The sequence below is a fragment of the Ipomoea nil genome, unplaced genomic scaffold (genome assembly GCF_001879475.1).
Source record: "Ipomoea nil cultivar Tokyo-kokei standard unplaced genomic scaffold, Asagao_1.1 scaffold3030, whole genome shotgun sequence".
NCBI lineage: Eukaryota > Viridiplantae > Streptophyta > Magnoliopsida > Solanales > Convolvulaceae > Ipomoea > Ipomoea nil.
In genome coordinates, this window is record NW_017619458.1 from 5,843,946 (window position 1) to 5,916,034 (window position 72,089).

The 72,089-nt window shown below is 37.9% G+C and overlaps 2 protein-coding genes across 3 annotated transcripts; both read left to right on the top strand.

Moving 5' to 3' along the window:
- The first annotated feature begins 17,316 nt into the window (after positions 1 to 17,316).
- LOC109163465 lies at positions 17,317 to 19,357 on the top strand. Its single transcript, XM_019312211.1, has 2 exons — positions 17,317 to 17,701; positions 18,849 to 19,357. Exons 1-2 carry the CDS (start codon positions 17,399 to 17,401, stop codon positions 19,113 to 19,115), a joined length of 570 nt encoding a protein of 189 aa, XP_019167756.1. The 5' UTR covers positions 17,317 to 17,398; the 3' UTR covers positions 19,116 to 19,357.
- A 25,062-nt stretch (positions 19,358 to 44,419) lies between these two features.
- LOC109163467 (protein SIEVE ELEMENT OCCLUSION B-like) lies at positions 44,420 to 49,871 on the top strand. 2 transcript variants are annotated; one of them, XM_019312213.1, is made up of 8 exons: positions 44,420 to 44,594; positions 44,692 to 44,784; positions 45,206 to 45,612; positions 45,704 to 45,774; positions 46,657 to 46,808; positions 46,923 to 47,042; positions 47,937 to 48,326; positions 48,993 to 49,871. In XM_019312213.1, the coding sequence occupies exons 1-8, from the start codon at positions 44,466 to 44,468 to the stop codon at positions 49,698 to 49,700; spliced, it is 2,070 nt and encodes a 689-aa protein (XP_019167758.1). In that variant the 5' UTR covers positions 44,420 to 44,465; the 3' UTR covers positions 49,701 to 49,871. The 2 variants fall into 2 exon arrangements, with proteins under 2 accessions (XP_019167758.1, XP_019167760.1); XM_019312215.1 differs by having other exon boundaries at positions 44,692 to 44,781.
- The last annotated feature ends 22,218 nt before the right edge of the window (positions 49,872 to 72,089 follow it).

Here is a 72,089-nt window from a genome sequence, read left to right on the forward strand (position 1 = left end):
ATAATTATTAAGAACATCAAGAACACCATATAATTATCAAGAACGTCATATAATCATCAAGAACACCATAATTATCAAGAACCTCTCCTCATCAAGATCACCCATGGAATCATCCCACCAATCATCAACAATAATATCACAAATAATCAATACCCAATAGTATGGGGAAATCCTAAGAGGGGAATCATAGCTATGAAAATAGGTTTTGTTGAGACATGGGTTACCTCTTAGCCTTAATTAATTCCTTGGCTATGAAGGGTCTTTCTTTAAGCTTTCTTCTTTCTTGATTTCTCCTAAGGGGATTCTTGGAACTTCTTGTGTGGTGAGAGATTATGGTGGTGAAAGATCTAGGTGCCTCCTATATCCCTATTTATATATTTAAGACTCCTAATTAGGGTCTGAATGATATGGGTTTACTAATTCTATTCCTTATAGGACTAAGGGCTTATTTTAGGGATAAGGGTCCATGGTCCATAGTGGACCATATTAATTAATTAAAGGGAATCCTAATCGTGGTCTGAATAGTAAAAGGCCTACTTCCTTTATTCCTAATAGATAACTAGGTCTAGGATTCCTAATTAGAATCTGAATAGTAAAGGGTTTACTTTCTTTATTCCTAATAGGCTTACGACTCTAATTTAGGCAAGGGTCCACGGTTCATGGTGGATCTTATTAATTAATTAAAGGAAACCTAACCGAATTAAATCATATTTAATTATTATTAACGGGATTAATTAAATAATTAATCTGGGTTTGAATGCCGTAACACGGGGTGTTACACTCCCCCCCCCCCCCCCCCTTACGAGAAGCTTCGTCCCCGAAGCTTGGAAATCATTGCGGGGGTAACGAGTCCAAAGTAGTACGGTGGTCCTATAGCGAAAGCATTCTACGGGGAAACTGTATAATTGTCTGTTTATGTGTGCTGTGTTTTTGGGAACGATTAGGTTTAAAGGGCTAAGAGAGTGGGTTTCAAACCTGAGGACAAAGTGAATTTAGGAATTAGGATCAAAGTTTTCAAGGTTGCAACTTAGGGTGTGAGGTTGCCACCTTGTATGGAATCGTTAAAACAGGGGATCAAGAGTGTGGTTGAAGGGTAGAAAGGGTTTTGAAATAAGGAGGGGGGGCCGATTTTCTGAGGGAGGGAAGGGAATTCGGCTAGGATGGTTTAAGGGTTCTCGATCTTGAAGTGACTATTTTGGTTTGATGCTTTGATCATGACGTATTGACGAACTGATGATCCTTCTTCCTTGGTGTTGGCACTTGCTTGACTTTAAGATCCTTGTTAGACCTTGCTTCCCAGGCTAAGGTTTCATCCTTCTCCCCTATCTTGAGGGAATCTCCCGTGATGATTTAACACTTACTTCTTTAATGCGTCCAAGGTCTTGACCAAGTTTGGTCAACCAAACCAATCTCTTAGGGCGCACTTCCCAAATTCTTCCCAAGTTTGGTCAACCCCTCCGTGTTGCGATACGGGGCAGGGTGCTGCGGGACCGTGTCAGAGCTATATGCGCTGACCCTCATGTATGGGCATGCGATTGGTCCTGTGGCGCCAACAAAGTGTGCTATGTGATGAAATATGGATGAATTGTTGTTATGAGTGTCTTGGGGAGGTGACTATGGGATCTATACTGGGAATCGTATATGTTGGGTTATGATTATTAATTGTGCTTATGTTTACCTGTCTTGCCTGTTGTAAACTGTATATACTTGGTATAACTGTTGTCTGTGCTTAGCTCTATCTGTCGAGTCTATCCCTGTTTTAAAAGCTAGGGTCTCGTAGGATATATCTTCATGCTTCGAAACGGTTTTCGTATAACTATGTATATATCTATATGTATTGTATTTCTACACGTTGGAGTTGGTTACCAGCATCTCTCGCTGAACAGATATATTTGGCTTTCAGGCACAGAGGAATAGACACTGGAGCGCGCTAGAGTCTTGAAGCGTAGAAGTAGATAGTTTCCCTTTCGGCCTGCGTGCCATGCTTATATGTTTACATTATTGAGGATATTAGTTAGTTAGCCTGTGCACCTGAGTTCTCTAGTTCAGGTTTGGCATAGCACCCTGTACTCTTTATATTATGTTTTGGGATTTAATGAGAACTTACCCTTGTTATATAAGCTTCAAAAGTTTAAAAATTTCGGGGTGTTACATTGTTACTGAGAGTAGACAACAAATCACAAAGGATTTATCCAGTGTATTGCCAGTACACAATACCAAGTCTACCATGCCTATCATGGACCCTGTTCTAGAAAATGAAGATTTATTTACAGACAACTACACAAAAACAGAAGTTTTAGAAGAAGAGATTGCTGATCTCAATCAAGAAGCCGAATCACCTGAAGAAGAAAGGATGCCATTTGTTGATACACTTGTTCTCACAGATCCGAGAAGGAGTCCATTCAGATCTCCCCAAAATTTTGTACAGACAAGTGATCAAGAAAATGACATTTCTACATCCTTATTTGCCAAAGTTGCCGAATCCGGTGATATTATTTTGTCAAACCATTGGAGAGAAGTTGATTGAACAAAATCAAAAGATGGATCAACAACACACGGATACACGAGTCAATCTGAAGGAATTAATGGAGCATCAAAATATTTTGAAGACCCAGATTGACAAAGCAGAAAGAATCTTGAAAGGAGAATTAACAAAAAGCCTACTTGAAGTGATTCAACTCATGAAGAAGGAATGAGAAGCAGCTGAAAAGATTCACAATGAACGTCATTTGCGACAAATCAAGGCGATTCAAGATCAAGAAAGACGAATCAACAAACTTGAAGTTGAGCTAACAGTTGCAACAAACAAGCTGGAAAATGTTCAAGCTGTGAAGGCAAACCAAGACCGAGATTGTAAAACCCTTGCATTTTTGGTTGATAACGCCAAAAGGGGGGAAGAAATTCTCAGTCACTTGGCTTTGCAACAACAAGAATTTATTCTTGGAAGCCAACAACAGCCAGTAATATCGACTCAAGGTAGAGGCCGAAGCCGCGGACAATCCTCACAAGGACCATCTCAGATTGGTTTTGCTCATTTCGCGAATCCTAGTCTTGGTACGAGTACATCGAAAGTTGCTGAAACTCGTGGCTGGTTTGAATGCTCTAAAGGTACCGCCACTCAGACAACAATATGGACTAAGGAAAATCTACCAAAAATGATCAAAAAATTGCCTGCAGCCGATCAAGCCCAATGGATCTCGGGCAAGAATAAAGAAGAAGAAGACAAACGGAAAAGAACCGAGATGTGGTATGAACTAAGAGATTTCACTGGAAATATGGGCATGAATCTTGGAGAAGAAAGAAGCTTCGAAGAATGTGTTTTATGGTGGAAAGCTGGAGTTCTTCAAGGCAACAATATCAAAGAAGCTTTTGGATATTACATGGCCGGGCAAGTTACAAAGAGATTTCAGAATGCGAAAGTCAAAGATGATTTCTTCAAGCTCAGAGAACATGTCAAGGAAATTTTGAAGAAAGACTTTGGTGAGAAGAAACCCAGAAGGTAATCTGAAAAATCTCTTAAGCTGATGTTTTCGCTATTTTCGAACCTCTGTTGCGTTTTTCTCTATTCGAAGTATCTCAATAATAATTTCCCATGGTCTATTTTGAGTTTAGTATTTTATTTGTTTGATGTAATTAGACCTTCGTGAATTAAAAAGACAAGAAATGTCAAAACGCACATAAAAATTAAAAAAATGATGATCAAAAATAAAATAATTAAAGATGCATTTAGGAGCTTGTCTAAAAATTAATTCACAAGTTTTCTTCTGATTGTGTCTAGAAAACCATTTGTTAAACTCATCTTGGCTTTATCAAATAAAATTGAGCAAAAAGATTATTTTTCAAAGACTCAAAGCCAATGACTGAGTATAGGTTTTGGCATTATCAAAAGGGGGGAAATTGTTAGGCGCTAGTTTGGCTTTGGGATTACAAGTGGAAATTGGGAAGCAATTTCACTTGGGTGGCAATTGAGAAGCAATTGTACTTGGGAGCCTTTGGCCTTTGGCTTTGGGCATTGATTACAAGTGGAAATTGGGAAGCAATCACTTGGGTGGCAATTGAGAAGCAATTGCACTTGGGAGCCAATTCCTTGGGTGGCAATTGAGAAGCAATTGCACTTGGGAGCCAATTCAAAGGAATTGAGAGCCGATTTCATAGGAATTGAAATTGGGAGCTAGTTCAAAGAAATTGGAAATGGGAGCAAGTTTCAGAGAAATTGAAATTGATTGAAATTGGGAGCAAGTTTCACATGGAATCAATTCAAGTTGGGAGCCAATGTAAAATTGAAATTGGGATCCAATTCAAGTTGTAGTATGGGATTCAATTTCAAATTGGGGACCAATTAAAAGATGACAGTGAAATTGGGGACCAATTAAAAGAAGACATTGAAATTGGGGACCAATTAAAAGAAGACATTGAGGAGCAATTGAATTGAGATGAAATTCAATACCAGGAGAAGTCTGGGAGCCAATTTCGAAGTCAAGGTCAACATAATTCAAAATTAGAAGTAATTGAAGCACCAAGAGAAGTTTGGGAGCCAATTGCAAGTCCAAGTCAATTGGGAGCCAATTATAATGGAGAAATTCAAATTGGGTGCAAATTACAAGTATATTGAAATTGGGTGTCAATTACAAAGGAGAAATTCAAATTGGAAAGAAGTTCAAAGCCAGTTTGAAGTCTAAGAACACCCAGACGTGAGAATGAAGAAGATGAAGAAAAACTTACAGTGAAGAATTTCTCACAAGGAAAAATACTAGTCTAACTAGTATGGGATTAAATTGAAGAATATTTATAAATCCCAAAGATACAAGGACCACTTCAGAGCTGATCAGAGAAGTCATTCTACACCAAAACAGAGACCCAGATATTCCCACTCAACGTAAAATCAGAGGAATATCAGATGAAGTTTGGGAACTGATTTACATGGAGATGAAGCTCTACCAATGGCTACCTTATCTCTTCTGACACTTTGCATAAGATAAGATAAGATCTCTGACAAAAGATACAATATTTCAAAAATGAGATTGTCTCTTTCCAACAGACAGATTCTCATTACTAGCTATAAAATGATGAAGATATGAAGACTTGAAGACAAGAGCAGAGAGCAAGATATACGAACTCATCAAGGGGAACGAATAGAGCAGTAGAGCAAAATCCTCATTTGGTACAGAACATACCAAAAATCTTCAAGTGAGAAGTGAGAAAAGAAAAAGAACTCAGAGAGCACCAAAGAAAATATTCTGAGAGTTCTTAAACAGAGCAAAACAGAGCATAAAAATCATGTGCTTTACTTGATACACTCAAGGAGAGAAAACACTCAAGAGCGTTCAAGAGAAATCTTTCAAAGAGTGTTACATCTTCATCAAAGAGACCTGCGCATCATAGAAAATCATCTACAGAGTCTCAGAAGTTGGAAGCAAGAAAACACTTGTTTTGGAGCAAAACAAGAGAAGGGATGAAAGTAGCACGGAGCTGTGAAATCCTGGATTGTCACACGGAGCTATGAGATCCGAAGCAGCAGTGTCGGAGGCACTGGGCGTGATTAGTGCGGGCTTTGTGATCAAAGCACTAGATCACGGGATACGTTTCTACCGGAGTGTGGAAGACGGTGGGAAAGTAATGCGGAGTCGTGAAATCTTGGGATAGTAGCGCGACGACGTGAAACCCGAAGCAGCAGTGTGGTGTCACTGGGCGTGATTAGTGCGGGCTTTGTGATCAAAGCACTAGATCACTGAAATTCATTGTATCATGGAACCAAGAAGTGGTAGATATAGTGAATTGCTCTTGGAGATAAGAGCAAGTGGAGTAGGAGGATTACACCACCTCGCGTACCACTATAATTGTCTTGTGTTCTCTACTGCTTTCTTTACTTACTGCTCTTTACTTAATTGACTCTACACGAGATATACTGCTCACACAATCTCACACACACTTTATCTTTATTTAATTCCGCTGTGCACCATTCTCTAACAATCTAGTTAAGAGTTTTGGTTTATCTCTAGCTTAGCAATTGTTGTGTTATGTGAAAAAGTTTGAAAGTCTATTCACCCCCCCCCCCCCCCATCCCCCCGCTCTAGACTTTCACCTTACCTCTTTTGGGACCAACATCCATAATATGCACTCTTGATGTTCTTGATGGATTTGAGCATAATCTTGTGTTTATGCTTGCTTTAGAGCTTGTATGTTAGGTGTATACTTGAGTTGATGTGTCATTTCCCCATTTCCAAGCTATATTTGTTGTTGGTTTGATTTTGGTTGAGTTTTGTTAAGTTTGGAGTTGATTCTTGCATTCTGGAAATTTTCCCGAAACCCTACTGGTTTCTACAAGTTTTTTGCCTTATGGGGGTACCCGACGGGTCTAGGCACACCCGCCGGATCCATCGGCAAGGTGGTTGCAAGTGTGAGTGGGAAACGAATGGGAAAAACCTCGGGTAGATGGTACTGATTAGGCAAACGAATGGGAAAAAACTCTGGCTCGGATTCGACGTCTCGACTCCTTTCTGCTTCTTCATCCACTCGTCCTATCTCATCTGAAATCCTGCTGGACTCAGGCTGATCAACTCGAGCGCTCAACTTGTTCACTTCATCGGACAACTTATCAACATTCCATCCTACATTGCCTTCATCAAAGATGACATGGATGGATTCTTCTACTACCATTATTCTTTTGTTGAGAACTCGGTAGGCTTTGCTAACGGCTGAATATCCCATGAACAATCCTTCATCATCTCATTCATCAAAAGCCTTAAGATATATATGTCTTTCCATTGTTGTGAATGAAACATTTGCTGCCAAATGTATGAAAATAGCTCACAACTGATTTCTTGCTTTTCCACAACTCGTAGGGTGTAGACCCATGAGCTTTGTTGATTAAAGAACGATTCTGGGTGTAGCATGTTGTGTTAACAACTTCAGCCCAAAAACGTTTAGGCAAGCTGGAAAAGGCAATCATAGTCCTTACAGCTTCCTTGAGTGTACGATTCATTCTTCCGGCCACTCCATTCTGTTGCGGTGTTCTTGCTGCAAAGAGTTGATGAAAGATACCGAACTAACCACAAAAATCTTTAATGACTTTGTTCATGAACTCGGTACCCTAGTTTGACCGTATCTTGATGATGTTCATGCCCTTCTTTGTTTGCAACATGAAATAAATCCAACTTGAGCAATTATCTTGATGATGTAGCAACAACTGTCTACATACCATATGGCCCTAGTAACCTGAAATCAAAGATTAAGTTGCTTTAGGTACCTATACCTTCTTGGGTCCTTGCGAGTTAGTGGTAAGCTTTAACATCCATGCGAACCTAGAGCTTGTAAGGCACATCCTTGGTCCTCTATTGTAACACCCCACTTCTCTTAAACCTAATTACAGTCCTAATACAAAAATCAAGATAAACTAAGTAGCGGATAAATAACTTAAATAATAAACTAGTGGAAAATGTCACCGCCACAACCACCTCTTCACGGCGATTGCACAGGCTAAGGATGGAACTAACTCATTAAATCCAAACAACATTCAAATTACTTAAATTAAAAGTCATTTTGGGGAAAACACCCCTCTAACAACCCAAAATTTTATTTTATAAATCCAATTTTAAGAAATTCCAAAATAGCCATTTTCACTCCATTAAAAATTTTTGCGATCAATTGGTGTTTGAATAAATTATTTTTGTCACATTTTAAATTAATTAGACACCAAAACTTATTTTATTCGAAATTCCTAAATTGTCGGGTACTTCGCGTACCAAGTTTTAAATCGAGAAATCAATCTGAGTGAAACCGGGAGAATTCAAAAAGACTTTAAACAAGGGTTCATCTAGATAACCTTTTGAGAAAGTTCTTTTTTTTTAACCCCAAAGTATTTAAAATAGCATTTCTAGCCCTTGGTCCATGGAGCATGGTGGACCACTAGACATCCAAAGCCTTTCCTGCCTCATCTTTTGCCCATAGAAATTACTCTTTTGCCCTCACCCAATCATTTGCTTTCTACCTAGGGTTTTGCACCCTATATAAACAACACTATTCATTTTTTAAACTTTGATCTCCAACCTTGCCTCTCCTAAGCCTTTGTCTGATAGAAACAAGAGAATTTGCAATAAGCTTTCCTTCACTCATTTTCCATCTTAGCTTAAGGTTTCCACTCTTTTTTAGCTTTCAACCTCTGAGGTTTCTTAGTCTTGGCTTGTGTTTGAGATGTTTAGGTGGTGAAGGAGGTGGTGTTTGAGTAGAGAGGAGGTAGAGATCCATAAAAGAAGAAGAAGTTACAAGAGGTATAACCCCACGGACTCCCTCTTTGAGTTTTGGCTCTGTGAATCCTTTGTTATTGAGTATAAATGAGTAGAAATTATGAGATGTTATTGTGTTTATGCTTGGAAGTGATCTAGTATTTGTCTTTGAGTGGTTGAGAATGTTTTGGACTTGTTTGGATTGATTTTGCATATGAAAGTGGCATCTGGTGCACACACAGTGTGCACCAGATCAGACTAGCGGCCCTAGCCGTGACCCATCAGGAGGGCCGCCAGCTAGAGCCGAAGTTACACGGGACTAGGGAACGGCCCTAGAGAAGGGCCGCCTCCTAGTCCCGGTATTGTAACGGGGCACATGGGGCGGCTCTTGAGGAGTCCCGCCCTAGGTCCCTAAGTATTGATCTGGGAAGAATTTGTGCAGTGGCCGGGCCCTTGTGGCTCAGCTACGTGTCATTTCGGGCCAGGTGTCACGGGCCCTTGTGGCTCGGTACCTCAGGATCGTCTCGACGCACGTTTTGGCTTTGATTTCGTTGATTTTGGATATAAAAATGAGTATGTTATGAAGGATTTGTTGAATGATTTGCTACACAGTACATATTTTGTTAAGTTCACTGTGTATGAGAAATGCTTGACTATGTGATCTGATGATATTTTTGTATTGTGTAGAGAAGCATGATCCTTTGAGAATATGATTTATTCGTTGATTTTGGATAAAAAAATGAGTATGTTATGAAGGATTTGTTGAATGATTTGCTACACAGTACATATTTTGCTAAGTTCACTGTGTATGAGAAATGTTTGACTATGTGATCTGATGATATTTTTGTATTTAGTAGAGAAGCATGATCCTTTGAGAATATGATTTATTATGAAAGCATGACTAAAATGTGATATTTGATCAATGAGAATTGAAGCATATTTTGTTGGTAGAAATGTATAGAATTTGCTATGTTGCAAACCAAGCATGATATTATATTCTTGAGTATTTTATGGTTTATATACATGGTTTAGAATCATGTTATAGAGTATTTTGCATCTCACATATGTCATATTTCAAAAATGCATAAGGGGTCAACGTGAGCCCAAGTATTACTTTCAAAAAGTCATGAGCATGTGGTATATCATTCTTTGTTACATTGAGGAGTAGTAGAGTTGTTGCATACATGAGATTGATGCATGAGAGATATATCTATGTATTACCTATATCGGTGAGGTTTTGGAGGATCCCGTTTGGACTATGTCCTCTCGGATGATTTTATGGACATTGCGGTCCCAGTATATGTAACGCGGCGTATTCCCATGAGAGACTCAATGAGACCTCCACAGAAAGTACTCTATTTTTACAACGAGTGTACATGTGTATTTATTTATAGTATTGCACGAGATTGCATATGAGTATGAGTATAGTATTGCACGAGATTGCATATGAGTATGAGTATAGTATTGCACGAGATTGTATGTGACTATAGTATTGCACAAGATTGCATTTGAGTAGACTATCGTATGTGTTTGTATAATGAAAATGTTGATTTAAGTTTGAACATCGAGCATGAACGTATAGTCATATTTGAAGCCTTGTATATCCAGTTTATGTGATGAGAATTTGAGAGCATGAGAATACCTAATATGTAGTTTATTAGCATGATATTACTTGTAAGCATGAGTTGCTTGTTAAGTTTATTGTGAAGTTTACATGTTGAAGTATCTAGGTTGTTAAGTCTTATGTTCGAAGCATGTTTGTTGATATTATAGGTTGCAAGCCTCTAGAAAGTTTATGATAGATCTAAAGATGTATATGAGATGAGTTTGTTGTATACAAGTGAAATCAAATGTTTTCAAAGTATATTCTATAATACTTTACAGGGTTGAGTGTGGTTATACTTAGCTTCGTGCTAACGGGTGTTTTCCTATTTGTCACCGAAAAATGAGGCTAAGCCGCCGCTGTCCACCGCTGCTACTGCTCTGTTGAGCTAACGTAGGGGAGGGAGAGACGAGAAACGGTAGGGGTTGCTGAGCTTCTGCTTCCATTTGTCGAGAGAGAGATGAGCCGAGAGAGAGGGAGACGGACAAAAAAGGGTTGTTTGGTTTCTCATCATGGGAAAGGAAAAGATACACTACACACATATACATTATAGATAGCTAGGGTTACTAGATTAAAAGAATGGGTTGGGTCACAATAGATTGTGTAACACCCCGTGTTACGGCCCCTAAAACCAATTAATCATTTAATCAATTATCCAAAAGAAAGGACTAAATTTCAATAATTAATTAGGAAAAGGCCCACCATAGTCCATGGGCCCTTATCCCTAAACCCAATCCCTTAGTCCTAGAAGGAATAGAACTAGCCTTAATTAGGGACTCTTAGGTATATAAATAGGGAGCATAGGAGGCACCTAGAACCCACACCACAATAATCTCTCACCACACAAAAAGTTCCAAGAATCCCCCTAGGAGAAATCAAGAAAGAAGGAATCTTAAAGAAAGACCCTTCATAGCCAAGGAAATTAATTAAGGCTAAGAGGTAACCCATGTCTCAACAAAACCTATTTTCCTTGCTATAATTATCTCCTTTGGCCTCCTCTCTATACTTGTGTCTTGATAAATCGTTTATGATATTGATGATATGATCTTGATGATTGTGAGATAATTTTATGTGTGATCTTGATGATCTTGATGATGATAAGAGGTTCTTGATGATTATGTGGTGTTCTTGATGAATCTTGATGTTTTGATGATTAAAAGATGAACCATGATTCTATTGACTTGAATTTGATTAGAGCCCTTGGTTAAAATTGGGAATTTCGTATTGTGTTATTCTTGATATAATTGGGTGGGATTTTGCATGTTCGGGTGTTGATTATGTTTAGAAGTCATGATAGGATATATGCTATATAATTCTTGTTTTTGATCTGCTAATTGTCTACGTGGTGTCACCAATTGCATTTAAAGGTGTCTAAGCATGGTTTCGTGTTCCACAACGGATCCCGGGACGTTTATTTTGACAAAGAGTCTGTGGGGGGTAGGTGGGGGTAGGGGGACCCACCACCTACCCGCTGCCCGAGAAAGACGTCGCCGGCAGCGGGCAGACGACTACCCGCCGGGCACCCGCTGCCCGGAGACTTGTCGCCGGCGGGTGGTCCGCCACCCACCGGCTACCCGCTGGAATGTGCCCAACTTGGGACTTCGGCTTCCCCGTTTGACGTTTCCCCGACCCTCGTGGTGTCCCAACAGACTCCATTTATCGTGCCTAAAGTCGAGTTTGATGTTTCGGGTACCATTCGTAGGATAAATGAGTCTTATATATATCGCATGCTAGTTGAATTGGTATCCCGTTAGCTTAGGTGAAAGAAGTATGAACCCCTTAGGATTATTCCTAGTATGTGGATGACCACGCATAGGTTTCATTATACGTTTTCTCCCCTTTCCCAATATGTTAATATGGGTTGCATGTGCTTGCTATGTGTTATGTGGGCATGATACCCCAATTTGGTTGCGATCAAATTGGTTATTCCTGAGCTGCGGTTCAGAAGCTGGCTGTGGTCAGAATTACACTCTTGGGCTGCGGTCCACCGTTTGGTTGCGATCAAACGTATTACATGAGCTGCGGTTCATATTCCTTGCTGAGGTCAGATGATCACTTTTGGGCTGCGGTCCACCGTTTGGTTGCGATCAAACATTTTACATGAGCTGCGGTTCATATTCCTGGCTGTGGTTAGATGATTACTCTTGGGCTGCGGTCCACCATTTGGTTGCGATCAAACATTATGATGAGTTGCGGTTCATCGGTCGGTTGCGATCGACCCCTTTGTATTGCGATACGAGGCAGGGTGCTGCGGGGCCGTGTCAGAGCTATATGCGCTGACCCTCATGTATGGGCATGCGATTGGTCCTGTGGCGCCACCAAAGTATGCTTGTGTGATGAGATACGAATCGAATGATGACGTGAATAAGAGGAAGCGAATTTGTGACCATAGGATATATGCTAGTATCTTTTTATGCTTGGTTATAACTGTTGAATGTGCTTATCCCTATCTGTCGAGTCTATTCTGGGTTTTAAAACTAGTGTCTCTCAAGTATACATCTTCCTGCTTCAAAATGGTTTTCGTATATCTATATATATCTATCTATAATGTATTTCAACGCGTTGGAGTGGGTTACCAGCATCTCTCGCTGAACAGATATATTTGGCTTCCAGGCACAGATGAGTAGACACTGGAGCGCGCTAGAAATTCGGAGCGTAGAGTAGATAGTTTCCCTTTCGGCATGCGTGTCATGCTTATGTATTGACATTATCGAGGATATTAGTTAATAGCCTGTGCGCCTGAGTTCTCTAGCTCAGGTGTGGCATAACACCCCGTACTCTTATGTTATGTTTTGGGATTTAAATGAGAATTTACTTTTATTATATTAGTCTCAAAAGTTTTAAAATTTCGGGGTGTTACAGATTGGATTTAGGTCATTTCTTTGGACTAAAGAATAATAATAAAACACCTCTACACTTTGGGCTTAGCTAATCTAAATGATATAGAACACTTTGGGCTAAAATGAATACACTTGGGCTCAAATTAAATCATTTAGGCTTAGGAAAAACTAATAAGAATAAACACGGGTTCGTCTCAAATAGACTGTTGGTTCAAAGTTTTAGGAAATAAATCATCGTAGAAATAAAATAATTTTATTTCGAAACTTTATAAAATAGAAATTTGGGATTAATATTTTGGGTTGTCACATCTATAGCCATTAAATACCTGATAATCATACGGGATGTTTTGAAATGTTCGGGGCTTTTTAAGTGTATATCGTCTTTGAAATTGGGTTTCAGGTAGGTTGCGATACACCCTAGAATAGAACGTCTGCTTATGATGATGAACTCGTTTGAATTGCGATTTTGACATCGGTTCAGGAATCATAAGTCAGTCCTTATCGGAAGGAAAAAGTCTTTTGACGCCTCTCATTGATCTTCTGGATGATCTCCGAGGCTTGGCATACCCGTTATCATATTGACCATAAGGGTAATAATTTTGATTACCACTGGACCGACTAGTGCATCGTCCTTGGGCATGGTTTTGCCTATGGTTGTGACTGGGTTTTCCTAACGATTAGTTGTTTCTTCTAGGTTGACCACTTGTGTGATAAAAACTCGATTTATCAGCACTGGGTTTATCCTGATTTGTGTTCAGAACACGCCTCGGGTTACCTTTTGAAAAACTTCCTCTCGAGGGTTCCACAAATCGTTGTACAGCCTTCCCTTTAGGATGGCTCGTTGTTTGTGGTGCTTTACCCTTATCAACCACGTTCATCAGCTCGGGTAGCTGGGTTTGACCTCTAACAAATACAGAGTTTAAGCCTCCACTTGTAGAATAAGATATGTGATTGAGAGCTAGGGTTGTAGCCAAGTTCAGCTCTATCCACACTATGTCTTTGATCATATACCATTTGTTCTATTATTTTAGATGAATTGGTAAATGTCATTATGATCTTTCGCAAGTTTTGCTCTCTAACTTCTCTTGATTTACATTCTTCTTTAAGTATGAGAACTTGCTTCTCGAACTAGCTGATGGTACTAATCATCTCGTTATTCTTGAGCAAAATTCTCTTAAGATTTTCACGCTCAGCCAAGAGTCGAGCATTCTCCTCCTTGATCTTAGAATGTGTGTTTTTCACTTTCTTAAAATTCTTCATCAGTTTAACAACTGAATCCATAGGATTACCACTAAAACTTGAATCATAGTCACATTGGAAAGCGAAGGAAGAGGTTTGAGAGTTTACCTCGTCATCTTTCGCCATTAGACACAACTCGTTGTCTGACTCTTCCTGGCTATATAAGCAAATGAGACCTCATCTCCAGAGCTATCGTTGTCAGAACTATAGCTGGACGTGCATGGTAAGGGTTCAGCTTTCTCGATCGCTTCGTCAATAGCCAAAGCCTTTATTTGTCTATTGCCCTTAAAGTGGTTGGGGGTTGATCTGCACTTCTTCCGCTTATTTCTGTAGGGGTGACTCTCGAGTTGTTAGGAGTGCTTGTGCTTCTGTCTTGATCCTGATATTTGCGAACCACTAGATATGGATACTCAACTTTGAAATGTCCAGGTTTTATGCAGTTAGCTCAACATCTACAACTCCCATGGTTCCTTCCTTTTAGAGGTATTGGGCCTACTATTTGAACTGGGTGTAACCGGCGAGTCTTGGAAGTTATTCTTCCTCATGAACCTTTTGAACTTCCTAACAAATAAAGCAAACTGCACATCAGTTAAAATATCAGAAGGGTTAGAAGTTGACCTTGTTGATGTGGATGGCTACTAGTCAGCAAATAGAGCTACCTTTCTCGGTTCGGGTTCTTCAGCTAGCTTCGGCTCATGCTCAAATTCATAAGCCTTCAAATAACTAAATATCTTAGAAGTTTGAACCGACTTGAGGTCACGACTCACGATGATCTCACATGGCCGTAACCTTCATATCCCATGCCTTAGGCAGACCACGGAGAATCTTCAAGTTGATCTCCTTCTAGCTCGGCTCCATCCCGAGATCAATAATCTCGCTAAGAAGCTTCATAAACCTAGTCTCCATCTGGCTGATGGACTCGTTGGCGCTCATTTTGAAGTCCTCAAACTTCTTCATATCCATGGTTAGCTTGTTTTCCTTTTCCTGCTCATCACCTTCTCCTATGACCATGAGAGTCTCCTATATATCCTTAGCGGTTCGACATTTCCTTATTCTGGGAAACAACGACTCGTCCGGGGACTTATAAAGAATGTCTCGAGTAATATTGTCCAGGTTGCTTCGAGCACATTTTTCAGTGGTGTAGGAGTGCTTGGACTTGCAAATCATCACATCAGCGTCTGGACCTTCAGCAGCCCTATCAGCATTCACCATCATGATGATAATAGGTCTGTCAGTAATGACATCTCACATTTCATCATGGATGGCGGATGATGAGCCTACATTCGCATCTTCCAATCATCAAATTTTGAATGATTAAACATCAAAGATCTGGAATGATTGTGATGTTCCATTTTGAAAATAGTGTGCAAAGATGAAAAATGGGTTTTGATAGTTTTAGAAATGCAATATACCAGGCAGTAACTCAGAGTGTTTACCGGTCAAGGTTCGAGCTCTGATACCACATGTTGGACCCGAAGGGTTTGGGAACGGATCTAGAAGGTGAGAGGGGGTGAATAGATTCGTTAGATTTTACAAATCTTTCATGAATCATTAAGTTCCAAAACTTAACAATTCGTTCAGAGTTTGGTATGCATAGCGGAAAATGTTAACCCTTTTAACAATTCTTTGCACGATTTGTTGATTGAATAAAACTTAGTTTTGTAGTGTATAATATGAAATATAAGTGAATGCAGTACATAAAATAAAAAGAGAGAGAGATTTTTATAGTGGTTCAGCTATTAACAAAGCCAACTCCACTCTTCTTCACAACTCGTGAAGGTTTGCACTAACTCCTTGGTACAAAACCACTCCAAGATTGTTCCTTGACACAGAGTTAGACACAATCTTGTGATACAGGTTTTTCAACTACTCCAAGTATACTTCGCCTCTATCTACTTATCCAAGTAGAGGAAAAATGATAAAAGATGTGAAATCTTTTCCTCCAACTATGAAGCTTGGCCTTTTGATGAACTTGATGTGACACAGGCTTCTTGAAAATGGATGTATATCTTTGTAAGAAAGTCTCTCTCTCACACTGATCACTTGTAGCTAGATGGTTTTTCAAGCTTATAAAACACTTACAAGTTTTTCAGAACCGGTACTCATCTTTGTAGGAGAGTGAGCTATTTATAGGGGTGAAATTTGTCCCGTTGGAGAAGAAGACAACATTTCAAAACCCTATTGACCAGTGGGTAGAGATTGCTGGACAAAGAGTGCATGTGGGTGTCAGTACTATTTAGTCGTTGGTCCACAAAGTGTACTGACAATTTTGTCATTTGTCACTGCACAAAAGGGCAAGACATTTAATGATAGTTTGACTTAGAGATTTGTTCCTAGGACTCAATTTTTCCAAAACAAATTTCCCACACACGAGAATTTGGACTATCTTGTCTTCACGATTTGTTAATAATAAACATCAACTCGTGTGCACTCTTGATTGGTTGTCTACCAATCGTCCAAAATAATCAACGAATGACCTTGACTTAATCACTCGGCCTTAATTAATTTCAAGAGGTGGACCCTTCCATGATTCGGTGTCTTGCAACATCTTGATCTTCGTCTTCAAATTCTTCAAGTCTTCTGCCTTGGTTGATTGAATCATCTACTTTCGATTTGTTACAAAGGACGCATTGCTAAATCTTTTAAGTACCACGAGTTGTAGGTTTGATAAGTCGGGTTTATGACTTGAATTCTAAATAAGCTTAAAACGAATTGAGGGGTCTAAGTTCCTAAGCTTGGTATCATCAAAATCTAATTACAAAATGTTCTTAACAACCTATAAACAAATTGAAGGCACATCACATAGTAGTTACAGACACATAACATGATAACTATAGACACATAAATTGTTAACTGAAGGTACAAAATATTTTAATTGCAGATACATAACATGTTAACCAACATCTTATGTGTCCACAATTAATATATTTTGTATGTGAAGTAAACAATTTATGTATATACAATTACCATGTTATGTGTTTTCAATTTGTTTACAAGTACAGAAATTATTAACTGCAAATACAGAATATATAATTATATATACATAATTTTTTAATCAAGATTCACAATGTAATATGAACCCTGATTCATAATATAACGATTGTGATTTTGGAGAATTTGGCCATTTTTAGAAAAACCATTGTACGGGGAAGACCTATTTTCGTACCATCATTATTGCATGAATCATAGTCCACACAATTATGTGAATCATAAATAAAAATTACATTTTTAATATACTAAGAGTATATTATTTATATACATACATTTTTTGAAATTACATTTTTAATATACTAAGAATATATTATTTTATATAATGTAACTTCAATACAAAAATAATATATTTTTAATATATTAAAAATGTACCTGATATTTATAGTCCACATAGTAATTTACCAATTTCTTACAGGGTAGCCCAAATGTTCGAATCATCATCTACTGTTGTTGGTTCTTGAATCCGAACACACATCGCCAAATGGTAACGGAAAGCGACTGAAATGGCAGAGGCGACATTGTCAGCAACAGTGAGGCCTTCCTCAATTTTCTTGAAATCCCAGATTCTTCGGAACCATTCATGGCACCGCTGCTTTACCCTCGCGGCCAGAAATGCGATACCTATTAGTGGAAGACGGCATCTTCATCCTTTTCTGCAACCTCCCCGCTTTTGTCTTCTTTTTCTTCATACTCTTCCGCTTCGCCCTCGCCTTCATCTTCCTCTTCTGCACAGATTTCGTGCACCTCCTCTCTCATCTCCTATGTCCTCCTTACCACACTCTTCCTCCTCTCCCAATACTAAAACTGTAAGTTCTTCTTCCTCTTCAAGCTTTGATTTTTATTTTTTCCAAGTATATTGAATTTACTTTCTTCGAAACAAAAAATAGGGACTGTAAATTCGGATAAAATGTTAGAATTTTTGCCAGCCCCCATTTGACACAGTTATATTATTATATCCAATTTCATGCTTTAGCTTAAACTTGATCAAATTGAGCACCAGTAGTAAAGGTAACAGCTTTGGAGATGGATGGATTGTTTTTCTTTTTGCTCTTATGCGATTTTTAGGAATTTTATGCTATATATATATATATATATATATATATATATATATATATATATATATATATATATATATATATATATATATATATATGTTTGTGATTTGAGATAATTATGGAAACCCGCGGCCTGAGTTCAATAGGCTATTTCCGGGTCTCTGCTGCACTGCGTCCGTACCCGAACAACTCCATTCGGAGCTCAAAGCATTCCCCTTCCCCTTCTAAGGTTCTTCGGACGTTTTTCTCATTTCTGGTTATGCGATTCTCATATTTCTCGACTGTTAATCCAGTAATCATTGGCTTAACTGCTCAAATTCATATATAGCTGTTCTGTAACGGTAGGAAGATGGGAAATCCGAAATTGTAAGAAATAAGTTAGCATACCTTCAGAACATGAACAACACTTGTTCTTAATCACTGTAATTTGCATCTATTTGTAGTGTGTGCATTTAACTATCATGCATAATTCTTCTTCAAAGCATTACAAGTAAAAATGCTCAGCCTTTAGTTGCTTTAATTGAACTTTGACTTAGATTGGTATTGATTGTTTATTGATTTTAGCTTCTATCTGTGCACTGTGATTCAGAAAGCATTATATATTTTGATGATCTATTTGCCTGCTTTTCGCTAAGTAAATCTTTACGTAATATTCAAGTTAGTATTTTCTTTTTACATGAAAGTGTGCACGGGATAAATCCTACCCCGGGGGACGACTCTAGCCGACAAAGGACCACAAGGAGGCAAACCAGTTTAGGTTGCCCCATAGCTGGCTACTTTCAATGATAGTCGAACTTGTAATCTTGTGGTTACTTAGTCAACCGTCTGACCAACTTGGTTGAGGTTGCCACCGTTTTATGCTATGTTTGATTGTGGGTATTTATGTGTTTGAGTACAGGTTAGAGCTGTGATTAAGGGGAGGGTGCAGGGAGTTTTCTATAGGGACTGGACAGTGGAGAATGCAAAAGAGTTGGGGTTAAAGGGATGGGTTAGGAACCGAAGGGATGGAACAGTGGAGGCATTGTTTTCGGGGAGCCCTGAGAAGGTTGAGGAAATGGAACAGAGGTGCCGGAGAGGACCACCGTCTGCAATGGTCACTGGTCTTGATGTTTTCCCTTGCAATGATGACCCAGGAGCCGGGTTTGAACGCAGGTCAACTGCTTGATCAAATGGATACGCTATCTCTAAGGCAAGAGTAGAAACATATTAGTAGTTTTATTGCTTTTGTTAAGTTTTCTGTTGCTCCTTGTTGAAATAAGTGGTATTACTATATACTTGTATGTTAGTATGTCTATATAGGCTCTTTGAGGCTTTGCTATGGTTGAGGACCAAAGTTTTTTGAGCATGGTACTGAAATATCCAGTTCTTTTACTTGTTTGAGTGAAAATGCATCTCATTTGGCCATGACTGTAGAAATCTTGAGTCCTTTTACTTTTTTGGAACTGCTCGTTTTAGACTTACCTCATAGCAAGGCTGCTGGGTTGCCCTGGCTTTATGTCCTTGAATTATACTCTCAATGTATAAACTTTGGACATGATTGTATAGTGAGGGTGTGTGACATTATGTTTACTTTAAGCTTGTGTGTGCCATTGTATTTACTTTAGACTTGTCTGCCATTGTTTTTACTTTAGGCTTGTGTGCCATTCTATTTTCCTTTGGTTCTCGTTTGCGGGCCTGTGTGCCTCATTACAGCTTGCTTGGCATTTGTCTCGTTTTTGTCATTTTGGCAAACTCTTAGAGCTGTCGTTATGCTTTTGATAAAATTTGGGCGTTCTTGGTTTACCTCGCCTGCCGGGCCGTGTGGCATTGTGTTTATGTTGTTGGCTATTTTGTGGTTGCGGCTTGGGCAATACCCCTTTTTTGTTAGACTAGGTTTAATTTACTTTAAGCCTCAATTTATGCTTATTTTGTTTAAGTGTTGGCAAAATTGTGCCTTTCTTACGAGTCGTTATATCGTGGACCGCGGTGCACGTGCACCACGGTAAAAAACGGCGCCGTTCCTTTAAGTATAAAGAAACGGCGCGCCGTTACAGTTAACGGAGTGTGTATTTTTTGTGTATTAATTACCAACTGAAATTACAGTGTATCTAAACTGACACTGCCTTACGTATTATTTTTATATTATCAAGTGAAACTGCAATTGAAATGAAATGAAACTGTAATTGTGTTGAAACGAAACTGCAGTGTATACAAAATGAATCTGAATAACAATTTCACATATTTGAGTGTATATTACCCAGCGAAACTGTAGTTATATCAAATGATACTGTAGTTGTGTTAAAATGAAATTGCACTGTGTATAAAATGAAACAGAATAACATTTCACATATTTGAGTGTATATTGTGCAATGAAGCTGTAGTTATATTGAAATGATCATTTAGTTGTGTTTTAATGAAACTATAGTGTATATAAAATAAAATTAAATAACATTTTCACATATTTGAGTGTATAAATATCGAATGAAACTGTAGTTATGTTGAACTGACATTGCAGTGTATACAAAATGAAACTGAATAACAGAGTTACTTTTTGCGGAACGGCACGAAAAGGGTGCCGTTTCTTTCATTAAACAAAACGACGTCGTTTTAAAATTCGGTGCATAATTGATTATGCACCGCAGTGCACGATATAATTTGTTGTTTCTTACTTACACACTTGGTTTTGGGTGGGCTTCTAGGCCTACTCCTCTTGACTTTGTACATATTGGGTTTTGGATTAATATATTGATGGTTTTTTGAAAAAATATGTGTGATTTAGAATAAAGTAACTAATTAATTTTTTTTCTTTTTTGAAACGAGTAACTAATCAAATTTTGTGATTCTTGTCAAATAATGAACCATAATGTTCTAGTTTTGATTTTCATGTTAGTTTATTTCACAAAGAAAATGAAAGGAAAAGTGTCAAATAGGCAACTGAGTTTTTACACATTATGCAATTAAATCATCATTAAAAAAAAAAAAAAAAAAAAAAAAAGTGCTATTGAACCATTAAAAACTCAAAAATTATGCAAATAACATTTTTTACAGGTTACTTTCAAAGGTTTCCTTAATATGATATCATAATTTCAAATTATATATAAAAAATTATTTTAATTATTATTTTTAAAATTAAAAGAAAAAAAAAACAATTTAAAAAAAAAAATCAGAAGGTCGTCTACTGTGGATATGAATACTGGTCCGTTAAGAGTGTGGTATTACATATAATTGAAAACAAAAACAATTGAGGAATATATATATATATATATATATATATATATATATATATATATATATATATATATATATATATATATATATATATATTGGATCTGGTGAGGTTACCTTTGGCAGGTGAGGTTGTGAGGCTCGATCTTGTACGTTTATTTATTTTTTTGGACGGATGAGATGTATTCTTCATTAGGAGCACGTGCGCTGGTTTTATGTGTATGTGTAAGGGTTTTGATGTCTTTTTGGTGATGTCTTTATTAGGTTGTATTAATTTATTAGCAGATTTTATGGGTTTGTACAGTGTTAATTATGGTCGAAATCGGATGTAATGATTTGGAGCCTAACTTTGCCGTCTCTTCCCATTCCAAATGTCTGTTCTTCTTCGTTAAGTTTGCAACTCCCTAACCGGTCATCTGCTGCGATTTGCTTATCCTTTTCCTAGCGTTACACGGCCAATGTTGCAAAAGACGCTAGGGGGCGCCCGATTAATATATATTTTTTATGTTGTTTGTTTTATTGTTTTAGTGATAACTCTGGTAAGCTATGTAGTATGCACGCGTCATGATGGTAGGTCTGTGTTAATTACATTTCACAATTCTCAATGAAAAGCTGAAAAGACCTTCCCAGTTCCCATAATCTCATCTCAATAATGAAAGTAAAACCCATCTGCCATCTACCAATTTCTCAAATCTCAATCTCTCATAATCAACTCTCCATCTTTCTACTGCGGACTGCCAGAGTGCAAGTACACCCTAAGCTGGTGATTGGCGGGGGTGATCGGCGGAGGGGAGTGGGGTTGATGGCCGTGGGCGTGGAGGGCTGGAGGCACTTACAACACTGCTAGATCTTCTGCGGACACTGCTGGATCTTCTTCCCCTCACCTTCGGCGGACTATAGTCTGCAGATTGGCGTGGGGCCGGGGGGAGGGGGGTGGGGGGGGGGGGGGAGTGTTGACGAGAGGAAACAAAAAATTGCAAGACTGCTGGATCTTCTTCCCCTCTCCTTTGAACGCTGCTCTTGTAAAACATAAAAAATACCCAGAATCTGAATCGCGATTCTTGGCCCAAAAAAAAAAAAAAAAAAAAGGTTGAGACTATTCTGCCGGTTAGGCGGTCGTCTAGCCCGCCTAGCCGGCCGGCCGCGGAGGAGGCCGATTCTGGCCTTCCTCGACACGGCCGGGCGCCGCTTAGGCGCGATTTTTGCAACATTGTACACGGCGGTTCGATTTTCTCGTCTGGTATAGCGTTCGTCTTGGCGGGGTCTTCCAGCCGGCGGTCCAAGCGTTTTCCGGCGGCGTTCCAGGTATTGCGTCTGTGCCGTGGTGTTGCTTTTGATGTGTTTCGTGTGTGTGGGATGTGTAATGGTGTTGCATGTCGTCCGGGACGGGGGATAGTCGGCGGGGGTTGCTGTGCAGGTAGTACCGGTGGGTGTGGGTGGTGTGTTTTTTTCCGGGTATTAGGGTTTTTTCCAGTGCCGGCGTTTTTTTTTTTTTTTTTTTTTGGGGCGAAATTGTGTTTTCTGGGGGCTTGTTTTGTTTTGCATTGCAGCGGGTGGTTTGGTGGTTTTGGGTGGGGGGGGGGGGGTTTGGGGGCGCCGTGGTGGTCACTGGCGGTCGTGGGGCTAGGGTTTCTGGGGGGCTGGTTCTGGTTTTTTTTTTTTTTTTTTTTTTTTTTTTTTCTTTTTTTTTTAACCACGGGGGATCTGCGTGTGGTGTCGATGGGGTGGTGGTGGGTTGTGGTGCTTCGGATGGTGTCGGTGTGGGGGAGGGTTGTGGTTTTTTTTATTTTTTTTTATTTTTTTAACCGGCTTCTAGTTAGTCCGGGGTGTGTACGTTATATCATGTCGGCGTGTGCAATCTTCCAATATTGTTTACATTCTTTGTCAAACTTTGTTACGTATATCTTTACCGTTGGTTTGTTTGGTGATCAATTCTGTGTTGTTAAGAAAGTTATTTTTGTTTGGTTTTATATTGTTAGCATTTTTTGAGTGAAGTGTTTACATAAGTTTTTTTTTTTTTTTTCCTCTTGTTACCATTTTCGAATTGGAGCATATGGTGTTGGTGTTGGGTTTGTGCGTACATGTTTTCTTTATTACCGTTGTTATGTTGTTGTAGCTTGAGCAGTATTAGTTAAATTTCTGTGTATATCAAATTTTGTTGCCTATTAGTGGTTTATACATTTTTTTTTAATTTTATTTTTTAAAGGATTTAGTCCAGACGGGGGGTAAGAGGAGGTGTGGGCTTGCCACGATGCTAGGGTGGTGGTGTGTGTTTTATAGGATGTCGGTGGTTGCAAATTACGGCACTGTTGCCACTTCCTCCTATGCAGTCGTCCGGATATGGTTAACATGTCACCTATTTTTGTTGTGTGCAGTTTGTTGTTATGGTCTGTGCGTATGGCTTATTTCTTTTTTTTATACGCTTTTAGTGGCGGGGGTGTATACGTTATAGGATATCGGCGTGTGCAGTACGTTGAACATGCTATTATATGTGTAAAATGCTTTTTTGGAAAGTTTAATTTTGAACTTTGGTTGGGTAAATTAGCCATTTTGATATTTTTATGTTTTTTTTTTTATATATATAAAAAATGATGCTACGTTGTAATATTTTCAAATAATTTGTGCACAAACTCAAGGAAGGATGATTATACTTGTCACAAACTAAAAATGTTTTATATTAATTTGTCAAATTTTAAGAGTTTTAACATTATTATTATATAAAATTGGTTATAATTATTGTCATAGAACACAAAATTTTTTTCTTTTAATTAAATTTTAAAAGTTTAAATATATTGGTTATAAAACAGTAACCATATATGTTTAAAGGTTTCCACCAATAACTCTTTTTAAAATTATTATTATTATTATTATTATTATTATTATTATTATTATTATTATTATTATTATTATTATTATTATTATTACTAGTATGATACCCGTGCGATGCACAGACTACAAATTTAAAATATTTAAATTATTTTCATATATAAAAAGAAGATATGTGCTTTAATTTATTCATTTGTATAGTTTTATTATTTGATAGTTATATATGTTGATTTAATTTGATATGAAAAAGTTATGAATATAGGTATTTTCAATTAAAATAAGATTTTACATTTAAGATGGTAATTAGTTAAAAGAAAAAAAAAAACTTTATTAAAAGTTCAATACAAACTATTTAAAATTGCAAATTATAATTATTGGTAAACAATATTATTACTTGAAGTACTTCTAGAGTCATCACCACAAATATAAATTTTGAGACCTTTTGAATTGTTAACTCTAGATGCAGCAACATACAATTGAGTATTGACAAAAATGGGTTTCCTCAATAACAATCTAACATGCATGGAGATCATGTTTGTTCTTGACTTTTTTATTATATTTGTTGGAGATAATGAACCACAATCGATTTAACATCTGTAAAATAATATTTATATATATATACACACGAAATACATATAAAATATTATTGGATATATATCCGAAACATATATATACACACAAATATATATAAAACGGACCCAACGGTTATATATATACATGTATATCTACAAAAAAGATATACCAATATATATCAACCAAAAAGAAAACATAATCCTTAGATTATAATTCCAAATTAACAAGAAAGAACGGATTTTTGCTTAAAAGCATAATCCAAAACAAGAAAGAAGTAGAAGGAAGAAAGAAATGTACGAGTTAGGCGAGTGCCTTTCTTTCCTTAAAACCTTATTTTCCACCTCCCAAAAGTGCTAGGAGCGTTGTGGCCTAGGTTTCCCAGGATAAAACGTACAACGGTTCGACGTTTTAGCACCCAAACGAACGAACCCGGCGAACTAGAGCACGGGCAAAACACAGCTTCAAGAATGGAGTAGGAGCAGAATTTTGAGAAGAAAAAGTGCTTATCTTTGTGTGTTGTGTCACTCTCGTTCTTCCCTCTCTTGTTGTCTCTCACTCTATATTATAGTTTCAAAAGACCTCTACTCCACTACACTCTTATATAGGAGGTTGGTACTTAATAGCATTATTATGACACATTAACCAACATAAATTCAATTTAAAAATTGAATTATAACGTTTCAAACGGTCGTACTTATTTTCGAAATAATATCAACAGTCACGAACTTAATATCTGATTAATTCATACCGATTGTAGCGACCCGTTTCAAATATCTGAGTGACCGAGAAGTCCGTACAAACCCGAAAGTTGAACACATTGGGACCGGAAATCACACCCGAATGATCCGCAAACACCGAAATTGTGCAACACGAATCAATGCATAAAAGCACCAACTCGTGCTGCACGAAAGAAGTTTACACGAAAGGAGCCAAATCTCCAAACACGAATCATTGCTCATAAGCACAAGTTTATGCTTTAATTCCCAATTTAAGCTTTCTCAAGCTTATCAACTTTAAGCTGCACGAGATTAGTATTTCAACAAATTAAATACTAACATGCCTGCTTTGGCACAACACAAAAGTGCTACATAAATAACACGAATCTAATGCTAATCTTGATTAGCATTAAGCTTAAATTTTGACTTCTCTCAAATAGGTTCACTTTGAGAATCAATTTCTCATTCACATATTATCCATTTTGAGCGTACATTATATCAAATTCTTCGTCTCACTACGAAGAACCCGAATCCACATTGACCCGATCCAAATCGGAAGTGGATCCCACATATATTTCTACCACAAAATAATCACTCAAAATATCATTTTAATGCTATTTTTCCAACAATATTAACGGGAATTGTCTTCTTTGTAATTGAATAATAATCTTAAATCTATCATGGCCTGTTTGGTTCACGGAATAGGCCGGGAATGACATAGCATTCCCAGTAATAGGCCTATTCCTTTGTTTGGTAACCATTTCTATTACCAGGAATAATATTCCTGGTAATAGCCTATTACCTCAAATAAGGTGATAGCTATTACTAGGCCCCCCTGGTATTAGCATATTACTGAACGCTCAGAAATAGATTTTAGAATCTATTTTCTTTTTTACCCCATTCTTTAACCTAATTTTTTTATCTTATATATAAATTTATCCTATTTCACCACCGTCGTCGCCACCACAACCATCACCGCCGCCGCCACCACCACCACCATCGCCACAACCGTCGCCGCCCCCCCCCCCCCCCCACCACTGCCACCCGCACACACCACTACCACCACAGCACCACCACCGCCACCACCACCACTGCCACCACCGCTGCCGCTCCCGCTGCCGCCATCACCACCACCGCCACCAGAACCACCACCCAGCAGCACCACCGCCACCACCGCCACCACCACCACCACCACTGTCACAACCGTCGCCGCCCCCCAGCACCATTGCCACAACCGTCACTATCAACCGTCACCGCCCCCCACCACCACCGTCGCCCCACCACTGCCACCGCCACCACCACCACTACCACCCCAGCACCACCGCCACCACCACCATCACCACCACTGCCACCACCACCATCACCACCATCGCCGCCGCCGCCACCACCACCGCCACCAGAACCACCACCCAGCAGCACCACCGCCACCACCACCACCACCGCCACAACTGTCGCCGCCCCCACCACCACTACCACAACCGTCACCGTCACCACCACCACCGTAGCCCCCACCACTACCACCACCACCACCACCACCACCACTATCGCCACAGCACCACCACCACCATCGCCACCACCACCACCACCACCATCGCCAACATCACATATTTTTATAAGGGTATTTATGTCTTTTAAAACATATTTCATTTCTATTCCTTAAATCAATCAAACACTGTAATATAATTCCTAAAGTCTATTCCTTCCGCAAACCAAACAATAGAATACAATTCCTATTCTATTCCTTACTTATTCCATTCCTTATGAGATAACATTCCTATTACCTCAAAATTCATTCCGTGAACCAAACGTGCTGTCAGGGTCATAGTCATTCGAGGAATTACACATGAGTTCCTACAATGCACATTTATTTATTAATTATATGAATTATAAAATAAACAAATCATGTAATAAATTGTAAAAGTATTAAAAATTATATAATAAATTGACCTAAAATTACATAACTGTTAAACCAAAATTAGGGAGAAGGAATAGACAGAGAAGGAGGGAAGATCAGCCAGTTTCTCATTCATCATACCGAATTCTTATACAAAGATATCATCATATACAAGGTAATAATGAATACATAGAAAAGGTAGTAACCATATCAATTACAACTACTACCATATATATAATAATGTCCACAATAATCATATTTATAACACTCCCCCTTGAACATTATTTGACATGATCCTGTCTTGTAAGAACTTACTAGGAAAAACCCTGTGGGAAAAACCTAGACAAAAGAAGTATATATATATATATATATATATATATATATATATATATATATATATATATATATATATATATATATATATATATATATATATATATATATATATATTCATGCCTCGTTATAAACTTCACTAGGAAAACCTCGTGGGAAAAACCTAGTTGAAGAAAAGAGTACATGATATTTGTAAAAACATATACTGTACTGATTGCCTCATTAAAAATCATAACATAAGAAAATCCTGTGGGAAAAACATAGTTAAGGGAAAAAGAGTACAATCATAAGCCTACAAGGCATAATCGGTGTAATCTTCAGGATTTTGGGATTTGTCTACTTAATCAATTATTTTGCAACATTTTTCCATTTATGTTACTATATCATACTCATGCCTCGTTAAAAACTTCACTAGAAAACCCAGTGGGAAAAATTAGTTGAGGAAAAGAGTGCATGATGTATGTTTATCCTTGTTTTAGATTAGCTGCCTCATTAAAAACCTTAGATTTAAGGAAAAACCCCCTAGGGAAAAACTTAACTAAGGAAAAGAGTACAGATGTTAGTCTTCATGACCCAATCTTCAGGATTGATTCATGCAAAATGATACTCCCCCTCAAGATAACAATCTTTAAGTTCCATACATTAAATTTCAAAAAATGTATAGGGGAATTTTGTAAATGCACATGTACAACTGTCAATGGAATAAATATACTCTATAATTATCTCGTGACTCTTCTGGAGTTCATGTGGTATAATATTGATATCATAATATCTAGTCAAAAGGGTTTCATTATATATCCTTTTATCATTTGTGCAACACAATCTTTATTGACCATTTATGGGACAATGGGGGTAAATATAGTACAACCAGTTTTGGGACTTGGCATTATGAGGATACAAAAATAATAGTCAATACCCAAGTAGCCCATTGTATATTGGTTTGTCTAAGTATCCAATCAAAATCATATATTGGCTAACTGGTGTATAAAAATTTCTTCAAAGAAAAAGAACTCTATCTTCAAGTCGAGATAATACTTAGCTTTCCCAAGCTTTTGTTTCAAAATCTCCGTCTTTAGATATGAGCTGACATCATCAAACCCTTTATATATTTCATTATCAACCATTTATCGAGCACACAATGGTACATATTATTCCTTCAATGAGGATATTAACTCCATTCGCAACCCTTTAAAGAGTAAATATAATGACACTTAAATTCTCATTTCAGGAATTATAAATCCATCAGGGATTTCTCAAAATAAATATTAACTATTTTAGGTCCTATAAAGACCTTAATATTTTAATGTGCGATTTTCACTTTTCCTCATTTTGAGAACTTAAAATCCTTCGGGGACTTTTGAATTTAATATTAGTTGCATATCTAATTTATTATTCTACCAATGATGTAGCGGAACTTAATGCCATTTATTGTGGGAAAATATGTTTGATTAAAATCAATCAAGGGTATCTGCGTGAACCCATAAAACTACAAACTCGCTTTATATCATATCACCCCATTATTCGTATTTCTCTTTCGTGTACACACCCACTTGTAACCTTCGGGGTTAACTCTCAACGGTGTATTGTTATAAAGAGAATTATTAATTATTAATAATTAGCGAGTCGAGCTATGCCTTAATTGCTCCTTTATACGTTAAATAGTCATGGCACTTCCGGTGCATAACTCTGGATCCAGATTATCATATAATAGAGCAATTTGTACAGACTATTGTGTTGTCGACGACTATAATACTTTCATAAATCTCTCCCATATTTATAATTGTTTATGACAATATTTAAGTCACCCAGATTCTAGATATTTCCCATAACTTATTCAGATCACATCTGGTTGTCCCGCATCCCTAGTATTATGTTTGTTTGGTGCACCTATAAATTGACTAGGGTTTTTCGTCATCTGGACGAACGTCTCCAAGACATAATTATTCAAGGTATATCAAGAGTGACAATGTTTATTTACTAGATCTAGTATAATGATTCTTATCTCTTACACCGATAGATCTCCTATACTTTTGGCATCAAGGAGTATCGGTAGATATATTTGGTCTAAATTGGGGATGGTATATGGACCTAGCCACTCTTTTATGATCAGTATGATCAATAGATGTATTTGGCAGATTAGTTGCTAATATCACAAATATATCATCTTCTGAACTTTCAGTTCAGTCTAATTAGTACATGGATTAAATAATGAAGATATTTTTATTCTATGGGATTTCTTGGCATTCTATTAAATTTGAACTCTTATCTCCCCCTAATGCTGAGAAACAATCTTCATTAATTAAGTATGCAGTCAGCGTACCTAAGGATATGTTTATTAGTCTCCTATCATGTGCTCTTGGCATTAATTAATCAAGAGACTAAGGCTTCTTTGGTAGCCTTTTTAGAGGTACGCTGTGGTGGTGATATATTGAAATAGACTGCGCACTATAAATAATAACACAGATAGGGAAATGTTTATTTTGAAATCATGTACTAGGTATAACAATCCTTGAGGGATTGGTTTGTGATATGCAATGAGTTTGATTTGGATTTCAAACAAAAGTATATCCCCAAAACAGATAATTCAATATTTCTCCTTCACACATGCTCTATAAAATACTCATGTGGATAAGAAATTGTAGTATCTAACTCATTATGTTTGCCCTCAGTGACCCAATTGGCCATGCCATAATTAAAAATTCGGCCTCTAAAATGTAAAGATTATCGCAACACAATAAGTTCTCAAATGTATATGAAATTTACCACAAGTGGCATATAAAATCATATATGGCAAGCATACACATTGAACAAAATGGGTGAAACATTCGACAATTTTAGGGAGATTAAACGCCAAAAGAAGTATAGATGTTAAAGAAAAAATTATCAAAATTATCAAATATTATCAATTTTAGATGTTTGTTAATATTACAAGTTGGATTTTTTTTTTTGGTGGTCTATGTAGTTCGTTCTTTTGGTCTGTGCGTTTCCAGGAGGTGTTTTCATAGTTTTTTTTTTTTTTAATGTTGCATTTTAATTTGTTGGTGTGTGCGTATGGATTAATTCGGAGTCTCCCTGTCATATTGTTGTTGTGTTTGGTTAATCTTTTATTTTTTATGTCTGTTGCGTTACCTTTGTTTCGTTGTTTTCCTTGTAGAGAATGATTCTGAGGTGTTTGTATCCCCACCTGGTGCTGGTTCGCCTGTTGTGCAAGTAGGTCCACAAGTTTCCCCCGTTGCGGTTTCGACCCCTGTTCAAGTTCAGCCACCTTTTGGTGGGGTGCAAATTGGGTCTTCCCCGGTTTCCCCAGTCGCGGTGTCTACTCCTGTTCAGGTACAGGCGCCTTTGGATGGGGTGCGAGTTGGGTTTGGTGGGGATGCGGTGGTTGTCTTCCCGTTTCTCAATACTTGTGCATCGCCCAAGCATTTAGTGTCACAGATAAAACACTTCAGTGCCTGCCAACGTAAAGCAGTGGATCAAATTGGCTTAGGGGAATTTTTGAATCTTGAGGTTGAAGATTTCCCGAAGCGGTTGGGTTGGTGGCTGTTGGCTCATTTTGATCCTTCAAACATGTGTGTGCGTTTAGAGAATGGGGCAGTAATCCCTGTCACAGAGAATGATGTCCATGCCACTTTGGGGTTGCCTTGTAGAGGTGTTGCTATTACGAAAAGTCTTAAAGACGATGTTAGCGACACTCTCAAAGAATGGCGTTCCAAATTTGAGGTGTCGAAGCATACAGTGACGTTGTCTATGATCGGGACCATGTTGCGGTCCCCGCCGTGTTTGGAGGGTGATGTTTGGTTTAAACGTCACTTTGTTGTGTTGGCCATTAGTATTTTGGGGTCCCGATGAAAAATGGGTATGCCAACCAGCTTATTTTTCACAATTTTGAAGATGTGGATGAGATCAAAAATCTGAACGGGTGCAAGTTTGTGTTGGAGTGTTTGGTCGAGGGGCACGCTAAGTGGATTATTGACCTGTCTAAGCCATTCGCGGGGCCTGTGCTGATGTTGTTGGTATGTTATTCCATTCAATACTTGATTGCGTGTTAATGGCGTGCGTGTTTTTGTTTATTATGTGCAAGTTACTAATGCCATCCCGATTTTAGTTCCTGTATGTTGACAGGGTTGTGCAGTTAGACAGGGTCGTTCCTCGGGCGTTTCCTTCGTTTAGAGGTTGGACTACGGGTCTCCTTAAGGCTCGTGAGGTGGCTGAGTTGGAGATTGGGAGGTTTGGTGTTGGGGTTTTTGTTCTTCCTGTTGTCCGCAGTGGTCCATGTATTTCTGTTCGTGCTGCCCTCGAGGTATTATTTACTTATGGCATTATTCCCCTCTAGTTTTTGGGGTTGTGTCCCTCGGTGTTTTGAGTAGTGGTTGGTTGTGTGTGGTCGCTAAATGTTTTTTTATGCATATTTTGATTTTTTTTTATGCATTGCTGTTTTTATTTTCTAGGATCATGATGCTCTTCGTGATTCCGTGCCAGCTGGGGGCTCTGGTGTTGTTAAGGTATTTCATCATTTGTTTTCCCACTTCACCAGTATGCGTTTTTCCTATAGGTGTGTGCAGTGTTTCACTACGTGTGTGCGAAATAATAAATCATGTGTCTCGTGGATTTCTGTGTGCGTGTGTATTTTTTTTCCAGCTTGTTTTAAATGTTAATCGTTGTGTGCTTCTAAGTGTGTGCGTGTCTATTCTCTGGTGCGTGCGGAATTTTGGCATTTCGTGTTCTTCTTTTTCTATTTTATGCAGTTTGTGCTCTGATTTACGAGGCTTTTTTTTTTTTTGGATAAAGGCCGTTGTATTTAACATGCCGGGTGCGATTCAATTTCTATGTTTATTTGGTTTTCAAATCCGATTGGGTTAGGTCGGGGTGTTTCAGGTTGCTTGTTTGTTTATGTTTTTGAGTTATTTTTATAAAATTGTCCGTATGCTAGATGTTCGTTGTGGTTTTGCCGGTTGTTCTTTGTTTTTTTTGGGCCATTTAATAATAGTTGAATTCGATGAAATGGTGCAGGCGCCTGGTGAATTGTTTGATGAGAAGATAGGTGCGTTAGACGCTGCGTTGGATGATGTTGTGCACTTCATTGGGATTCACTCTCAATGCTCGACTCGTACAGATAGCGTTATGCGTGTATTATCTGGTGCACGGAGGATCATTAGTTTGTTTGAGCACCATGCATGTTCAGAGCCGGTTGGCCTTACAAATACGGGCGGTGGCACGATCAATAGCGGAGATGAGATATTGAGTAATCTAGAGAACTTTTAAGTTGTTGATGAAGCGGTTAGGGCGATCCAGGGTCAGAACGCGTGCACAGAAGTTCCACATATGGGGCCATGTGTGGTCGAGGAGCAGCTTGCTCCTGTCAGTGATGATGTCGAAGGTGTTCCACCATAGCACGATCGGGGGTCTGTGCAAGTATCATCGGGGGGTCCTGTGTTGGATTCCCAAGTTGCTATAAGTATGATAGTGTACAAGCGGAGGAAAGTTAAGCGGGTGCAGGATTTCTGTGGATGGTAGACGTTTTTTTGTGGCTACAACTACTCGTGGCGTTGATTTTGTTGTGTGTTAAGTGGGGTAGGTTAGTTTTGATGCATGTTAATGTATTTTCTATGTGGTGCACATGTGTTGTATAACGGTTGGTCCTACCTTAATGACTGATAACGGGCAGTAATATTTGGTATTTTGCACGTACACTCTACTTATTATGCACACACTACTCATTACATGACTTCTTACTGCATTCATTAGGGGTGTGCTGACGTTCCTTCGTTCAGTCTTGGGTTGACCGAAGAACTCCCTCCCCAATGCTGGGAGGCGGTGGATGCAATTGTGCGCGAATATGTGGTCGATACTTCAAATGTTCCATTCGGGGGTTGTAGGTCTACACCCTGTGTATCTATAAGTATTAGTGTGGACGCCTTTTTGTTATCGTTATACTTATTTTCGGCCCCTGGATCTTCCATCATCCCCAATCCTCTTGTTCCAAAACCATGTTGGTAATAGGTGCGTGCATTGGAACACCAAGTCTCTCATGCCCCAAAAGCATTATCCGTTGGGGTTGCCATTACGGACAGGGGGATGGCTGAACGTGGTTGTGGGGTCGGTGGTAACAACTTTCAGCATGTCTTTTCAACTCCTACTGAGGTATCGTTGTGTTTCCCTGGTTGTTTTTCCTCATACCTTTTTCTGTTGTTTTGTATATATTTATTCTTCCCTCGTTTGTTTTCATTTCGAAGCAAATCCCTCCGATAGTTCCGAGTAAGGGCGTGGTATCCAGTTCATCGATGCGTGCTGCACCAACCAAGGCTTCACGTCCTGTGGTGCAAATGTTGGTGCTTTGCGCACCATCGATTTGAATTCTTATGCGCCCCTCACGCGTACTCACGCTGTCAATATGCATACTGTCAGTAATATTGATCCTCAAGCTGTTTATGATTGGGTTGCTCGTACTGCTAATGTTGACGTGTAAGAATTTGCGCTTTATTACATTTGGTCTTTTCAGGGATCCGACGTATGATGTATCCAAATTTAATGTTTCTAATGTTACAGGACGGTAGAATTATTCAACTACTGTGGTCGTTCTGCTCGTTGGTTTGACCTTGTGTCACTGTTGGAAGGGAACGAAGTGCTTGTGGGTATATTGAGTGCTTGGTCGTGCATTTTGAATGCCCGAGAGAGGACCAAGCCGGTTGGTGCACCAAACCAGTTATTTGCATCCCCAGCCACAACGGTTAGCCCACCCCCACCCTTTAGGTTGTGCGTCTTTTACCCTTTGTGTGCATTTAGATTCGCTACTAATCATTTTTTTTTATGTAGTTGTATTCTGTGGTTCAAATTACGCCCGCATGGTCACACCAGTTGGGTTGGTTTTCTGCTGTGTTAGAGGCCGATCTGCAGGTATCACCATATGAATCATGGTCTGAAATTGACATGGTTAGTGCCATTTTTAATCCGTTCATATTTTTGCACATTTTTATTCCCAATAGTTGCCCCTGTTCATGTATCCGTGTTAGTCCATTCGTTTTTTAATTTGGGTGTATTCGCTATCCCTTCTTTGGCAGTTGCTCTTTCCAATAATAGATCAGTCGCATTATTACGTCATTGTTGTTGATGTTCGGCGCTTGAAATTTGACTTCATCGATAACTCATCTTGGGGGGGGGGGGGGGGGGGGGAGGGGTATCACTTGAGAAGTACGGGGATACCCCTTCTGTGTTGGTATTTATTTGTCCTACTACTCTATTGTTGTTTTACTTTTTAACTAATGACGCTTCGTTATATACTAGTCATCATTATATTCATTTTGCGTTTTGTTCATTCTTTTTTTTATAGAAAGATGTGCTCTCGGTTTTTTTTTTTTTTTTTTTTTTTTGAGGATGCTAGTTATCCAGAACTTTATGTGAAGGTGTTGCAATTAATCCCTAGGAGAGTCCGCATGTCATGGCGCGATACGAAAAACAAGTTGGACTGTGGGGTTTTTGCCATGCGTCATATGGAGACGTACGTAGGCCAGTCAATTGCTTCCTGGGATTGTGGTCTTAGCAGGGATGATGGACGTGCGTTGCTCTCCCTGCGTGTGCGGTATGTCTATGAAATTCAGATGTTTCATATAAACACACGTCGCGAAGCAATTGTTAACAGTGTGGGTGGTGCTCGGTGAATGGAAAGATGGTGAATGAAAGTCTTGTTACTCACTCTTTCTTGGCCGCATTTACATCTTCTACTTTCATTTTAGTTTTTAATGTTGTCAAACGTTTGGATATTTCGCCGCGTGGGCTCCCATTTTTTGTATGGGATTCAATAATTATTTCCATTTCATTTTGTACGATATCCCGTTGCTTAAGGTGAGGGTACATTCTACTGTTCACGCACAAGCTATATCAAGCTAAATGCATGCATTTCTGTCTACATAAGTAGTGCATCTACCAATCTATATCAAGTCACACACCCATTCGACCTAAAACTCAAAACCAGAAACCTCACAGATGTCTGCACGCACCTACATACAAAACTACACAATTCATTCTCCTATTAGAAACTCTAACTTTTCTCTTACGCCCAACTCGCCCAACGGGGATACGCATTTTACTAAGTGTCCCTTACGCTCACTTTCTAATGGCTGTGGTCATGGCCAAACCCCATGTTCGCTCCGACTGTAACATTCACTCGCACGCACCAGCAAACACACACAAAATTTATAAAGTTTGTATTTAAATATTTTCAACTTAATTCTATGTTTAAAAATTAACAACTAAGTATTTGGCCTTATCAATTCTAACGAACCAGTGTCGTAATTTACTGAATTCAAATAGTTTATTCATTTCATTTTTTATATCCCATTTTTTATCCTGGTAGTACATGCCCATATGAATGCACATGGGATCTCAAGCTCATGCACAAACTTTTATTTCAGAATAAATCATGCATTGTGTAATCTCCACGCGAAATGCATACACACGCCTGGATCTTTGCACAAAAGCCGTCCATATCAATTCACCACCCTCACAAACTCAAACAACCATCAATATTAAAATGAAACTATTTTCGGCTAATCAATATTAACGAACTACTGTGATAACTACTTTCATGGGCAGCTTCGGCTATTATGGCCATATGCCATTCCGCATGTTTTGCATGCACGTTTTTTCTTAGCCTGCTCCATCATTGCTACCTCCCTTGCTGATTTCATTCGTTTGTCAGACCCTTTATTTTTTGCTATTGGAGGTGGGTGCACTTCAATCGTCTCTGGGGCTGGGACACCACAATATGATTCCATTATTGCACGCTTCCCATTTTCATGCACCCCTTGTTCTTTGTCCTCCCCGAATGTCGCTTCAAACTCTTCCATGCACAGTCTCATCTGCTGCATTTTTTCAGGTCTTGCTTTAGCCTTGCCCAAACATCTATGAAATATGTTTATTAGTTGTCCTTCCTCACTGTTGCTGTGCGCCAAAGTATGGTTTCCTTTCTGTTTATCTCCGTCCCTATCAGTGGGGGAGTGCTTTACTGCTTCTCGGGTCCACCGGGATGTGATATGTTGAGGGGGGATGTCATCGATCCGTTCATCTTTGAGTACTACAAAAACATGACTACAAAGGAGACCAATTCTTACGTACATTCTGCATGTGCATGCTATGTTGTTGCTCTCGTCTTGGACTATAACTATGTATCGCTGCTCTATTTCATCCTCAACCACATATGTCTTCACCCCTTCTGCCTTGGTGAATGCTCGCACTCGACATTTAAAACAACCGGCACTTATTTCCTTTTGGACCTCATAAAAAATAGTCGGTGTGTACACTGCTGCTGCTGAGCGCTCAATGCGTAGGCGGGTCTCAAAAGTTGGTATCTGTCCGCTGCAACCTGCGCTTAGTTCTAGGTTGTTATTTCGTTGCTTTTGAACCGCACGCTCGAAACGGGTGAAAAATTCTACAAGGCATAAGTGCTTGTTCATGTTACTCTGGAAAATCCTATTCTCCGCTTCCGAATGGGAAGTTGTACGTAGTAGGCCACCCATGAACACATCATCGAAAAATGCGGGCACCCATGATGCACACTCTACGTACATACGTTTTAGCCATCGCTTTTCGTGTAGGTCATATTTTTCAATTACTGTTTTCCACTCAATCTCGAATTCTGCTGTCGTTGATTTCTCGTTCCACACAACACCATTCAATGCACGCCGGAACTCGTTATTCTTGGTCATCTCAGTTCCCACTTTCTCGCTAACCTTAGTCATTATGTGCCATATAAAGTAACGGTGGCGACTACCCGCAAACACATCTGCAATTGCAATCTTCATAGCTGGGTCTTGATCGTTTATTATTAGAGGTGGAGTAGTCCCCATAGCATTCTTGAAGTGTTTTAGTATCCAGCTGTACGACTCCACGTCCTCCTTATCAAGCAGCCACACTGCAAATGTCACACATCTTTTGTGGTTGTCTACTCCTGTGAATGGGACAAACACAAGGTTGTACCTGTAACCAATACCAAGCAATTAGTAGGGCGTCAGATATTTAGCGTCATTACTCATACGGAAACTTTGCACACACTTCTCCAACGCCTGCACAATCTACACATAACTCACGCTTAATTGTTATGCAAATATACACCATCCATGTTATGAAATGCACAGCAAAAAACATACACAAATTAGGTACGCATCACAAAAAACGAGCCATTAGATATGAATAAATACACCATACAGCGTTCGGGAATACACTATTGGTGTGTTTCAATGTGGTGTGTTTTATTACACTATTGGTGCATGTTATCAACACTGTTGGTGTATTCTGGAACCAGGACGCTATAAACGGCCACTGTAATTACAATAACACCCCCACTTACCAAAATGCGCGAAAATCCTGAGAATTAGCCACTGCCGTTAGATTAAACTGATTCAATGACACAGATACGACCACACCACCACACCTAATGACATGACCACATATGAGCGCTCTTCTATATATATATATATATATATATATATATATATATATATATATATATATATATATATATATATATGTATGTGTATATATATATATGTATGTATGTATGTATGTGTGTGTATATATATATATATATATATATATATATATATATATATATACACACACATACATACATACATACATATATATATATACACATACATATATATATATATATATATATATGTATGTGTATATATATACACATACATATATATATATACACATACATATATATATATACACATACATACATATATATATATATATATATATATATATATATAGAAACGCACTCAGGTGCGAATGATTCGCCCAGACGCGAAATAGGAATGGATTCTGTTTGTCCACGTGTCCAGATCTAATGGATGAGAAACACTGATTTTTTAAAAAAAGCACGGTAGTATTTTCGTAAATAATTGAACATCAAAGTGCAAGTAAAATGTATTACCGGTGAGGATAGCCGATAGTCGAGGACAACCATGACTGTTAACATGAGGTCCACATCTGGACCTCGAACGGCCGAGAATTCAATTTTTTTTAGATGGTCATGGCTGTGTAGGGACGGCCCTAACAACCATGGCTGTTTGGAACAGGGGCGGAGGCCATCGTTCCAGGCCGTTTGAGATCCAGATCTATACCTCATGTTTGACAGCCGGACAGCCACGGTTGTCTGTGCGGGACAGCCGGTGGCTGCAATTCTTTTTTATTTTTAATAATTTAATAATAAATAAAAAGTTTTTTAAAGAAATAAAAATAAAAAAAATATTTTAAAAGCGACACATCTCAAATTTGGGATAAATTAACATGTTATACAGGTTAATTTTGGACTCAATTAAACTATTTTACAGGTTTAGGGGATCTGAATGAAGTTTTTTTTTACTTAAGAGATCTAATTGTACTATCCGAATAACTTAGGGGGTAATTTGAATTTTTTTTTAATATAATAAGAAGTTGAGGCAGCTCTTGTTTTAATTGCACTACTAAACATTGTTTTTTTTTTCTTATTTTTTGTTTGACAGTATCATATCTGGGGGGAAATAAATCGAAATGAAACGTTACCGAATGACACCTAAGAGCATCCCAAAAGGAGATTTTGGACCAAGTTTTGAGGAGAGAGGGGAGAGTGTGTTGTAACTTGTAAGAGGTTGGGGTTCTTTGTGTTAGGACTTATATGTTGGCCTGGTGTTCCTACTAGGACTCCAGTTTCGTGCTTTCAATATTATTCATGTAATAGACTTTGTTAATGTTACGATCAAACATTCTAGTGTCATTTGGTATCAGTTATATCTAGGATTCTCTCTCATGGCAGCCACCGATAATAGTTCTATTAATGAATCTTCCGAGCGGACTGTTTCCGCGGTGGTTGCCAACCCTCCTCCCCCTACCGCCAGTTTGTCTTCCGCGCATCACTTTGTCTCCATCAAGTTAACCATCCGTAATTACTTGTTTTGGAGAACTCAGTTGATTCCCTTTCTAGACGGACATGACTTGTTAGGCTATGACGACAGGACTTTTCCATGCCCGGCGGCTCCTTCACCGGCGGCGTCAGCGGAGGCGGATGGTGCTTCTGGTTCGTCTTTGGCTTTGACGCAACGTCAGTGGTGTCGGAATGACCGGGCCATACTGTCGTTGTTGATCTCTTCCTTGTCGGAGGAGACGTTGCATCTTGCAGTTGGCCGGACTACTTCCTGGCAACTCTGGACGACGGTTGAGTAGTCGTTGGGCTCGTACGTTGCGGCTGCTTGGCGAGTTACAGAACTTGCTGCAAGGCGAGGCTTCCATCTCCGATTTCTAGTCTCATCCTTTGTCCCCTTGTGTGCCCCCCCCCCCCCCCCCCCCCCCCCCCCGAAAAAAAAAAAAACAAAAAAGCAATTCACGGTCCGTGTGCTGCACATTTGCTCACATGTGTGTGCTGTTCATGGTTCATGTGCGGCACATCCACTGGGTGCGTTCATAGGCTCCAATTTTTTTTTTTTTGAATTTTGCTGACATCTCGTTGCTCTTTTTTTTTTTTTTTTTTAACGTCATTATCGCATTTTCTCTTTCATAATCACACTTACAAAAACTTCTCAAAACCTCCACTATTGAAGATGCCCTAACTTCATTGATATTTGAGTTTTTTTTTTTTTTTTTTTTTTTTTTTGTTATTGTATGTTTTTTTTTTTTTTTTTTAAAAAAAAAATCTCTCATTACCTATTTTGAATAAATATAATTATGTGAAATTTCATCTCTTTATTTAAACACATTTAAATTCACTCTTTCTTGATTAAAATTGTTACTCCAACACTATATGAATAACAAAATGTACAGTTTGATATTTAGTCTTGAAATTAAATTGACTCAATTTATTTATTTATGGACCTAATTATAGGTTCATAGAATCAAAATAAAACTTAGAGAAATCAGAAAACCTGACTTATAAAACAAATGAATTGAGAAATTTTGTGCAGGTGGAGCAGGGAGTGGCGGAGCACTGGTGCAGGTGGTTATGAATACATATAATTGAAAACAAAATAACTGTTGCAAAAAAAAAAAAAAAACATATATCTTTGGTTTTTAAATATAATAAAAAGTAGGAGCAATCCTACTAAGCAAGGGCTGCCTCCACCTTCTTCTGTAATTTTAAAAAATTCGTTTAAATTTTTTTTAAAAAAATGATAATTAAAATAATTTTGTATATATAATTTGACATTATGACATCATATCACTGCCGGAAATTATAAAATTTCTAACCACTTAAAAGTGATCTTAAATCAAATCGAAAGTAAAAAGTGGTCGGAAATAGCAATAAAGGTTTTTGGGATGCCAAAAGTGGTCGGAACAAGGTTTTCGACTTAATTTAAGATCACTTTCAGGTTATCGGAAATTCCATAATTTCCAACAGTGTATTTAAGGGAAACTTGAAAGTACCCTGTAAAAATGCTATTTGCACAATTTTTGAGTTTTTAATAGTTTAATTGTTCACTTTTTTCGTTCGAATAGTTCAATTGCACAATGTTTAAAAGTTTAACGGTTTATTTGACATTTTTTAAAATGAAATGATTTCCTTTAAGAAAGAAATTGCTAATCATTTGGGGTGTTTTACCCAAAAGTGAAAGATATTGTGATCAAGGTGGTCCTTTCTTTTCTACATTCCTCTCTTCTCGGGAGATGAAAGAGAAGTGCTTTTGGAGGTGTCCAGTTGTCCACTGCTAGATGTACTAAAGTTTGCTTTGAAAATGGCAATATGCTTCTGAAAAAGTGGAGAGTCCCATGAGAGTGAACAGAACTTGTTTGAAATGTTAGAAAACCTTTAAGAAATAGCATAGTGTGATGTCTTGTAGATCTGCTCCTCTAATACAACCTTGAGGTTCACTCTATATGGATTAATCTGTTGAAATCTCATTGGTAAAACTCAAATAATAATTCTATAGAAAGATTATTATTTTATGGAAGGAAAGAAAAGAAAAGGGTGAAGAGATATGGCTCGTGTTTGGTGTAGGTTTTTAGCACGAGTCGAGCGACTACTCTTTTTTTAAAATAAGACATCACTACCAAACATTGACGGGTGAGAGAGAGCCAAGTCTTAAAAGAGCTCTTGTATAAATAGTGGTGCAAATCCACTTCGAATACCAATATGGGACAAAAGCTTCACTTTTTCCCTTCTTTTTCCAACTCAAATGGGTGTACTTTGAGAATCAATATATCATTCACCCATTATCCGTTTTGAGCGTACAATATATCAATCTCTTCGTCTCACTACGAAGAACCCGAATCCACTTTGACCCGACCCAAATCGAAAGTGAACCCCACTGATAATTGTACCACAAAATAACCACTTAATATGTCATTTTATGTCATTTTAAGCTATTTTTTTTCAACATGATCTTCTTCGAGTTAAGAGCTAAACTTCATAAAATGGGGGAGAAGAGACATAGTTGTAGTGCTTCGAGTGACACCCTACTCCATAAAAAGGGATAAGAGATGAGATTGCCACAAGACAAATTAATGGCCATGTTTGGTAAATGGCTGTTAGCTGTAAGCTGATAGCTGATTAGGTTAATTGGAGGGTATAACTAGTTGATAACATTAATTGATTGCAGGAATGTGTTTGGTAAATTAGCTGTTAGCTGATAGCAGCTTGGTATAATTTCTTTTAAAGTTAATTGAAAAAGCTACTTTTAGCAGTTTTTTGAATTTTAGCATTTTGAAATTGATTTTTTAACCAAGTCAAACAATTAATATTGGTCAAATAAGTCAAAATTGACTAATAGACTAATATTTTACCAAACAGGGCAATATATGTTTTGTTTTTAAAAAAAAAAACACTTAAAACCACTGTAATGTACGATTTCTGAGTTTTTTTTTTTTTTCCCACATAAGGTAAAAACTAAATTCTTTTTTTTTTTTTTTTTTTTATATATACTTGATATATATATATCAAACTGATGATGTGTTTCTATTCACAAAATGATCATTTTTTGCTTGTGCACTTGTGCATAAAGTAATTGATAGTCTATAAATTGTAGAGTGTATTCTTGAATAATAATTGCTTTAAATGTATGTGATTGTGCTTTATTATAAAGTATAAGATATATTGTGATTGATTAACCACATTTGAAGTAAAGTATTGATACCTCTCCACTTTTTTAAGTTTGACATGGGTATAAATGCAATGGAGAATGAGAGAAGTGGGTGTAGCAGTTTTGCAGCAGTTCGATCTGTTGAGCATATAGCATGAAATTAAAGGCGGCAGATGAGATGAGAGATGAGTCCTGGCCTCCATGACTATGAGCATTGAGCAATGGGCTTTGCTAGCTTCGTTGCGGAGGCAGCTGGTACCAATGTGTAGCAATGAGAGTGGCATGATCGAAGCAAGTTTTGGCATCCCGCGCTACCAGGTGGCTCAGATATTAATGCCAACTCAATCCCATTATCATTTCTCAATCCCATTGCATGGTTTTGAGCATAGGCTTGGCATTGAAATCTCTGCCATCGGGTGGGTTCGCGTGCTGCCAAAACTTGTTCCATCATCACACTCTCAATGCCAGGCGTGGCCCCTAGCTGCCTCCTCACCGGAGCTGCCAAAGTCCACCCATTTAATTTCTTTCTGCAGTACTAGTAGATCGGAATTGAATTTCTGGTTGCAAATTAAATTAAAGCTAGTTTCTTTTGTGTATGTATAGTTTCTGATCTTTTGATGGTGACACACATCTCCATTGTTTTTAGCTTCAAGAATGTCTACTTATGAACTACTCCTTTCTGGAATGCTTGTATCACAAATATGTTGAATGTATCCCTTCTGAGTGTAATAACAGTTGCGCTTTTTGCTTTAAACTTCTTCACTACAATATATATATATATATATATATATATATAATCTTTTCCCCTGCACTTCACTTGACATATATAGACACACACATATATTCATTCAAAGTGTATATATATACAGACACACACATACATCATAAATTCATAACAATTAAGTAAACACACAGACAGGGATCGGATTATTATATTAATGATGTTCCCTGGCCTCATGCCTTTTGCTACAAATTTGGACTAGGTTATCAATCATTTCTTTAGGCATGCCTATACTTGACCGAAGCAAGCAAGACTACCCATTTTTCCTGGAAAACTTGCAACTCCATCTGAGATATTAATCTCATATAAAATAACTTCTACATGTAAAGTGAGGAGAAATTGCAACAGGAAAGTTAAAAGTATAATGAATTGATTGAATATAATATAAGTGGAGATCAGAGTTATCACCCTTTGTTTGGTAGATCCATTAGAGAGAGCTGAGATTGGGGAAGTGTATTCACTTCCTACAAACCCTCTAGTTGATCTACACTTGGGTATAACTCTCATCATATGTCCTGATTTTATTGGTGAAAGAAAAAAAATACTATGACACCCGAATGTCTTAATCAGAATCTATGACATGAGTTATATTAGGGAAACCCTAGTTAAGTTGGTCAGACAATTGACTTAGTAACAAGTTTGACTCCTAGTGAGAGCTGCGCGACCTATTGACCTTCTTGGTTTTAACCAATTGGTCTTCTGCCTGCTAGCTAGGGTCACACGGTGACATTTACCTAGTGGATTCTTGAGTAGTGATTGCGTATTTTTCTCACTCTAAAAAAAAAAAAAAAAAGTCCATGTGAAGTAGGTATTATTACTTGAGTGATAGAATGGCAACACCTTCCCTTTACGCCAGACTGTCCCCAAAAGAAAAAGCTAGCTAAAGGCAACACCATCCGGCTTCCAAAGTACAGCTGATGGCATAAGAAATGGCAGCCACCATCATTCATACACTTTGCAGTATTCCATTCAACAAACTACAAGTTAAGCAAAGTACCAAATTAAAGAAGTTGATCATTACACTTCTCACTTTATTCCATTTCCTACTATACCTATACCTAATATAAATTATATCCATGCATCACAAAAGCTATCTAGCTAGTCGACTAGTTGATTTGTCTAGCATATCATCGCAATGTCTCAAACACATCCCGACGAGGCCACAATTATAAAACAAATTCGTGAGACTCATAAACCAGATGGCCGCAACATTAATGTTGGAAGTACTTTTGATGTTGTTCACAACATTCTCAGCAGCCAGACGGTTTGTCAACTTGCTTAATTGCATGCTATATATATCCTTAATATTACTGTTTTTGTGCACCAACTTTACACAAACAGTACGTTATGAATGATTGCAGGCTACAGGGAAAACCATGGAAGAACAACTTCATCAACCGGATCATGATACAATGGAAATTCTGTTCAAAATAAAAGAACTTTCCTACCAGGTTGTTCAGCTTAGCTTGCATCTATCTAGTTTTGAATGAAACAGAGAATGATGTGTTGGGCGGAGGCCTGAAGGCCGGGCCAAGTCCAGCACCAGCGGATTGTTGGGCGGAGGCCTGAATGGCCAAGTCCAGCATCATATCATGCCTTTCGAAATGTGGCACTGGTGCTATATATGCAAGTATACAGAAATAAAGTTACGTTGCACATTCGTTACGTACTAATTACAGTTTTGGCGTGCGGGTAAGTGCTATGCAGTTATTACTGGGAGATTGTTGGGTAGAGGCCTTTCGAAATGTAGTGCTAGCTGGCTACTAGCTATATATGATTTTTGGTTTACTGGTATGTGCTTGATCAGAACACTACATACATACGATGTTTCAACTAAAATTGTACGTTCTATTGTGGTTTTGATCGATCGATTAGATGACATCCAAGTGGTCAAGAGATGGGGATGTTCATGGGATGACAATTAATCTGTTGAACATGTTGTCACCTTATGAATGGGAAGCCAAAGCAGTGATGATCCTAGCAGCGTTTGCCAACAACCATGGAGACCAATGCATTCTAAGCAAAGTGTCAAACAGGAATGGGTTAGCCAAAAGAGTGTGGCTTCTCAAGCAAATTAGTGGCACAAAAACAACCTCGGAGAGTGATGTGGAATCATCAATCAAGTCTTTCTTGAAACTCACAAAGATTATGTTGGAGCTCAAAGAATGTCCACCACAATTCATTCCACAATACCTTCACTCTGATCTCCAACCAAAGGCTATTGCCCACATCACTCAAGCTGTTCTTGTTTGGGCATCGCAGCTCAACACCTCTGGTTCCAAGTAAGATTTAATGATAACGCTAAATGCACGTACTCAATAATGTATATTTGCGACTTTATTTGATTAATTCATTTTGTTGTTATTTCCTCAGAACTCCAGCTGAACCGTTGAAGCTACTGAAGGAGCTTCAAGATACACTCAATGACTGCCATAAGAAAATAGGTTGGTTGGAAATTTAATATATATAATGGTACTATTTTACATGTGCATAAACAACTCAAGAAATTAAATTGGAATCACAGTTTTGGTTATTTTAGAAAAATTCAGAATCTATCTATGATGCTTTGATTTCTGAAGTATCTTGAAACAATTCATAGGATTTAGATAAATCGTCTACACATAAAGTACTGTTTTGATGGAACTAATTGAAACAGGTTTGGATCAAACAATTCCAAGTAATGACTAAGAACAAAATAACGAAAATAACATAAAAGAAATAACAAGAATAGTTGTGCAATTGATTCTTGAATAGCTAATGTATTACAAGAATGATGTTATGATAAGACAAAATGTGTCCTCACTAAGACAAGGAGTATATTATTTAAATTAGTCTATCTATCTAACTCCCCACAAATAGGGAGCTCCACAAGACTAGGTCTTCGAGCCCCCAATTGACACGCTACTCGAGACCCAGAAGCTAACCCCATAGGCCGGCCAACCCGAAGCCGACTAGGAGGCAACCCCGAAAGCTGACCTCGTCCGCCGACCATCTTCATGGCCTCCGTTTCTTATTGTGGTCGGCCTATGTGACTAAGCCCAAGGTCAGCCCTTAGACGGAATCGTAAACTGATACAACCTCAACTTTCTTAGGTAATCTTTGAATAACTTGGAATTTCCCGAGTACATTTGGAGCTCATGTCGAGTCGATTTGACCTCCCATCTCGGCTGACTCCAAGGTCAGCCCTCAGTCAGATGCTTTGCATGCCTTAGATTTGGGCCACGACTCTTGGACTTAAAAGTTTAGCTGGACTAATATATCTATCATATTTATTGTATTATTCATTTATTAGTATATAGTATTCTCATGCATGTTTGTTGGCGCAGAGGAGAAGGAGATACAAGAATCTTATGAAGCATTAAAACTTGCTTTTTCTGGGACGGACCACTCCGACAACAAACACGTTTTAAAGTTGATGTTTAACGTCAAGGATGAACAGAAGATCATGCCACTTAAAAATGGTGAAACTAAAGCGGAGGTACGACCGTAGATACGGAATATTACCTACAAATGTGATGAATATTTACTTCAAAAACAATGATTATCAGCTTATTGACGTGCTGATATATGTAATTCATTGTGGGAATTGCAGGTGAAGGTAGATGACTTACAGACAGATAATAATGTGCTGCTGTTAATATCATCAGGATTAGATATCTCAAAGGAGAGGGCAGCATATCTTGGGAAGGTTTACAAAGACTACCATCCGCAGGTAACATCATAGATTTTATCATCAAGATCATTCAATTTGTGCCAACCACAAATATGTATAAAACTAGTCTTATAATGCGACTAGGATCACAAGGTAGCAGGGGCAAATCCAGAGGGGTTAGGGCAATGGGGTAGTTGTCCCACTCACCCACCTCAGTCTCATACTCCCATTTATATATATATATATATATATATATATATATATATATATATAGGCTTATGTTGAAGTGAAAATCTACTTAATGTGAGACTGTACAAACAATAGCATGAGTGCACACATTATATTACATGAATGTGCACTAACTACTTCTAGACATGCCTAGATGATAGTGAAGACGCTATGAGTAGTTAGCGTGCATTCATGTAGTAGATTTTGTGCATTCATGTAGTAAATTTTGTGCACTCATGTAGTTCTCACCCTCTCACTTTAAGCATGATCCATATATGAACGCAACTCTATACGTAGGGTTTATAAATGTTCAGGTGAAAACCTGCTTAACTTGAGATTGTACAAACAATTGCATGAGGGCACACATTGTATTACATGAATGTATACTAACTATTTCCATGCATGTCTGGATGACGTAGAAGATCCTAGGAGTAGTGATTGCTCAAAATAAATAATATATTATTATACATAAAAATTATCAAAAGTTGTGATAGCTCAATTGGTATAGTTAGTGGTTGTTTTTCATGAAAGGTCTAGAGATTGAATTATTTATTCATAATTCTACAATTGTATATTAGTTGTGAAATTTATAATATGCTCGGCCACTGCAAGGTAGGCTCTACTCAATGCACATTCTCGAATAGTGATTGCCAATTTTCCTAGTTACTAAAAAAAAAAAAAAAAAACAACTAATCTTATAATACATTTTTGGTGTTGCCCATCTAGGGTCATGAAATGATCTGGATTCCTGTTGTGAATGCTCCAAACAAGTTCTGGACTGCTGAGAAGATGAATGAGTTTGAAAGCTTACGTGCCCTGATGGGTTTCTACGCAGTGAATGATCCAAGACAATCAGTGGGACCAGGAGTGTATAAATATGTTGAGGAGGATTTGTTCCAAGCTGGAGAGAAGGATCTCTTCAGAATTTGTAAGGAGCCAATTGTTGTGGTCCTGGATTATAAGGGGAATTTTGTGCATAAAAATGCAATGGGCATGATATTGGCATGGGGAGCTGACGCTTCCCCTTTTGACACATACAAAGAAGAATGTCTTTGGAGGGTGGAGACTTGGGGAACTGCACTTGTGGCCGGTACCATCGACCCGATTCGCCAATGGGTAAGTATATAAGTAACACTGTAAGTGTTACCCGCATGGGTAACTCAATTGATTTCTGGGTGATAGACTATGGACAAAGATACATGATCGAGTCTTGACAGCAGAAGTGTAGGAGTTTCACACAATGTAGTGAATTCTTTATGGGCACATTATACTGGTATTCAACTCGAGTCTTAGCTGTTGCTCGGTGAGAGTTTCACCTAATGTGGTGGACTCGCTCCTTGTGAGCGCCCGACATTGGTTCTCAAGTACTGACAACTGCAGTGTGAGAGTTTCACCCAATTCAATGTGGTGGACTCCTTGTAAGCATCCGACACTGATCCTTGAGTACTGACAGTTGTATAGTAGTGTGAGAGTTTTATCTAATATGGTAGACTCCTTATGGACAACAACACTGGTCTTCTCATCTAATTACCCACCATTTTTTACCCTTCCATTATCTTGTTGTGGCTCTAAAGTCTAGAGAATTTGGCTATTGAGTCTTAATTTGTTTCACTTATATAACATACCTAGTGTGTGAGGTATCATTATAATATGGTGGGGTAAGATTTGTTTATGAATTTCCTTATATATACACACTTCTAAGTAATAATAAATTATGTAATTAATGCACGTACTCCTTGAGAATTTAATTTGGATTTTATCTTCTTTGCAATGGTTGATCAGATTAATGCAAGCACTACACAAGGAGTGGGGAAGAATTTCATTTTCTTGTATGGAGGGAACAACATTGAATGGGCTCGGGAATTCAATGCCAAGGTAAAATCATCACTTTCATCGGACATTGAACCAAAGATGATATATGTTGGAAAAAACAAGGAGGTAAGATCAAAACTCGGCCCAAGCGAAAGCTTGGATGGCCCCTCCACGTGGCTCTTTTGGGCTCGCTTAAAAAGCATGTTATTGTCAAGGATATACTATCTAAAAAAGACGAGTTCTAAAGATGCAAACGATGAAATTGTGAAAGGACTCAAATCTTTACTTGCTCATGAAGCTCCCGCTGAAATTGGAGGGTGGTCCTTGTTATGCACAAAGGACAAGGTGGTCCGATGTGGTGACGGAGAAAAAATGTTGAAAGTCATGACTGATTACGAAACATGGAAAGGAAATGTGAAGGATAAAGATTTTCACGAGGCATTTGACGAGTACTATAGAAACTTTTCTTTTACTCCGCAACACCAACATTGTTGTGGACTCGAATATCCTTATGAACTTGAAAGCACTATAATTCCTTTTATAAGCATCATCCCAGAGAAGGAGAAATGTCCCGATTGTAGTACGGATATGTACAAACTCATAACTTTCTTATGCTGCCATCAGCATGATGACTATGATGTGGAAGAAGAAAGAGAGGATGATGCAATCAGTAAATAGAAACATTGTGTTTGAACACATCATATCCATAAAAGGCATGTCATGTGTGCTTAGCTTTCTAGCTAATTAATTGTTTTTGGCAGCACAAATACTAAATTTCTATTTTGTGTGTTTTTGTATAGCTGAAAATTCAACTAATTAATAAGCATCTTGTATAAGTTTTAATTTGAATTATTGATGGTGCAGTGCATGTTGGAAAATGGGCTTGTAATCTGTAATACATTTGAAATACAACAAAATATAGAAAACAACAGGGAACAAAAACTGGATCATTTGATATCTTCAGGCGTGTAATAACTTTCCTATAAGCTTTAAATCTCCCTCTATAAAAGCAACAAGGTTCAAGATTTAATCTTATGGGATACAAGAAGATGAATGAAACTCTCAAGTTGCTTCGTTTGAGAATTTCCTGTAGAATTGTAAGCCTGTGAAGTATTTTGGTTTCCTGCAAATTGATTGCCTCCATCAATTGCCTGTTTTCTTTTTCTCTCTGTATTCTTCAGATGTTTCTCCAGATATTTATATAAAATAAATATAGCAGTTAGGAGAAGTTACATGGAAGTTAATTATTTAAATTTAAAACTTAACTTCCATAAGATATATCTTATCTGATATATCAAGCATGGGAAATATATAATTGAATATTATAAATATTCATATCATATGGACCTTCATAGGTTCATGCACTGCATACAAAATAACAAAGTAAAATATATATATATATATATATATTATATATATATATATATATATATATATATATATATATATATATATATATATTATTCAATGCATGTAGAAACCATGCAATGCTACATAATAAATAAATAATATATATTTATACTTTACATGCATGCAGACATATTAAACTCACGAAACCAACAGGAAATGCACAACTTTCGTGTAACCAATATGGAGATAGCATCAATCGCACGAAACACTCCATATTAAAATATATACACTTTCATGTTTCGCCGAAACCAAACCAACAAATTGAGAGGTTATAATGCATCTTTCGTGTAAACAACAAAAGAGAACGAAACCATCTACTCGTTTAAACAATGCAATTATACAACCCGAATCAATCTGAGTACTTTCGGTTTCAACCATACGTAAAATCATATTTCCCATTTTACTTTCTACCAAACTAAAATAATATTTATAACTCCACAACACCAAATATTATTTAAGCTTTTCATGGTAGTCCATCTGAATTATTAATCTCCATTACTATATAAATCTCCAACATTCCTCCTCCATTTATATAGTAAAGACTAATACTTTACCAAGATAAATCCAAAACTCATGCATAAATGAAAGTGTCTTAGAGATTGAACTTTCACTTAGTGTTATATGCGTTACATTAATTCGGATTGCAGTGATGGACGAACCTTGAATCACGCAGTCTCTTTGAAGAAACGTAGATATAACACACACAAGTTTTACAGTCATTACAACTCACTGTAACTTGACACTATAAAGGCCATGTGTCTGTATCCATTAATGAGCACATACCAAGTAAAGCCCAAACTTGTTTGAAGCGGCCACACTTCATGCTCACATAGGCTAATCTTTTATTTCATGCACTGCATCTTGCATTTTTTCAAAAGATCAGAGTAAAAACTCATCCCTACAACAATGCAGAACCAAGCATCACCTTTTCTTTGGATACAATTTTAATTAAACTTTTGATGCTTGCAAATCACAAAATGAAGTACTCATCTACATTGAACTCAAGGTCTAACGTAATAACTTAGACGTGAGTTGAGCTTTCCTTCGCTTGCAATTTTAATTTAGGCTTTCCGTATCCCTTCCGATGAACCATGTCCCTTGCAAGGACTCTTGCAAACGGATCCGTTAAAATAAACCGGGACCGTACAAAGTCCAATGCTAAAACACCATAACTTAGGAGCTCCCGCACATAGCTATATCTCATGCCTATGTGCCTTAACTTGCCATTATAACTTATTGTTATATGCTTTGGCCAGTGTAGTAGCGCTGTCACAATGCACTAAAACTGGTGACATCGATTTTAGCCAAACCGGAATCTCAATAAATAAATTCCTTAGCCAATTAACTTCTTTGCATGCCTAAACCAATGCAATAAATTCAGATGCCATAGTTGAATCTGAAATGCAACTTTGGTTTTTAGAAATCCAGGAAAAAACACCTCCTCCAAGCAGATAAACCCATCCACGAAGTGGAGGAAAACTCTTCCTGATTAGATATAACCGGCATCATAGAATTTTAATATTCAATCAATGAACTTGTGAAATAAAATATTTGATTGATTATACCGAAACCCACTTTATAGGTTCCTTAGTCAATAAATATTTATTTCCTGCAAATTCCATAACTAAGAATTTCAATCACCATGTAATTGAATTCATTAACAGTGAGTGATTCCTTAAATAAAAATTAAACCTCCTCCACTTGGAATACCATCCACTTTGGAGAATAATCATATATTGATAAACCTCCTCCATTCAGAAATATCCATTCACTTTGGAGAATAATCATATATGATTTTAAGCTTTTAACTTTTCATGTTTCTTCTAAACTGAAGAATCATACCTTCTTAAATCATAGTCCATGATTTAAATTAAAACTTTCTTTTCACTGCTAACTGCCAGCCATACTAGATAAACTAGTAAACTTTTTGGCTTTCAATATTTTAACACATTCTCAATATGAGAAACTGTGTGTTAAATACATTCATAAATTTTTATGAATTTCATTATGCATACTTCATGCATAAAAGTTTCTGTATGCCTTTATAAGAAATATAACAGAATATTTCCTAGGCTTTCTGTCTTTATTAGAAATATTAATAACATAATATTTCAAAAACTTTCACAAGGATAAAAACATTTGTGCGCTAAAATACCAATATTTCATGCATAAAAAAAAAATAATTTCATCTTATCATTATGCAACTCTTTATCCATGCAAATGATACCAGAAATATTTACAGCACCAAACTACACCAAATTTGACAAAATACAGCACACCAAGATCCAACATATTATACATGTATCTTGTATATTATGCATGCATCCGAGATAGAGTCTCAATATCAAAATATTTATATACATGCATAAACATATCCTTGTACTGGCAGGCTATGCAAAAACTCAAAAGAATCGTATGCATACCTTCTAGACAGAGACCAGAACTTAACTAGTAAGTAAAATAAAATTTACGTACCTGCCGAGGCCGAGACAAATATAAAGAAGGTAATGTACCGATCTCATCCTCTAACTTGTATCTGCCTTGATAATCCATATCTTCCGGCCTTTGATGTGCTAAAACCACACACCCAATCTAGGGAAGTACACATCTTCTCAAGCCAATTAATTATGGCTAACAAAATGATTTATTTAAATAAAATCATTTTACACATCTCACTAATCATCTTGGCATCACTTGATGCCCCATGATTTTAAGTGAAGATGAAAACAAAAACTGCACAACATGCATTTAATCCACATGTACAACATGTACACAGCATGTCAAGAATAACATGCAAAATCTACAAAGAAATCTTCTTGTACATAAACAAAAGACAAACCAAAAAGTGATTTATGTCATCCTCCCATCACCATATTCGAAAACTCATTCCGAAAAAATTAACGTAATGGGAAACTGTTCTTTCACGCCAGACATCTTGACTTCAGAACTTTCAAGGCAAGACCAATGATCACAGGTTTATAACTCTAAAGCTTATAGATTGTTGGAAAATGGGCTTGTAATCTGTAATACATTTGAAATACAACAAAATATAGAAAACAACAGGGAACAAAAACTGGATCATTTGATATCTTCAGGCGTGTAATAACTTTCCTATAAGCTTTAAATCTCCCTCTATAAAAGCAACAAGGTTCAAGATTTAATCTTATGGGATACAAGAAGATGAATGAAACTCTCAAGTTGCTTCGTTTGAGAATTTCCTGTAGAATTGTAAGCCTGTGAAGTATTTTGGTTTCCTGCAAATTGATTGCCTCCATCAATTGCCTGTTTTCTTTTTCTCTCTGTATTCTTCAGATGTTTCTCCAGATATTTATATAAAATAAATATAGCAGTTAGGAGAAGTTACATGGAAGTTAATTATTTAAATTTAAAACTTAACTTCCATAAGATATATCTTATCTGATATATCAAGCATGGGAAATATATAATTGAATATTATAAATATTCATATCATATGGACCTTCATAGGTTCATGCACTGCATACAAAATAACAAAGTAAAATATATTATATATATATATATATATATATATATATATATATATATATATATATATGTATATTTATTATTCAATGCATGTAGAAACCATGCAATGCTACATAATAAATAAATAATATATATTTATACTTTACATGCATGCAGACATATTAAACCCATGTGAACGAAAGATGCCAATCATTGATATTTATGCATCATGTCTCACGCACGAAACCAACAGGAAATGCACAACTTTCGTGTAACCAATATGGAGATAGCATCAATCGCACGAAACACTCCATATTAAAATATATACACTTTCATGTTTCGCCGAAACCAAACCAACAAATTGAGAGGTTATAATGCATCTTTCGTGTAAACAACAAAAGAGAACGAAACCATCTACTCGTTTAAACAATGCAATTATACAACCCGAATCAATCTGAGTACTTTCGGTTTCAACCATACGTAAAATCATATTTCCCATTTTACTTTCTACCAAACTAAAATAATATTTATAACTCCACAACACCAAATATTATTTAAGCTTTTCATGGTAGTCCATCTGAATTATTAATCTCCATTACTATATAAATCTCCAACAGTGCATGGATGTTTTGGTTCTAACTTTTGTATAAAATAAATTTATGCATACTACTGGCAAGTGGGAACGCCGCCGTGGCTACTTGAGGTGTTTATCTACTCACTACTACAAAATTGAACATAGAAATATAGGGCCGGTTCAAAAAACTAGAAAATTGGAGAATAGAAAACAGAAAACAGAAAACATGTTTATTAGCATAGTTTTTCATTTTGAAAACTGAAAATAATTTTTCAGATACTCTTAAAATATGTTTTCTAAATGAAAAACAGAATCATCTATCATCTATTTGGTTATATGTCACTATAACCACATTACTATGACTGCATTCATTATCATTTTCTTTTACTTATCACCATCTTCTATTTTTTCTACTTACTTTACTTATTTAAATATACATTTCAAAGTTAGACATTACTTACATTATTAAAATTAAGAATTGAACTCTATATAATATTTTAGATTTTGATTGAATTCAATAGATTATTAGTTCAGATATTTTTAGTTATGTTATATCGTAATACAAGTTCGTTCCGGCTATTGGATATTGAAATCTCATATATATTAAAATTGGAAGTAAAATTATATATTCATATACATGCCATTCAAATAAATATATTTAAAAATATTTTAAATATTAGCTCAAAAAATATTAATATTATCTAAAATAAATTTTAGGTGAACTTAGTAGGTTATTGGTTTGGATATATTTTTTAGTTTTTATGTAAAAATCTTACATATATTAGACTTAAAAGTAGAAAAATTAAATTTATTCTATTTAAACCAAACATATGTGAAAATATATTAAATATAAGATTTAAAAATCACTCGAAATTAAATTTGTGTTAATTTTATAACGTTAATCTAAAAATAATAAATTTGAAAAAATAAGTGTTAGTAACATGTTTTCTAAATAAAAAATAGAGAACAATTTTTTGTTAATAAACGGGCTCATAACTTTTCACTATACTTCTTAATAGAAATGTAGTGTATAGTTGAAAAAAAAAAAAAAATTCGGTGGCAACACCGTAAATAAATACATAAGAATACGCTACACTTATGTTTAAAAAGTGTAGTGGTTTCTAAAAAAAAAAAAAAAAAAAGATGTGCCTACTTTCCGCGATATGTTCTTCAAGAATGTGCCTACCCACATCCGCTACACTTATACAAGTATAATTAATGTGTAGATTTATATTAGTGACTCCACATTTATTTATTTATTGAAAATCAAAATTTATTATTAATTTTGTTATAACTGCTATGAGAAACTCAAATTGCATCCACCACAACTCCACAAGCCCAAAAAAGTTTAAGTTTGTGATATCAAGAAGCAAAACCCAAACTAGTAGGTGTTTGCTCAATCAATCCTAATATCATGAATCAAGGTTCACAGTGCAGTGTGAATCTCAGTACACGTGTATGTGTCTTATGTTGTAAATTTTTATATTTTGTGTTATGAAATCTTATACTTTAAAAATATAAATTTTGTACCTAAACGAAATTAGTAATTGTGTCTTATGTTATGAATTTATGTGTCTTGTGTTGTGAAATTCTGTGCTTATGAACACATATTATGTACCTAAATAAGATTTAAAAATTATATATATATATATATATATATATATATATATATATATATATATATATATATATATATATATATATATATATATATATATATATATAAGGGTTCAGGTGCGGGAGGGGGCTTCCTGTGCGATTATGCGGTTAACAATTATCTACCACAATTTCTTCTTAATCTCAAAGAATCCTAGGTTTGGCATTTCTACTCGTTATTATGCAATAATCATAAATAAAGCATCTAAATAAATAATAAAACCCTAACCCAGACCTCTAAACTAACTACTCATGATTCATAAACATAAATAACACAAAAGCACAAGAACAGTATGTAAATAGCGTACTGGAAATAGAGATTAGGGAAATAAAACTTATCTATTGAAATGGAAGATAAAGGGAGTGTTTGGTAATAAATAGTTGTTAGCTGATAATTGATTGGGTTTGACTAGTTGATAATATTATTTGATTCTAAAAAGATGTTTGGTAAATTAGTTGTTATATGATAGCTGGTAGCTGATTACATACAAAATGACTTTATCAAAAAGTTAATCGAAAAATCTGTTTTGAGCTGCTTTTTGAATTTTAGTGTTTTTGGAGCAATAAGTTGTTACAAAAAGCTAAATCAAACACTCATATTGATTGTTTAACCAAGTCAAATAAAATAGTGATCAAATAAGCCAAAATTGGTTGATAGGCTAACAATTTTACCAAATAGGGCCAAAGTCTTGAAATCCAAGTGTAAATTCTTCAATACAAAATTTAAATATGTTTAGAAACCAAAATCTAAGCTTAATCTAACCTAGAAATATAAAAGGAAATGAAAGAAATCAATTAGGATTCGGTTTAGGGGTCAGAACTATGAAAATAAAGGTTAAATCATGCTTAAATAGGTGGTAGCTAGAGCAAGATGAGACGCCCATCTAAGAGGTTGTCCAACCATTTCCAGAATGCTTAGAAACTTGATTTTCTAGACTAGTGTAGTGGACACCTAGAGGTAGTCTACTTATTTCCATGTTATTTTCGACAACTTTAACTTCAAAATTTTGCTTGATGATCTTCAAGAAAGTTATAGTCTTTTGAGTTGGCTTTATAATAGTGCAAGAATCAATTAATTTGGATATTCTTATGATGAGATATGATCTAAATACTGATTAGTGGTCATATTGTGCGAAAATCTAACTTCTCTTATTCTTTTGTTTCACTTTTGCCTTGATTAGTCTATATGCCTAAGACCATTGAAAACACACTCTTTGAGTCCCTTTGAAATATTTTAGCAATCTTCTAGCTTCTTTTTTGACTCCAATTGACTCCTAATACATTTAAAATGCTAATAAAACATTCACTTCTACTCAAAGATTAAGAATTTTACCTAATTGATGAGAATCAAATAAGGACCATATTGGATGCAGTTATAACAATTCATAAGAAAAATAAGATCAAGTATAGTGTACAATATGAACAATTATACACTTATAAGCTTGACACGTAAGTTGCTACATTCAAAATTACCGGTTTTAACCTAGGGATCGGATAATCATATATATATATATATATATATATATATATATATATATATATATATATATATATATATATATAGTGCCAGATTCCTATGAGAATAGATCTTCCCGTGCAGTCAGTGCGGCATACATCATTAGGTATGCATAAATGCACCACACAGTGTTCGAAAATACACCCTTATGTGTGGTGTATTTTTTTTTTTTTTGTGTGGTGCATTTTTTGGCATTTCATTCTGGTGTATTCTTGAACACTGTATGATGCATTTATGCATACCTAATGGTGTATGCCGCACTGACCGCACAGGAAGACATGTTCTCATAGGAACCAAAAAATATATATATATATATATATATATATATATATATATATATATATATATATATATATATATATATATATATATATATATATATATAGGGTAGGGTTCCAGTGAGAACATGTGTTTAGGTGAGAACGTGAGAACACATCCTGTGCATCCATCTAATATAATTTAATGGGCATGATTGAGTAATAAACATAGAATAGAATATAATAAAATAAGAATAAGCGGCAAATTAGTAATGTAGCAATAATCTTTATATGGTGAAAATCGCATTTAATAATATTTCCATATAATTATGATGACAAAAACAGTATACAATCGGAAGATTCATATTATCCACGCAATAGACCAGCGTTGAGCACCAAGAACACAGTGGTAATGGCTTCTTCTCCTCCGTTTGCTACCGACGACACATGTAAGTTACTTTTATGATTTTTTGACTGCGGCAGTTGTATGTTTGTAGTACTATTGTTGTATAATGGCCGTTTATTGGGTGATGGTGTGTGCTATGTGACAATAGGACGTGTGCAACAAGTTAGTAATGGGTTGGGGTATACGAGGGAAAAAAGAAGAGGGAACGATGAGTGTATATGGAGTATTAATGGGGGATGGTGTGTGCAACGTGCCGATATAGCCGGTGCAATCAGGGGTTGATAGTACACGGTATAACCCTAAAAACAAATGAGAAGTGGTAGAGTTTAAATAGTATTATTGGTGTGTGCTACATGATAATGCGACGTGTGCAACCTGTTAGTAATGCGTTAGGATATAATAAAAAGAGAAGAAGAGGGAACGAGCAGTATTGACGTAGTATTAATGAGGGATGGTGTGTGCAATGTGAGGATATGGCATGTGCAATCAGGGGTTGATGATACACTATATAACCCTAAAAACAAATGAGAAGTGGTAGAGTTTAAATAGTATTATTGATGTGTGCTACATGATAATGCGACGTGTGCAACCTGTTAGTAATGAGTTAGGCTATAATTGATAAGTGCATTTATGTCCATATTTTTTACCCCTTGTATAGACATATTTTGAGTGACAAACACTTTGATTTTATGCAAAGAAGTGCCTTAATTCCTTTGTCTATATCTTTTGATGCATAAATTGTAGAGTTACAGGCAATTGTGTGCTTTTGAGTCATTTTGGATGAATTTGGAGTCAATGAGAGCCAAATATGAAGCTATGGAGATGGATGCAACACTTCAAAAGGAGTCTAGGATGGTTCTTTCAATGGTCTTAGTCAGTTGGGCAAACCAAAACAAAAGAGAAGCAAAAGATCAATGCATTGCAATTCTCGACCTGCATGTCGATGTCATAGTCTTTAGATCATATCTCGAGCTAAAAATGTCCAATTGAAGTGATTCTTATGTCATTGGAAAGCTAACTTGAAGGGCTACAACTTTGATTCAAGCACCAAAGACTAATTCAAATATTTCGAGGGTGAAAAAGTACCCAGAAGACAGTCATAGTGCACAGGAAGATCACTGCCTGGTCGCCACGGCCGTGGCCACACCCGTGGCCACTGGGAAGTACACACTGCCTTTCTGGCCACGGGTGAAGCCACGCCCGTGGCCACACCTGTGGCCAGGCCTCTGCAACTTTTCTCAGCTCGTTTTTGCTCATTTAAAAGGGGATTTTTGACCCCAAAACACATCTTTCATTTCCTTAGCTTAGATTAGTCTAGTATTTCATCTCTAACTCTTCTACCAAGCTTGTAATCATGGATTGGAGTGGGATTCAACCACAAAATCTTCATCTTCAATAGAGAAGCTTCTTACTCTTCTTCTTAAGATTTTGTGCAATGTTTATGATATTTTCTTGTGCTTTGTTGTTATTTATGCTTATGAAGTGTGAGTAGTCCGTTTTTGGGCTCGGATTAGGAAGATATTGTCAATCTAGATGCTAAATAGGTGATTATTTCATAAGGGGGAAGAACCCTAACCTAGGGTTCATTTGTTTGAGTTGGTTTTATGTTGGATCTTGCTAATATTTGGTACGTAACTCTTATTAGCTTGCTTTTGGATAGTTCTTCTCCACAATGAAAGTTGGGTGAAGAACTTAAGCCTCACCTTTCTCAAATCCCATTTTCTTTGTATGAAAATAGGGAAGAATTGGGGGCCTAAATGCTTATGTGCTTTAAGAGCTAGGAATTGATACACCACGAAAGTGGGGCAAATCTTGCTCTAATCCTTGTTCTTTAGTTCATGAAAATGGGTTTAAGCTAGGATTTTCTTGTGCATTGCCTTAATGTTCATTTGGTTGATGTTCTCCCCTAATCCCTAAGTTGTTGAAGCATCTAGAAGGCAAGACCCCATAATTTGAGCTCATCTTTTATTATTGTGTTTACTTGAGTTTAATTTGCATTATCTTAACTAGATTTTTTAGCCTTTAATTGTTGACATTACCCAACCATGAATTTGAATTCCCTTGGATTCTTATGGGTTCCAATACTTTGGTGTCTAGGACTTTAGTTGTCACTCTAGTACGTGCCATAGTCCCAATCCCTTGCGGAACGACAACTTACACCCGTTTACTCACAATCTCTTTCCCGTACATCAACTTTTTGGCGCCGTTGTCGGGGATTGGTTTATTTGGTTGTATTGTGTGATTGCTTTTTCTTTCTAGCATTAGAGTTACTGAACTCGAAGGACATCAAGTTTTTATTTTCCTTTATTTTTCTTTGTTCGTTTGTTTTAAATTGTGACTAAGTGCTTCCAAAGTTGTCTTTTCTTGAGTTTGGTTGTAGGTACTCCTCTTGGTGCATGCAAACTAGGTCTAAAGGAAGCCAAGACCTTCACCCTTTCAACCAAGAACTCTCTAGGGAGCTAAGGAGACACAGAAGAGACTTGCTCGGTTGGTTGAAGGAGTTTGGATCATTGGAGATAAACATGGAGACGTGTGACACTAGCAATCCCGGTCAAATCTCTCCCAATGATACAAGCACCCAACATAGCCCGAGACAAGGGGAATTCAATGAAGCTCATGTTAATGTCTCTCAAGTCCCAATTGTTCCCGTTCAAATACCGGCACAAAACTTCATGACAAATCCTAATGTCAATCCTTATGTTGGAGGAGGAATGGGGTTTCCACAAGCTCAATACCCATTTTATCCTAACATGAATCAAGGGGGCATTCCTCAAGGGTATGAGCAACCTCAACAACAACAAGGCCAAGGGGTTGGTATGCAAAATCTTCTTCACCAAATAAACCCCAACTTTGCCAATCCTATGTTCAACATGCCTCAAAACTTTCCACAAGGATTTCCTCCTATTTTCTATCAAGGTATTCCACAAAGGCAACCCATGGCGGCCCATCTAGCTCCGGAGTTTGAAGAAGAGGATTGCATTGTTTACCCGGGGGTGGATGCCAATAATTTTGAACTCAAGACTTCTCTTATCCTAATGGTTCAAGCCGATCAATTTGGAGGTTCAAGGGTTGAGGATCCTAAGGCTCATGTTGTCCACTTTGATCGGATTTGCCAAACAATCAAGATGAATGGGATTCCTAGTGATGCAATCAAGTTGAAGCTATTCCCTTTTTCATTGAGAGACCAAGCATTGAGTTGGCTCACTTCCTTTCCAGCCAACCACTTTACAACTTGGGAACAACTTTACAAGGCCTTCATGCAAGAGTATTGCCCTCCTTCCAAGGCCGCCAAATTGAAGAAACAAATTCAAAATTTCCAACAATTTGTAAATGAGAATTTGTATGAAGCTTGGAAAAGATTTAAGGAGTTGAGGAGACAATGTCCAAAGAATTTGCTAACTTCGGGGGATTTCATCTCATCCTTTTATGAGGGATTGTTGGATAGCTCAAAAACCATTCTTGACACATCTTCATTTGGAGGCATTTTTATTGATATGGGTCCGGAGTATGGTGAACAATTGATTGAGAGGATCACTTCCAACACCGAATATTGGTATAATGAAAGAAGTGACCCACCCAAGAAAGAAAAAACCGCCGGGATGCTTGAGGTTGAAGAAAAGATGGTCATGCAAGCTCAATTGGATTCAATTCAACACATGCTCAAGAATATGATGCAAGCTCCAAAGCAAAATGTGCAAGCGGTGACTCAAACTCCTCCTCAAGCATCCTACATGTCTACTCCTTATTCCTTGCCACAAGCTACTTACCATTCTCCCGGTTCTCAAAGCATGGCAATGGTAGCCTGTTGTGCTATATGTGGTGGAGCTCAAGCTTGTCTATTGTTGGACCCTAGTGGCCAAAGCTCTTTACCAAACATGGAGCAAGTAGATATGATTGGGTACTCTAGACCTCAAAACCAAGGGCAAGGATATGGAAATTATGGTCAACAAGGAAGAAATCAATTTGGGTCTTCTTGGAATAATCAAGGTGTGCAATGAAGAAATACACCTCCGGGTTTTCAAGGAAATCAAGGAAATAGAGGTGGAAATCAATGGAATCAACAATGGAGAGGAAACCAAGGACAAGGGTAACAAAATCAAGGACTTGGGAACAATCAAATTCAACAAGGATCTTCCCAATCTTCTCAAGATGCGGACATGAAGACATTAATGAATATGATGATGTCTCAAATGTCTCAAATTAGCAAGTTGCAATCCCAAATGGAGAATCTACAAGCCCAAAATCAAGAAGGAGGCACTCAAGGATCTACACAAGCCTCATCTTCTAGTGGTAGACTTCCGGCTAACACTGAAAATCCTAGAAATCATGTAAATTCCATCACCACTAGAAGTGGAAAATCTTTGAAGGATCCACCTTTTCCTTCTAATGATCTTACACTTGAAGAAGATGTTAAGAAAGATGAAGCTGAACAAAGGCCAATTGAATAGGAAATTGAAAAAATTCTTGAGGGTGAAAATGAATGTGAGCCTCTAATTCAAAGAAACAAGTCAAAAGGGAAGGAGTCAATTCTTGAAGGAAGAAACTCAAGTAAGAAGAATGTGAACAAGAGCAAGCAAATAGATGACTCGGTGATTCCTTGCAACTTGTTGCCATTTCCACAAAGGTTGTGGAAAACAAAAGAAACCGAGAGAGAAAACAAGTTTAAAACAATGCTTGAAAAGTTGTAGATTTCTATGCCCTTTGTGGAAGCCATTACTCAAATACCTTCATACAAAAAATTCTTGAAGGATATTTTGAGTAACAAGAAGAGATAGGAGAAGAGTGCGGTGGTGGACCTTAGTGAGGGAGCTTTGACATGTGCCGTTCTCCAAAAGAATTTACCTCCCAATTTGAAGGATCCAGGAAGCTTTTCTATCCCTTGCATTGTTGGAGGATTTGTGGTGAGCCATGCTTTATGTGATCTCGGGGCTAGTGTGAGCCTTATGCCCTACTCTCTATGCAAGAGGCTCAATCTTGGAGAACCCAAACCCACTACCATGACACTCCAAATGGCGGACCGATCCATCAAGCGCCCGGTGGGAGTACTTGAAAATATCCCGGTCATGATTGATCAATACTACATCCCGGGAGATTTCGTGATTCTTGACATAGAGGAGGATGCCAAGGTTCCAATAATCCTTGGTAGGCCATTTCTAGCCACCGCCGAGGTAATCATAGATGTCAAAAGAGGGAAGCTTGTGATGGAGGTAGCCGGCCATAAAATTGAGTTTGACATCTTCAAGATGGCCAAGCACCAACCTTCTTACATTGATGAGTGCAACATGGTGGAAGCCATAGAAGAATGCGTTGCAGAGGTGCTTGGGATTGGAGGAGATAACCAAGGAAGCTCTCTTGTGGGAAATTTCTTTGAAAAGTTGGGAGAGTGCACCCAAATCAAGGTGGACCTTGGCATGCAAGAGAGGAGAAACAACTTTCAAAACATGACGGGAGCTCTTGCCATTCTTGAACCCCTTGAAGAGGAGTATGCCCCGAAGGTAGAATTAAAACCTTTACCTCCAAATCTCCGGTATGCTTTTCTTGGCTCTAACTCTACTTACCTGGTGATTATTAATTCTTCTTTGCACAATGATGAAATTGATAAATTGCTTAATGTGCTTAGAAAACATAGGAGGGTAATTGAGTACACAATTGGGGATTTGATTGGCATTGATCCTAACTTCCTAAGTATTGCATGCATAGAATCTATTTAGAGGACAATGCCAAGCCCATTGTGGAGCCCCTTAGGAGGTTGAATCCTAACTTGAAAGATGTGGTAAAGAAAGAGATTCTAAAGTTGCTTGAGGTCGACATTATATACCCTATTTCGGATAGCAAGTGGGTTAGTCCCATACATGTTGTCCCGAAAAAGGGCGGTATAACGGTCATTAAAAATGAGAATAATGAGTTTATTCCTACTAGACTTGTTACCGGGAACCGAATGTGCATTGATTATAGAAAATTGAACAAGTCTACTAGGAAGGATCACTACCCCCTCCCATTTATTGACCAATTGCTTGGAAGAATGTCCAAAAATGAATATTTTTGCTTCTTAGATAGATTTTCAGGATATTTTCAGATTTCTATCCACCCCGAGGACCAAGAGATGACCGCGTTCACATGCCAATATGACACCTTTGCCTTTTAAAGGATGTCATTTGGTTTTTGTAACTCGCCGGCCACTTTTCAAAGATGCATGATGGCTATTTTCTCTGATTTGGTGGAGGAAATCATGGAGGTGTTCATGGATGACTTCTCCGTTTATGGGAAGTCATTTGATGAATGTTTAATCAATCTTAACAAAGTTTTGTGTAGGTGCCAAGAGGTGAATCTCGTGCTAAATTGGGAGAAGTGCCACTTCATGGCAACCGAAGGAATAGTTCTTGGGCACAAGGTCTCGACAAGAGGAATTGAGGTGGACCCGGCAAAGATAGAAGTCATATCAAAATTGCCACCACCGACCACCGTGAAGGGAGTGAGAAGTTTTCTTGGGCATGCCGGGTTCTATAGAAGATTCATAAAAGATTTTTCCAAGCTTGCAAAGCCCCTTACTCATTTGCTTGCCAAAGATGTTGATTTTCATTTTGATGAGTCTTGCCTTGTAGCATTTGATAAGTTAAAGGAGGCCCTATGCCATGCTCCCATCATTCAACCCCCCGATTGGAGTCTTCCGTTTGAGTTAGTGTGTGATGCAAGCGACTATGCGGTTGGGGCGGTGTTGTGCCAAAAGAGGAATCGGAGCTACCATGTGATCCACTATGCAAGCCATACACTTGATGAAGCCCAAGTGAATTATGCAACAACCGAGAAGGAGCTCCTAGTGGTGGTGTTTGCCATGGACAAATTCCGGTCTTATCTCATGGGAAGCAAGGTGATAGTTCACACCGATCATGCGGCTTTGAAGTTTTGTTCCAAAAGAAAGATGCCAAGCCGAGGTTGATCCGTTGGGTTCTTCTTCTTCAAGAGTTTGATTTGGAAATAAGAGACAAAAAAGGCTCCGAGAATGTTGTGGCGGACCACCTTTCAAGACTTGAAAGACACAAGGAAAATGAGTTGCCAATTGATGACTCATTCAAGGAAGAAACAATTTTCATTTTGAGTGAATTGGGAAGAAATTATGTGCCTTGGTTCACGGACATTGTGAATTACCTTGTGAGCGGGTACATCCCAAAGGATTTCAATTTCAACAAGAAAAAGAGATTTTTGCATGATGTGAGAGATTACTTTTGGGATGAGCCCCTATTGTTTAAGAGATGTGCCGATGGAATTGTGAGAAGGTGCATACCGGAGGAGGAATTTCTAAGTGTTTTGAGCCATTTCCACTCTTCACCATATGGAGGACACATGAGTGCCGACCGCACGGCTCTAAAAGTGCTACAATCCGGTTTATTTTGGCCTACTTTGTTTGCTACCACTAGAGAGTTTGTGCGTAAGTGTGACAATTGCCAAAGGACCGGCAATATTGGAAGAAGACATGAGATGCCTCAAAAGGGTATACTTGAAGTGGTGTTGTTTGATGTGTGGGGGATGGACTTCATGGGTCCATTTCCTCCTTCTTTTGGGAATGAGTATATCCTTGTAGCGGTGGATTATGTGTCAAAGTGGGTAGAAGCAATTGCAACTCCGAGGAATGACTCAAAGACCGTGCTCAAGTTTGTCAAGAAGAACATATTCTCCCGGTTTGGCATGCCAAGAGCTTTCATAACCGACAATGGCACACATTTTTGCAACAAGCTTTTGGAGAACTTCTTCTCAAATATGGTATTCATCACCGGCTCTCTACGCCCTACCATTCACAAACTTATGGGCAAGTAGAGCTAGCCAATAGGGAAATCAAATCTATTCTTGAAAAGGTTGTGAGTCCAACAAGAAAGGATTGGTGTTTGAAGCTAGATGATGCATTATGGGCCCTAAGGACCGCATTCAAAACTCCTATTGGTGTTTCTCCGTTTAAACTTGTGTTCGGGAAGTCATGTCATTTGCCGGTTGAGTATGAACACAAGGCATATTGGGCAGTTTCAAGGTTGAATTTGGATGAGGACTTGGCGAGAGAGAAGAGGTTGTTACACTTGAATGAGCTTGAGGAGTTCCGGATGGATGCTTAAGAGAATGCAAGGATCTACAAGGAAAGGACCAAGTACTTTCATGAAAAGAGAATTTTGAGGAGGAACTTTGAACCGGGTGACCAAGTGTTACTCTATAATTCAAGACTCAAGTTGTTTCCCAGTAAACTCAAGTCGAGGTGGTCGGGGCCTTTCCGAGTAGTGGAACATTACCCATCGGGCGCTGTTTCAATTGTGGCTAAGTCGGGAGATCCTTTTATGGTGAATGGGCAAAGGTTGAAGCTCTTCAATGAGCCGGAATTCAAAGAAAAGGAGGCTAATGTGGTTTAGGATCTCTTCTATCCCTCATACACTTGAACACAAAAGGTCAAGTCGAGCTAGCGACGTTAAACGTAGCGCTTCATGGGAGGCACCCCATGTTATCTTTCATTTTATTGCACTTTACTTTCTTCTTTAGTTTCTTTTTACACTTTTATTTTTGATATATCATGCTCTCACTTGTGCTTATTATGCTACCATTTCCCCCATGTGCTTTATTTTCTTTTACATCGAGGACGATGTAATTTCTAAGTGTAGGGGGTGGACAAAATATTGAAAAAATTTTAAAATATTGAAAAAATTTTGAAATTTTGAAACTTTTTGAAACCTTGCTTGGATGAGTCATTGTGCATAATGTTGGGTAAATTGCTCATCTTTGCTTAAAGTTGTGATCACTCCCTCTTTGTTGGTTTGTGGTTTGATTTGGTGGTGCTTGTTGCGGTGCAATTTGTGATTGATGATTTCAGGTATAACACATGATTGATCTATTCTCTTGCCAATTGTCTTGTTAACCATTTAATAAATGAATAAATTCTTGATCTTGTGTGTTATGCTTTGCTAGTGAAGGCTTATGTGAGATTCCGGTCATGGTTGTTTTGCTAGAACTTGCCTCATTACTCTCCAAGTGAAGTCTAAGTGTTGCATGTTTAGAAATGATTTAGCCATTTTTGTTTAGCCCGAGCCTTTCAAGCATACCCTTTACACATGTGTTTACAACTAGTTGTCCCCGTTGAGCCTTTTGTGTTTGTTTAATAAGTGCTAAGCACTTGTCCCTTCATTGTGATTGTTTAACCCTTGTGTTAACCCTCATCATTTAACCCTTAACCCCTAGTCAAAATGTTTCCCTCCACCCTTGAGAGAATAGAGCATTTATTATTTTTCTTTGAAGAGATCTTTATTGGAGCTTGTTTTGTTAGCAATCCTCTTGATAATTTTGTCTAAGTATGGGGATATTGGTTCATGGAATAAGTTTGTTTATTGTTTTGAATTAAAGAAAAGAAAAAAAAAATGATGAGAAAATTGAAAAAAAAAAGTCATGAAAAAGAGATGAAATGAGAAAAATGAAAAGAAAATGAAGAAGAATAAAAGTTTGAAGATTGACTCTAGTTTGTGTTGAAAGTTGTACTCAACCCCCACCTCTTTAGAGTGTTGCTTTGTGTTCCATTGTAAATTGCTCCTTAGTTTATAGTTGTCATATCTCTTATAGCCTCAATTGTGAATAAATGTGAAATTCTCTCCTTTGTTTATTTCCATACCCCTTCATTGTTAGTCATTCACCCTTTGTAACACCCCGTGTTACGACCCCTAAGATCAATTAAATCATTTAATAAATTACCCAAAAGAAAGAATTAAATCACAATAATTAATCAGGAAGGCCCACCATAGTCCACAGGCCCTTATCCCTAAACCCAATCCTTAGTCCCAAAAGAAATAGAACTAGCAAGCCCATAATATTAGTTCCTAACTAGGACTCCTAAATATATAAATAGGGGACTTAAGAGGCACCTAGAAACCCCCCACAAGAATAACGCCCCACCTCCCCAAAAAGCTCCAAGAATCCCCCTAGAAGAAATCAAGAAAGCAAGAAAGCTTAAAGAAAGACCCTTCATAGCCAAGGAATTAATTAAGGCTAAGAGGTAACCCATGTCTCAACAAAACCTATTTTCGTAGCTATGATTTCCCCCGTAGGATTTCCCCATATTATTGTGTATTGATGATTTGTGATGTTATTATTGATGACTGATGGGATAATTCCATGGGTGATCTTGATATCGGGAGATTCTTGATAATTATGGTGTTCTTAACGATTACGTGGAGTTCTTGATAATTATATGTTGTTCTTGATAATTATATGTTGTTCTTGATAATTATATGTTGCTCTTGATAATTGTATGGCGTTCTTGATACTTATGTGTTATTTGTACCGAATCTTGCAATTAGAAGACGAATCGTATTCTTGTTAGCATAAAAGTGATTAGAACCCCTAGGTTGTATCGTATGGAATTATTCTTGGTATATTGGGTTGGAATTCGCATGATTGGGTGTTTATTATGTTTAGAAAAGCATGATAGGTTATGTGCCGATTGTTTCCTGATTTTGATCCGTTAATTGTCTACGTGCGTTATTAATTGCGTTTGAAAGTGTCCAAGCATGGTTTCGGGTTCCACAAAGGTTCCCGGGGCGTTTCTTGATGAAAAGAGTCAGTGGGGGGTAGGTGGGGGTAGGGGACCCGCCACCTACCCGCGGCCTCCTTGGGCAACGCCGGCAGCGGGCAGCCGGCGGGCGGGCAGCTGCCCGCCGGGCACCCGCTGCCCGGTTTTGTTACCGTCGGCGGGTGATCCCTCACCCACCGGCTACCCGCTGGTTTGCACCCCAATTGGGGATTTTGGCTTCCCCGTTTGATGTTTCCCCGACCCCCGAGGTGTCCCAACGAACTCCGTCTATCGTGCCTATGTCTAGTTTGATGTTTCGGGTACCGTTCGTAGGTTGTATGAGTCTTGTATATTGCATGCTAGTTGAATTGGTATCCCGTTAACCTAGGTGAAAGGAGTATGAACCCCTTAGGACTATTCTTAATATGTGAAGGATCACGCATAGGTTTTGTTATACGTTTTCTCCCCCTTCCCAATATGTTAATGTGGGTTGCATGTGCTTGCTACGTGTTATGTGTGCGTGCCACTCCGAGTTGGTTGAGATCAATCGGGCTATACGGGCAGTCGGGTGGGCTGAGAACTATACCGGCTGTTAACCAGGCTGGTAGAGACCGGTCAGGTATATAAATATTATATAGGACCAGCCTGACGCAGTGCCCTCCGATCTAAGGCCCTGAGCCCCCCGAACCAAAGGCCTTGAGCCACCCCGAGCCATAGGCCCGGAGCCCCCCGAACCCTAAGCATGGCTCGGATTGAATGCTGTTGAATAAAAAATGGTCCTGGCAGAACATGGTACGCTTGGTACTTGGAACCAACGGGAAGTCTGATTCCAGGGCATCAGAACCTGTGTGGGACGTTGTGACGCCGTGTATAACCCAGAACAGGATTACAGGGTCTACGGAGCCCCAACATACGGACCGGGGATCTCAACAAGTCCTCTACAACTCAAGGAGGAACAGGGACCCATGCTGTACCGAGAAGCGCTGCGAGACGTGCCGGAACCCTGCGTGCCGTGATCTAGGGGACACATAGGCGGCACCAGGCGTAACAACCAGGGGCACATGCCCCGGACCTTGGGCGAAACGAGGTGAACCCACAGCACCGGGACGAACTAAGCGACTCCAGGAGCCATCCAAGTAACGAGCCTCTGCGGAGGCATCTGATGTAATCTTAAAAAAAAAAAAAAGAAAAAAAAAAGAAAAAAAAAACCCTTAAACCCTAAACCCTAAACCCAAAAATATATATATATATATATATATATATATATATATATATATATATATATATATATATATATATTATATAGGACTAAGTTCCACTATACGGGCAGTCGGATGGGCTGAGAACCATACCGACTGTTAACCAGGCTGGTAGAGACCGGTCAGGTATATAAATATTATATAGGACAAATGTCCACTATACGGGCAGTTGAATGGGCTGAGAACCATCCCAACTGTTAACCAGGCTGGTAAAGACCGGTCAGGTATATAAATATTATGTAGGACAAAGGTCCATCAGTCGGTTGCGATCAGCTCCTCCGTAATGTGAGACGGGACAGGGTGCTGCGGGGCCGTGTCAGAGCTATATGCGCTGACCCTCATGTATGGGCATGCGATTGGTCCTGTGGCGCCAACAAAGTGTGCTATGTGATGAGATATGGAGGAGTTGTGTTTATGAGTATATTGGGGGATGTGACTAAGGGATTTATGCTGGGGATTGTTTATGTTGGGTTATGATTATTAATTATGCTCAGCTTTATCTGTCTTGCCTGTTGTGGATTGTATACGCTTGTTATAACTGTTGCTTGTGTCTAGCCTTATCTGTCGAGTCATTCCCGGTTTTAAAAGCTAGAGTCTCGTAGGATATATCTTCATGCTTCAAAATGGTTTTCGTATATCTATATATATCTCTATACGTATTGTATTTCATCGCGTTGGAGTGGGTTACCAGCATCTCTTGCTGAACAGATATATTTGGCTTTCAGGCACAGACGAGTAGATCACTGGAGTGCGCTAGAAGCTTGGGCGTAGCTTAGATAGTTTTTCCTTTCGGCCTGCGTGTCATGATTTAGTATTGATACTATTTGAGGATATTAGTTAGTTAGCCTGTGCACCTGAGTTCTCTAGCTCAGGTGTGGCATAGCACCCCATACTCTTGTGTTATGTTTTGGGATTTAATGAGATTTCGCCTTTATTTTATAAGTTTTAAATATCCTGAAAATCTGGGGTGTTACAGTTGGTATCAGAGCCTAAGTTTGACCCTAGGATAAAACTCTTAAGACCGGACTTTAGGACAATAGGCTCGAACTCTAAGTATCTAGGAACATAAGATTCAGGAAACTTAGGACACGCGGTGAGATTGTGAAACCTACACATAACCTCCCTTACCTGGAGAAAACTTTCCCCCATTATCACAAAGAAGGACACCAAGCCCCAATTTAACGTTCTTATAAACTTTGACCCAGAAAGACGACATCATGGCACCCAACAGAAGACAATCAAGGACTCCAGAACCCGCCGCGCACGACCCCCTAACCCAAACACTGCAACAACTAACACAAGTCGCCCAAGCACTAAGCAACGTAGCTCTCCGCAGCGACAGGCCCCCACCACCTCCGTCGAACGCGAACACCGACTTCGCCCGGCAAGTCTCTAACCAGCGACCACCCACGTTCTCAGGAGAAGAGGATCCCGTGATCCTAGAGGAATGGATCCGAACCCTTGACAAAATTCTCGGGCTAGTGGAATGCCCAGAAGAACGCCGCGTGGAGATAGCCTCGTTCTACTTCGGACACGAGGCCGATCTCTGGTGGATCCACGAGGGTCCCACTTACCAACAAGAACCGGGGTTCAACTGGGAGCAGCTCAAAACGCGACTGCGAGAGCGATTCTATCCAACACACGTGAGGGCAACTATGTACGAGGAGTTTCTCCATCTAAAACAAGGGGCAACTACCGTCATGGAATACCACAAACGATTCCTTGAACTAGCACGCTTCGCACCAGAACTAGTCCCCACCGAGGTGACTAAGATAGAAAGATTCGTATCGGGCCTCAACCTTGAAGCCCGAAAAGCACTAGTGGTAAGCAGACCTCGAACTCTCAACGAGGCTTACTCCAATGCCGCTAATCTCTACCGAATCCAACTACTCCAACGCGGGGTTCAGGAGCAAATGCGGAAGAGGAACCCCAGAGGAGGGGCACCACCAGTAAAAAGAACAAGAAGCGACGTCAA

Bases quoted from the DNA above. Each gene is read 5' to 3' on its own strand.
- LOC109163465 (XM_019312211.1), top strand. From the start codon at position 17,399: ATGGCAGAGGCGACATTGTCAGCAACAGTGAGGCCTTCCTCAATTTTC. The intron at 17,702-18,848 runs GTAAGTTCTTCT...GTTTGAGTACAG, and splicing joins CCTCTCCCAATACTAAAACT to GTTAGAGCTGTGATTAAGGG.
- LOC109163467 (XM_019312213.1), top strand. From the start codon at position 44,466: ATGTCTCAAACACATCCCGACGAGGCCACAATTATAAAACAAATTCGT. The intron at 45,613-45,703 runs GTAAGATTTAAT...TTATTTCCTCAG, and splicing joins CTCAACACCTCTGGTTCCAA to AACTCCAGCTGAACCGTTGA. The intron at 47,043-47,936 runs GTAACATCATAG...TTGCCCATCTAG, and splicing joins ACAAAGACTACCATCCGCAG to GGTCATGAAATGATCTGGAT.